This window comes from Phyllobates terribilis, unplaced genomic scaffold (genome assembly GCF_046119375.1).
Source record: "Phyllobates terribilis strain yellow unplaced genomic scaffold, ASM4611937v1 Scaffold_3__8_contigs__length_932513732, whole genome shotgun sequence".
Taxonomy (NCBI): Eukaryota; Metazoa; Chordata; class Amphibia; order Anura; family Dendrobatidae; genus Phyllobates; species Phyllobates terribilis.
This window is the reverse complement of record NW_027362763.1, coordinates 10,451,578-10,523,666: the sequence shown is the minus strand read 5'-3', so window position 1 is coordinate 10,523,666 and position 72,089 is coordinate 10,451,578. Positions and strand designations below refer to the sequence as shown.

The window sequence follows — 72,089 nt, the reverse complement described above, 5'->3', positions numbered from 1 at the left end:
AGACCGGACAGCACATGAAAGGAGATCCTCTCCAAGTGCAGCATTCCCACCTGAAGGGTTACAGGTTCTGTGACGAGCAGGATGGTCACCGGAAGGAGTCTCCCATCCACGGAAGTGACTGCCAATGGTTCAGCCAGACGTTTGGTAGGAATCTGATACTGTTCCACAAGGGCCTGAGAAATGAGATTCCCAGCGGCTCCGGAATCCAGGTGGGTGGTCTCAAAGAAGCGGCTCTCGCCACTGGAAATAGAAACAGATAGAGTCAAGGACGGAGAGGATTTACTCTTGCCTAGGACGACCTCTCCGAGCGGTCCTAGACACTGGAGTTTCCCGGCTTCACCAGGCAGGAACGGATCAGATGCTCCTTACTGCCACAGTAGAAGCAACTCTCTTCGACTCGGAGTGTCTCCTGGCGAGACCTGACCATCTTGGTTTGGTCAATTTGCATGCATTCAGGCGAGCGTGCCCGGGGAATTGCTGGTTGGTAGGCAGGTTTCTGGAATACCGGAGTGAGAAGAGGAAATCTTCTCTCCCAGGTAGTCTCCTTAACTCGTTCCAAGAAACGGATGTCAATCCGGGTAGCTAGTGACACCAGGTCGTCCAGAGTGGAAGGGATGTCACGACCGGCTAGCTCATCCTTGATTCGTCCGGAAAGACCCTCCCAGAAGGTGGACACCAGGGCCTCGTTGTTCCAAGCAAGCTCAGATGCGAGGGTACGGAACTGTATGGCATACTGGCCCACGGTGAGACTCACTTGGCGGAGACGGAGCAGTGAGGAGGCAGTAGAAGTCTTCCGTCTCGGCTCATCAAAGACCTTCCGGAAGGCAGTGAGGAAAGCCGGAAGATCGGACACCAGGGGATCCCCTCTCTCCCATAGGGGGTTTAGCCATGCCAATGCTTCCCCGGTGAGGTGAGACATGATGAACGCCACCTTGGCCCGGTCGGAGGGAAACTGATGTGCCAGGAGTTCAAAGTGCAGCGTGCACTGGCTTAGAAAACCCCGACATAAGACGGGGTCACCAAAAAAACATGGAGGCGCAGAGAGCCGGGGTCCAGAGCTGGATGCCATGGCACCAGTAGGCTGAGGCGCCGCCGGAGTGGGTGCCGCTCGGCTCGAGACGGACATGGGTGGGATGGACAGCGTATCCAGGCGGGAGCTGACAGACCGCAGGTAGGTCAGGATAGTTTCCTGTTGGGATCTCTGATGAGAAACCTCCTGGTACAGGTCAGAAAGCGAAGGAGCCTGGGAGGCACCGGGTTCCATGGCCCGTACAAACTGTTACGGATCTGGGTGGTGGAACCTCTATGCTGTGGTGCAAGGAGGGACCAGAGGGGCGTGACTAAGTATCTACTCGGCATGACCAGGGTCGCACGGCGGCTCAGTCGACTCCGTGAACCAAAGAGGGACTGAGCAGAGGGACCAGGTGCCACTCTGGGACCGACCTTGTAAGAGAGCAGGTGACTCCCACGGGTCAGAAGGCAGGAACTGACTGGTACAGCGGAAGAGCACGGCAGGCAGGCTGACGGGTGGTCCAGGTAGTCAGGCAGGCTGATTTGGCTGATAGCCAGACAGGTGCTCCAGGTAGGCAAGCTGGCGGGCACAACAGATAACAGGCAGGTGCTTCCAGGTAAGCAGGCAGGTGGGCACGGCAGGTAACAGGCAGGTGCTTCCAGGTAAGCAGGCTGGCGGGCACGGCAGGTAACAGGCAGGTGCTTCCAGGTAAGCAGGCGGACAGAGCCCATAGACAGTCCAGTCCGCCAGCCTGACTACCAGTTCTGTCCGCCAGCTTGTCTACTCTCCAGCCCAACAGTCTGTCTGTAGTCCAGTCCGCCAGTGTCTATGGGCCTTGCCCGCCTGCTTACCTGGAAGCACCTGCCTGTTACCTGCCGTGCCTGCCAGCCCGCTTACCTGGAAGCACCTGCCTGTTACCTGCCGTGCCTACCAGCCAGCCTACCTGGAGGCTCCAGCTTGTTACCTGCCGTGTCTGCCAGTCCGTCTCCCCGGATCACCCGTCAGCCTGCCTCCCGTGCTGATCTGCTGTACCGGTCAGTCCCTGCCTTCTGACCGGTGGGAGTCACCTGCTCTCATACAAGCTCAGTCCCAGAGTAGCACCTGGTCCCTCTGCTCGGTCCTTCCCTGGTCATGGAGTCGATTGAGCCGCCGTACGACCTTGGTCGGTCCGAGGTGATACCTAGTTACGCCCCTCTGGTCCCTCCTTGCACCGCAGCACAGAGGTTCCACCACCCGGATCCATAACAGTGTCTGCCATTAATTTTTGGAAATGTAGAGAATCCTGATTGGGTCTCCATCTATTGGGTTGACTGTAGTGGAAGAGGTTTCTGGCTCCATTATATTATTATTATTATTTATTATTATAGCGCCATTTATTCCATGGCGCTTTACATGTGATAGGGATAAACATAGCAAAAACATTTACATAATCTTAACAAAACAAGTCAGCGACTGGTACAGGAGGAGCGAGGACTCTGCCCGCGAGGGCTCACAGTCTACAAGGGATGGGTGAGGATACAGTAGGTGAGGGTAGAGGAGGTCATGCAGTAATGTGGTGGAGCGGTGGTTACTGCAGGTTGTAGGCTTGTCGGAAGAGGTAGGTCTTCAGGTTTCTTTTGAAGGCTGCCATGGTAGATATTAGTTCTACTCTAGTAAAATTAATTCTTTGGTGCAGATGTTTTTGTCACAGTAGTACACAAGATATAATCGCTATTGGTTTTGTTAGTACCGTGGTACATAAAGCAGGCTATATTTCATCTTTCAATTTTTCGGTGCTGATATTGTTTTCCATACAGGGGTACACAGTAGTAATGAGAGAGCAATAAATGTGTTCAACTTAGTGGTTCAGCGGTTTCTCAAAACAGATCTGTCAGAGCTGCTTGTGAAAGTACAATGCGTGTGTGCCCATTTCAGAAAGTTAGCTATAGCTTCCGCCACCTTGGCAGTACTTCAGCAGCGTCTGTGTAACGGGTCTGGGAGGTGGAACCTCTGAGTTATTATACAAAGGGGCAGTCTTTGTAAGGAGGCAGGTGGCTCCCAGGGAAGGCGGGAAGGTAGACACGGCAGGTGACAAGAACAGTCTCAGGGTAGAAGGACAGAACGGACACGGCAAGTGACGGGAACAGTCTCTTGACAGGCGGGTGGTCACGGCAAGTGACAGCAGAGCCTCCAGGTAGGCAAGCAGGCAGGTAACAGGTGAGCGCTCCCAGGTGAGCGGGCAAGAGTCTCTGGACAGGCAGGTGGTCACAGCAAGTGACGGCTGAGCCTCCAGGTAGGCTAGCAGGCAGGTAGCAGGTGGGCGCTCCCAGGTGAGCGGGCAAGAGTCTCTGGACAGGCAGGTGGTCACAGCAAGTGACGGCTAAGCCTCCAGGTAGGCTAGCAGGCGGGTAGCAGGTGAGCGCTCCCAGGTGAGCGGGCAAGAGTCTCTGGACGGGCAGGTGGTCACAGCAAGTGACGGCAGAGCCTCCAGGTAGGCTAGCAGGCAGGTAGCAGGTGGGCGCTCCCAGGTGAGCGGGCAAGAGTCTCTGGACAGGCAGGTGGTCACAGCAAGTGACGGCGGAGCCTCCAGGTAGGCTAGCAGGCAGGTAGCAGGTGGGCGCTCCCAGGTGAGCGGGCAAGTGTCTCTGGACAGGCAGGTGGTCACAGCAAGTGACGGCGGAGCCTCCAGGTAGGCTAGCAGGCGGGAAGCAGGTGAGCGCTCCCAGGTGAGCGGGTAGACTGATCCATAGACAGACTGGCAGGTGCTGGTAGGCAGACTGTCGGACCGCAGGAATGCAAGCAGATAGACAGGTATCAGGCAGGAATCAAGCAGGAATCTGGCAGGTAACTGGCAGGTATCTGGTAACGGGACCTGAGGGCTGAAGCAGAGTTGAGAGGCTTTGCAACAACATTGCTCGGGCACCTCCATTTTGGAGGAGGTGCCTTATATATGGTGAGATCCTCCGGCCATTGGCCGGGGACTCCTTAGGACGGCGCGCGCGGCCCCTTTAAGAGAGGGGGAGCGCGCGCGCGCGTGCCCTAAGCACAGTGGCCGGGAAGCAGAGCGCGCTGCCAGCAGAGCGGGAGGAAGACGCCGGGCACGGAGCGGAGAGGTGAGGGGAACGGCGTCCCTGCCTAGCAGGAGGCAGGGACGCCCACGCTACAGTCTGCAACTTCCAGCTCACCAACTGGTGTGCGATGTGACCACGCATTGGAACTCAACGTTGCAGATGTTGGGAAGGATTTGTGAGCAGAAGACGGCAGTTGTTGACTACAAGCATCAACAAAGCCGTAGGTATTCAGGTCAGCCTCCGCACATAAGAACTGATGAGTGGACATGGATGTCAGAAATCTGGTCAATCCTCCAAAACTTTGAGGACTCCACTAAGATGGTGAGCAGCGATGACGCCATAACTAGAGAGGAGGAGGATGAAGAGGAGAACATGAACAGTCGTCCTCTTGGTGAGGACAGGGAAGTCTTGGCTGCCTTGGAAGTCTTGATAACCCTCTTTCAGTCTGTGGGAAAGACGTATGCATTTCGCTTAATGATGACCTTCAGTGGCCTAAACCGTGGCTTTGCTTATGCACGTTATTTCTCAAAAGGCATTGCAGATCAGGTCATTGCCCAACTCTGTAGTGATTAAATTCAAGGAAAGAAAGATCTTTGTCTGTGACTAAACACCACAATGACAGGACACAGCTGACAGATCATGGCTGATGGGACACAGCTGACGGGACACTGCTGACGGGACACAGCTGAATGGACCGTGCTGACGCGACGCGGCTGACTGGACGCGGCTGACGGGACACTGCTGACGGGACAGAGCTGACGGGACACTGCTGACGGGACACAGCTGACAGGACGCGGCTGACGGGACACTGCTGACGGGACGCAGCTGACTGGACGCGACTGATGGGACACTGCTGACAGGACACAGCTCACAGGACGCAGCTGACGGGACACTGCTGATGGCACACAGCTCACAGGACGCGGCTGACAGGACGCAGCTGACAGGACACTGCTGACCGGACACGGCTGACGGGACGCGGCTGACGGGACGCGGCTGACAGAACACTGCTGACGGGACACAGTTCACAGAACGCGGCTGAAAGGACACTGCTGACGGGACACAGCTGACAGGACGCGGCTGACAGGACACTGCTGACGGGACACGGCTGAAGGGACACTGCTGACGGTACACTGTTGACGGGACACAGCTTGTGGGACACTGCTGATGGGACGTGGCTGACGGGACACAGCTGACGGGACACAGCTCACAGGACGGGCTGACAGGACGCACCTGACAGGACGCAGCTGACAGGACACTGCTGACGGGACACGGCTGAAGGGACATAGCTGATGGCACACGGCTGACGGGACACTGCTGACGGTACACTGTTGACGGGACACAGCTTGTGGGACACTGCTGACGGGACGGGGCTGACGGGACACTGCTGATGGGACACACCTGACGGGACACAGCTCACAGCTGACAGGACGGGCTGACAGGACGCACCTGACAGGACGCAGCTGACAGGACACTGCTGACGGGACACGGCTGACAGGACACGGCTGACGGGACACGGCTGACAGAACACTGCTGATGGGACACAGCTCACAGGACGCGGCTGACAGGACACTGCTGACGGGACACAGCTGACGGGACACTGCTGACTGGACGCGGCTGACTGGACGCGACTGACGGGACACAGCTCACAGAACGCGGCTGACAGGACCCACCTGACAGGACACTGCTGACGGCACACTGCTGACTGGACGCGGCTGACTGGACGCGACTGACGGGACACAGCTGATGGGACACAGCTCACAGGACGCGGCTGACAGGACGCAGCTGACAGGACACTGCTGACAACACTGCTGAAGGGACACAGCTCACAGGACGCGGCTGAAAGGACACTGCTGACGGGACACAGCTGACAGGACGCGGCTGACAGGAGCACAGCTGATGGGACACGGCTGACAGTACGCGGCTAACGGGACAGTGCTGATGGGACACGGCTGACGGGACACAGCTCACAGGACGCGGCTGACGGGACACTGCTGACGGGACACTGCTGACGGGACACAGCTTGCAGGACACTGCTGACTGGACGCGGCTGACGGGACACAGCTGACGGGACACAGCTCACAGGACGCGGCTGACAGGACGGGCTAACAAGACGCAGCTGACAGGACACGACTGACAGTACACGGCTAACGGGACACTGCTGACGGGACACTGCTGACGGGACGCAGGCTGACTGGACGCAGCTGACCGGACGAGGCTGATGGGACACTGCTGACGAAAGACAGTTCACAGGACGCGGCTGACAGGACGCAGCTGACAGGACACTGCTGACGGGACACGGCTGACAGGACGCGGCTGACAGAACACTGCTGACGGGACACAGCTCACAGAACGCGGCTGAAAGGACACTGCTGACGGGACACAGCTGACAGGACGCGGCTGACAGGACACTGCTGACGGGACACGGCTGAAGGGACACAGCTGATGGCACACGGCTGACGGGACGCGGCTGACAGGATGCGACTGACGGGACGTGGCTGACGGGACACTGCTGACGGTACACTGCTGACGGGACACAGCTTGTGGGACACTGCTGACAGGACGTGGCTGACGGGACACTGCGTGATGGGACACAGCTGACGAGACACAGCTCACAGGACACGGCTGACAGGACGGGCTGACAGCACGCACCTGACAGGACACGGCTGACAGTACGCGGCTAACGGGACACTGCTGACGGGACGCAGCTGACTGGACGCAGCTGACGGGACACGGCTGACAGGACACGGCTGACAGAACACTGCTGATGGGACACAGCTCACAGGACGCGGCTGACAGGACACTGCTGACAGGACACTGCTGACGGGACACGGCTGACGGGACACGGCTGACGGGACACAGCTGACGGGACGCGGCTGACTGGACGCGGCTGACTGGACGCGACTGATGGGACACAGCTGACGGGGCACAGCTCACAGAACTCGGCTGACAGGACCCACCTGACAGGACACTGCTGACGGGACACTGCTGACGGGACACAGCTCACAGGACGCGGCTGACAGGACGCAGCTGACAGGACACTGCTGACAACACTGCTGAAGGGACACACCTCACAGGACGCGGCTGAAAGTACACTGCTGACGGGACACAGCTGACAGGACGCGGCTGACAGGAGCACAGCTGACAGGACGCGGCTGATGGGACACAGCTGACGGGACACAGCTCACAGGACGCAGCTGACGGGACACTGCTGACGGGACACAGCTCACAGGACGCAGCTCACAGGACGCAGCTGACGGGACACTGCTGACGGGACACTGCTGACGGGACGCGGCTAACGGGACGCGGCTGACGGGACACTGCTGACGGGACGCGGCTGACGGGACACAGCTGACGGGACACAGCTCACAGGACGCAGCTAATGGGACACTGCTGACGGGACACAGCTCACAGGACGCAGCTCACAGGACGCAGCTGACGGGACACTGCTGACGGGACGCGGCTGACGGGACACTGCTGACGGGACGCGGCTGACGGGACACAGCTCACAGGACAGGGCTGACGGGACACAGCTCACAGGACACAGCTCACGGGACACAGCTGACGGGACACAGCTCACAGGACGCAGCTAACGGGACACTGCTGACGGGACACAGCTCACAGGACGCAGCTCACAGGACGCAGCTGACGGGACACTGCTGACGGGACGCGGCTGACGGGACGCGGCTGACGGGATGCTGCTGACGGGACACTGCTGACGGGACACAGCTGACGGGACACTGCTGACGGGACACTGCTGACGGGACGCAGCTGACGGGACGCAGCTGACGGGACGCGGCTGACGGGACACTGCTGACGGGACGCGGCTGACGGGACACTGCTGACGGGATGCGGCTGACGGGATGCGGCTGACAGGACACTGCTGACGGGACACAGCTGACGGGACGCGGCTGACGGGACACTGCTGACGGGACGCGGCTGACGGGACACAGCTCACAGGACAGGGCTGACGGGACACAGCTCACAGGACGCAGCTGACGGGACACTGCTGACGGGAAGTAGCTGACGGGACACTGCTGACGGGACACAGCTCACAGGATGCAGCTGACGGGACACTGCTGACGGGACACAGCTCACAGGACGCAGCTCACAGGACGCAGCTGACGGGACACTGCTGACGGGACGCGGCTGACGGGACGCTGCTGACGGGACACTGCTGACGGGACACAGCTCACAGGACGCAGCTGACGGGACACTGCTGACGGGACACTGCTGACGGGACGCGGCTAACGGGACGCGGCTGACGGGACACTGCTGACAGGACGCGGCTGACAGGAGCACAGCTGACAGGACGCGGCTGATGGGACACAGCTGACGGGACACAGCTCACAGGACGCAGCTGACGGGACACTGCTGACGGGACACAGCTCACAGGACGCAGCTCACAGGACGCAGCTGACGGGACACTGCTGACGGGACACTGCTGACGGGACGCGGCTAACGGGACGCGGCTGACGGGACACTGCTGACGGGACGCGGCTGACGGGACACAGCTGACGGGACACAGCTCACAGGACGCAGCTAACGGGACACTGCTGACGGGACACAGCTCACAGGACGCAGCTCACAGGACGCAGCTGACGGGACACTGCTGACGGGACGCGGCTGACGGGACACTGCTGACGGGACGCGGCTGACGGGACACAGCTCACAGGACAGGGCTGACGGGACACAGCTCACAGGACACAGCTGACGGGACACAGCTGACGGGACACAGCTCACAGGACGCAGCTAACGGGACACTGCTGACGGGACACAGCTCACAGGACGCAGCTCACAGGACGCAGCTGACGGGACACTGCTGACGGGACGCGGCTGACGGGACGCGGCTGACGGGATGCTGCTGACGGGACACTGCTGACGGGACACAGCTGACGGGACACTGCTGACGGGACACTGCTGACGGGACGCAGCTGACGGGACGCAGCTGACGGGACGCGGCTGACGGGACACTGCTGACGGGACGCGGCTGACGGGACACTGCTGACGGGATGCGGCTGACGGGATGCGGCTGACGGGACACTGCTGACGGGACACAGCTGACGGGACGCGGCTGACGGGACACTGCTGACGGGACACAGCTCACAGGACAGGGCTGACGGGACACAGCTCACAGGACGCAGCTGACGGGACACTGCTGACGGGAAGCAGCTGACGGGACACTGCTGACGGGACACAGCTCACAGGATGCAGCTGACGGGACACTGCTGACGGGACACAGCTCACAGGACGCAGCTCACAGGACGCAGCTGACGGGACACTGCTGACGGGACGCGGCTGACGGGACGCTGCTGACGGGACACTGCTGACGGGACACAGCTCACAGGACGCAGCTGACGGGACACTGCTGACGGGACACTGCTGACGGGACGCGGCTGACGGGACACAGCTCACAGGACGCAGCTGACGGGACACTGCTGACGGGACACTGCTGACGGGACGCGGCTGACGGGACACAGCTCACAGGACGCAGCTGACGGGACACTGCTGACGGGACACAGCTCACAGAACGCGGCTGAAAGGACACTGCTGACGGGACACAGCTGACAGGACGCGGCTGACAGGACACTGCTGACGGGACACGGCTGAAGGGACACAGCTGATGGCACACGGCTGACGGGACGCGGCTGACAGGATGCGACTGACGGGACGTGGCTGACGGGACACTGCTGACGGGACACTGCTGACGGTACACTGCTGACGGGACACAGCTTGTGGGACACTGCTGACAGGACGTGGCTGACGGGACACTGCGTGATGGGACACAGCTGACGAGACACAGCTCACAGGACACGGCTGACAGGACGGGCTGACAGCACGCACCTGACAGGACACGGCTGACAGTACGCGGCTAACGGGACACTGCTGACGGGACGCAGCTGACTGGACGCAGCTGACGGGACACGGCTGACAGGACACGGCTGACAGAACACTGCTGATGGGACACAGCTCACAGGACGCGGCTGACAGGACACTGCTGACAGGACACTGCTGACGGGACACGGCTGACGGGACACGGCTGACGGGACACAGCTGACGGGACGCGGCTGACTGGACGCGGCTGACTGGACGCGACTGATGGGACACAGCTGACGGGGCACAGCTCACAGAACTCAGCTGACAGGACCCACCTGACAGGACACTGCTGATGGGACACTGCTGACGGGACACAGCTCACAGGACGCGGCTGACAGGACGCAGCTGACAGGACACTGCTGACAACACTGCTGAAGGGACACAGCTCACAGGACGCGGCTGAAAGTACACTGCTGACGGGACACAGCTGACAGGATGCGGCTGACAGGAGCACAGCTGACAGGACGCGGCTGATGGGACACAGCTGACGGGACACAGCTCACAGGACGCAGCTGACGGGACACTGCTGACGGGACACAGCTCACAGGACGCAGCTCACAGGACGCAGCTGACGGGACACTGCTGACGGGACACTGCTGACGGGACGCGGCTAACGGGACGCGGCTGACGGGACACTGCTGACGGGACGCGGCTGACGGGACACAGCTGACGGGACACAGCTCACAGGACGCAGCTAATGGGACACTGCTGACGGGACACAGCTCACAGGACGCAGCTCACAGGACGCAGCTGACGGGACACTGCTGACGGGACGCGGCTGACGGGACACTGCTGACGGGACGCGGCTGACGGGACACAGCTCACAGGACAGGGCTGACGGGACACAGCTCACAGGACACAGCTCACGGGACACAGCTGACGGGACACAGCTCACAGGACGCAGCTAACGGGACACTGCTGACGGGACACAGCTCACAGGACGCAGCTCACAGGACGCAGCTGACGGGACACTGCTGACGGGACGCGGCTGACGGGACGCGGCTGACGGGATGCTGCTGACGGGACACTGCTGACGGGACACAGCTGACGGGACACTGCTGACGGGACACTGCTGACGGGACGCAGCTGACGGGACGCAGCTGACGGGACGCGGCTGACGGGACACTGCTGACGGGACGCGGCTGACGGGACACTGCTGACGGGATGCGGCTGACGGGATGCGGCTGACGGGACACTGCTGACGGGACACAGCTGACGGGACGCGGCTGACGGGACACTGCTGACGGGACGCGGCTGACGGGACACAGCTCACAGGACAGGGCTGACGGGACACAGCTCACAGGACGCAGCTGACGGGACACTGCTGACGGGAAGCAGCTGACGGGACACTGCTGACGGGACACAGCTCACAGGATGCAGCTGACGGGACACTGCTGACGGGACACAGCTCACAGGACGCAGCTCACAGGACGCAGCTGACGGGACACTGCTGACGGGACGCGGCTGACGGGACGCTGCTGACGGGACACTGCTGACGGGACACAGCTCACAGGACGCAGCTGACGGGACACTGCTGACGGGACACTGCTGACGGGACGCGGCTAACGGGACGCGGCTGACGGGACACTGCTGACGGGACGCGGCTGACGGGACACAGCTGACGGGACACAGCTCACAGGACGCAGCTAACGGGACACTGCTGACGGGACACAGCTCACAGGACGCAGCTCACAGGACGCAGCTGACGGGACACTGCTGACGGGACGCGGCTGACGGGACACTGCTGACGGGACGCGGCTGACGGGACACAGCTCACAGGACAGGGCTGACGGGACACAGCTCACAGGACACAGCTGACGGGACACAGCTGACGGGACACAGCTCACAGGACGCAGCTAACGGGACACTGCTGACGGGACACAGCTCACAGGACGCAGCTCACAGGACGCAGCTGACGGGACACTGCTGACGGGACGCGGCTGACGGGACGCGGCTGACGGGATGCTGCTGACGGGACACTGCTGACGGGACACAGCTGACGGGACACTGCTGACGGGACACTGCTGACGGGACACTGCTGACGGGACGCAGCTGACGGGACGCAGCTGACGGGACGCGGCTGACGGGACACTGCTGACGGGACGCGGCTGACGGGACACTGCTGACGGGATGCGGCTGACGGGATGCGGCTGACGGGACACTGCTGACGGGACACAGCTGACGGGACGCGGCTGACGGGACACTGCTGACGGGACGCGGCTGACGGGACACAGCTCACAGGACAGGGCTGACGGGACACAGCTCACAGGACGCAGCTGACGGGACACTGCTGACGGGAAGCAGCTGACGGGACACTGCTGACGGGACACAGCTCACAGGATGCAGCTGACGGGACACTGCTGACGGGACACAGCTCACAGGACGCAGCTCACAGGACGCAGCTGACGGGACACTGCTGACGGGACGCGGCTGACGGGACGCTGCTGACGGGACACTGCTGACGGGACACAGCTCACAGGACGCAGCTGACGGTACACTGCTGACGGGACACTGCTGACGGGACGCGGCTGACGGGACACAGCTCACAGGACGCAGCTGACGGGACACTGCTGACGGGACACTGCTGACGGGACGCGGCTGACGGGACACAGCTCACAGGACGCAGCTGACGGGACACTGCTGACGGGACACAGCTGACGGGACACAGCTGACGGGACACAGCTGACATGACGCGTCCCGCGGGCCTCACAGGCAGCAGGAACACTGGTTGCCAGGACACCCCAACAAGCGTGAGGCACTCTCAGCTCCATAGCAACCGCCTTGCACTTTCCGAGTCATGTGATGTGCCGCCCGTCCCGCCCTCCCCGCGTCATGTGACTTGTCCCCGCCCCTCTCCTCTGCGTCGGCTCCCGGCTGACGTGGCTTAGTCGCACTTCCAGCTCCGCAGCCGGCTTCTCTGTCAAGTAACTGCCAATCAGAGCGAGCTACGTCACCACTTGAAGGGAAAAGGCGGGGCTAGACGCCTGGAGCTTACCGGAAGTGACGCAGTGAGCGCAGGGATCAGACATGGCTTCCGGAGCTGCCGGTGACGGCAAATGGAAAGTGGTCGGGAAGAGCAAGAAGAATGGAGACCGGAGGAGAGCGCTGGGCGAGAACAACCTGCCTCCGACCGTGGCCGCCATCACCTCGGGGGGTGAGAGGCTGACAGACGGAGCACAAGTCCCAGCCTGCCCGAGCAGCTGCAGCACGTGACCAACTGTGACAGCGGAGCGCACCGAGGACTACAAGTCCCAGCCTGCCCGAGCATCTGCAGCACGTGACCAACTGTGACAGCGGAGCGCACCGAGGACTACAAGTCCCAGCCTGCCCGAGCAGCTGCAGCACGTGACCAACTGTGACAGCGGAGCGCACCGAGGACTACAAGTCCCAGCCTGCCTGAGCAGCTGCAGCACGTGACCAACTGTGACAGCCGAGCGCACCGAGGGCTACAAGTCCCAGCCTGCCCCAGCAGCTGCAGCACGTGACCAACTGTGACAGCGGAGCGCGCCGAGGACTACAAGTCCCAGCCTGCCCGAGCAGCTGCAGCACGTGACCAACTGTGACAGCGGAGCGCAACGAGGACTACAAGTCCCAGCCTGCCCGAGTAGCTGCAGCACGTGACCAACTGTGACAGCCGAGCGCACCGAGGACTACAAGTCCCAGCCTGCCCGAGCAGCTGCAGCAAGTGACCAACTGTGACAGCGGAGCGTGGCGAGGACTACAAGTCCCAGCCTGCCCGAGCAGCTGCAGCACGTGACCAACTGTGACAGCGGAGCGCAACGAGGACTACAAGTCCCAGCCTGCCCGAGCAGCTGCAGCACGTGACCAACTGTGACAGCCGAGCGCACCGAGGACTACAAGTCCCAGCCTGCCCGAGCAGCTGCAGCACGTGACCAACTGTGACAGCGGAGCGTGGCGAGGACTACGAGTCCCAGCCTGCCCGAGCAGCTGCAGCACGTGACCAACTGTGACAGCCGAGCGCGCCGAGGACTACGAGTCCCAGCCTGCCCGAGCAGCTGCAGCACGTGACCAACTGTGACAGCCGAGCGCGGCGAGGACTACGAGTCCCAGCCTGCCCGAGCAGCTGCAGCACGTGACCAACTGTGACAGCGGAGCGCACCGAGGACTACAAGTCCCAGCCTGCCCGAGCAGCTGCAGCACGTGACCAACTGTGACAGCGGAGCGCACCGAGGACTACAAGTCCCAGCCTGCCCGAGCAGCTGCAGCACGTGACCAACTGTGACAGCGGAGCGCACCGAGGACTACAAGTCCCAGCCTGCCCGAGCAGCTGCAGCACGTGACCAACTGTGACAGCGGAGATCACCGAGGACTACAAGTCCCAGCCTGCCCGGGCAGCTGCAGCACGTGACCAACTGTGACAGCCGAGCGCACCGAGGGCTACAAGTCCCAGCCTGCCCGAGCAGCTGCAGCACGTGACCAACTGTGACAGCGGAGCGCGGCGAGGACTACGAGTCCCAGCCTGCCCGAGCAGCTGCAGCACGTGACCAACTGTGACAGTGGAGCGCGGCGAGGGCTACAAGTCCCAGCCTGCCCGAGCAGCTGCAGCACGTGACCAACTGTGACAGCGGAGCGCACTGAGGACTACAAGTCCCAGCCTGCCCGAGCAGCTGCAGCACGTGACCAACTGTGACAGCGGAGCGCACCGAGGACTACAAGTCCCAGCCTGCCCGAGCAGCTGCAGCACGTGACCAACTGTGACAGCGGAGATCACCGAGGACTACGAGTCCCAGCCTGCCCGAGCAGCTGCAGCACGTGACCAACTGTGACAGCGGAGATCACCGAGGACTACAAGTCCCAGCCTGCCCGGGCAGCTGCAGCACGTGACCAACTGTGACAGCGGAGCGCGGCGAGGGCTACAAGTCCCAGCCTGCCCGAGCAGCTGCAGCACGTGACCAACTGTGACAGCGGAGCGCGACGAGGACTACAAGTCCCAGCCTGCCCGAGCAGCTGCAGCACGTGACCAACTGTGACTGCGGAGCGCACCGAGGACTACAAGTCCCAGCCTGCCCGAGCAGCTGCAGCACGTGACCAACTGTGACAGCAGAGCGCACCGAGGACTACAAGTCCCAGCCTGCCCGAGCAGCTGCAGCACGTGACCAACTGTTACAGCCGAGCGCACCGAGGACTACAAGTCCCAGCCTGCACGAGCAGCTGCAGCACGTGACCACCCAGGACCTGCTGGGAATTGTAGTTCCTCAGTCTGGGGTGCGGTGTCTGTGCTGCTGGTGCAGCGGGGTTTGTCGTCCTCCCACCTTGAGCACTGGAACATGCCGTCAGCGTGACTAGGACTCCAAGTCCCAGCACGTGACAGCGGAGCACGGCGAGGACTCCCAAGTCCCAGCACGTGACAGCGGAGCGCGGCGAGTGACAGCGGAGCACGGCAAGGACTGCGAGTCCCAGCGCGCTCCTGCTGACTCCTGGCTGGAGGGGTGCTGTCTCTTACTGCCGTCTCACGTGCAGTCTCGGCTGACCCCTCACACGCCCTCCTCTGCACAATGTGGGGGTCAGTCTCTGCGCTGACCGCGTCTCTCTTGCAGTCCCCGTGCAGCCATCGCTTTATGAACAAGGATTCGAGAAGATGATGAAGAAGCAGCAGAACAAGGAGCAGGTTCCTCCGCGCAGCAGCTCCGAACCCCAGAAGAAGCCGCCGAGCGCCGGCAAAAGCTCCAAGAAGACGTCTCCCGGGGGCAGCACCTCGGCAGCTCCAAAGAAGCGGGCCACGCTGGAGGAGGCGCTGCGGGCGGTGAGTGACCCTCACAGGGCTGCTCCAGTCACCTCCAGAGCTGCACTCACTATTCTGTTGGTAGTCAGTGCTCACATGCTCCTACTGGTCTGGTGTCAGTTCAGAGCTCTGATGATACGCAGCTGCGTGCAGTGCATTGTGGGATCTTCCCGGCTGACAGCAGACCTGTGAATGCTGCTCTGGGTGTGACGTGTCTCATACGGCCTCTGCTCTCAGGGGTCTGCCTCTGTGACCCCTTCTCTCTGCTTTCTCTCCAGCTGGACGTGGCGGAGCTGCAGTTGGAGATGGAGAGGAGTCAGACCATGTTCCCTGAGAACCCCCAGATCTGGGTGAAGGACCTGGTGGGCTACCTGAACGACAAGCTGCAGACCCCCAAGAACGAGCCGGTGCCGAGCCACCAATCCCACGGTTAGTGGTGTGACTGCTGGCGTCTGAGGTGCAGCGCCTCCCGGTGGTGCAGGTGTTTATGATGTCGTCCTCTCCTCTCAGATTACCCCTACTGCCTGATGAGCAGGGAGCTGAGGGGCGTCATCCGAGCGCTGCTCCTGAGGGCGCGCACCGAGATGGAGATGTTCCTGGACTACTGTATGTTCGCCATGCTGCAGGAGGTGGACAAACCCACAGGTGATGGACGCCCCGTGTGCGTGCAGATGCGGGAGGGTGGTCTGACGTGGGGATGGGGCGGCGTGCAGATGAGGGGGAGGGTGGTGGGCTGGGTAGGTTGGTCTGGCTGCAGATGGTGAGGGTGCGTCCAGTCTTTCGGGGAGGCGCGTCGTGGAGGTGTGTGCGGCTGCCAGTGCTTGCAGATTGTGTAGTGACTTGTGCCGTTTCTTCTGTTTACAGGGGCGTCCGTCCACGGCTACCGGATCTGTATTCAGGCCGTTCTACTGGACAAGCCCAAAATCGTCACTGTTAACCTAAAGAAGGTAAGGGGGCGGGGCTATCTGGCCTTTTCCGCTGTGGGCGGGGCTAACCTTGGCTGGGTGAGAACATTCCCGGTCGGACCATGTAATTCTCGCAGCTGCAGGTTCGTCACTGTTGTAACCCGATGTGGCCAATACTTTGTGTTCGGCTCCGTACTGATACATTGTAACAAACCCTCAGCTGACAGAACACCTAATGTCCCTTTTTCTTCGTCCCCGGGTTCAGTGTGTTGTTAAATATCCCACGACGCTCTGCTTCCCGCCCCCAGGTCCAGCACACAGGTCCAGCACACAGGGTATTTGCCGCTGCTCTCGGTGTCCGGTATTGGCAGCGGTTGTGATGTCATGCAGCCAATCAGTGAGCTCAGCAGGTCTGGAGGGGGCGTGTACTCTGCTGAGCTCACTGATTGGTTGCGGTAGCGGAGACCGTACACCACGAGCAGTGGTAGAGAGCCAGCGCTGGACCGGGGGAGGGGAGAGGAAAGAGCTGTTGTTATTTTATCACACACTGCACCCGGCGATGAAAGTGACCACCCTTGTAATCCTGCCTGGATGATTGTCTCTCCTGACGCTGCCGTGTGTCAGGGCCGGTGCGCACTAACAGTCCCAGCATGCAGCGGGTGCGTCTATGGTTGTCGCTGACGTCCTCCGTGCAGCGGCCGGAGCTTTCTGCCTGTAACGCTCTGCGTCTTCTCTATCGGCTCTGCAGCTCCGTCACTTTTATGTTGTGGATCTGTACTGCAGTACCAGACACAGCCTGTGCGCTGGGGTGGCGCTGTCTCTCTAAGGTGAGGATTTAATGTGTCGCCTCTTACCGTCTCTCCTCAGTACCTGGAGATGCTACGGGCTCAGCAGAACCGGCCGGCACGGTGTCTTGCCATGATGTGGGCTGTGGGTCAGGCAGGATACGCGGACCTAACGGAGGGACTGAAAGGTGGGTGCTGGAGAAGACAGCTGTGCATGGGGGCGCAGCACGGAGGATGGGCTCAGCAGGGGGTGGGGTGAAGCAAAGAGCAGTCTTGTGGAGCGCAGGATGGGGGCGGGGCGCAGCATGGAGCGATGTGGTGGGGCACGGAGTGGTTGGGGCTCAGCACGTAGCGGGATGGTGGAGCAGAGCATGAAGTGGAGAGGGCTGAAGCTCAGCATGGAGCGGGGAGGGTGGGGGCACAGCACGGAGCAGTGTTGTGGGGCGCAGCAGGGAGGGTTGGGGCTCAGCATGGAGCGGAGAGGGTTGGGGCGCAGCACAGAGCAGTGTTGTGGGGCGCAGCATGGTGCGGAGAGGGTTGGGGCGCAGCACGGAGCAGTGTTGTGGGGCGCAGCAGGGAGGGTTGGGGCTCCGCATGGAGCGGAGAGGGTGAGGGCGCAGCACCGATCTGTGTGGTGTGGCGCAGCGGGGAGGATTGGGGCTCAGCATGGAGAGGGTGAGGGAGCAGTGTGGTGTGGCGCAGCGGGGAGGATTGGGGCTCAGCATGGAGAGGGTGAGGGCGCAGCACGGAGCAGTGTGGTGTGGCGCAGCGGAGAGGGTGAGGGCGCAGCACGGAGCAGTGTGGTGTGGCGCAGCGGAGAGGGTGAGGGCGCAGCACGGAGCAGTGTGGTGTGGCGCAGCGGGGAGGGTTGGGGCTCAGCATGGAGTGGAGAGGGTGAGGGCGCAGCACCGAGCAGTGTGGTGGGGCGCAGCGGGGAGGGTTGGGGCTCAGCATGGAGTGGAGAGGGTGAAGGCGCAGCACCGAGCAGTGTGGTGGGGCGCAGCGGGGAGGGTTGGGGCTCAGCATGGAGTGGAGAGGGTTGGGGCTCAGCATGGAGTGGAGAGGGTTGGGGCGCAGCACGGAGCAGTGTGGTGTGGCGGGGAGGGTTGGGGCACAGCACGGAGCAGTGTGGCGGGGAGGGTTGGGGCTCCACATGGAGAGGGTGAGGGCGCAGCACCGAGCAGTGTGGTGGGGCGCTGCATGGAGCGGAGAGGGTTGGGACGCAGCACGGAGCAGTGTGGTGTGGCGGGGAGGGTTGGGGCTCCGCATGGAGAGGGTGAGGGCGCAGCACCGAGCAGTGTGGTGGGGCGCAGCATGGAGCAGAGAGGGTTGGGGCGCAGCACGGAGCAGTGTTGTGGGGCGCAGCAGGGAGGGTTGGGGCTCCACATGGAGCGGAGAGGGTGAGGGCGCAGCACCGATCAGTGTGGTGGGGCGCAGCGGGGAGGGTTGGGGCTCAGCATGGAGCGGAGTGGTTGGGGCTCAGCACGTAGCGGGATGGTGGAGCAGAGCATGAAGTGGAGAGGGCTGAAGCTCAGCATGGAGCGGGGAGGGTGGGGGCACAGCACGGAGCAGTGTTGTGGGGCGCAGCAGGGAGGGTTGGGGCTCAGCATGGAGCGGAGAGGGTTGGGGCGAAGCACGGAGCAGTGTTGTGGGGCGCAGCATGGTGCGGAGAGGGTTGGGGCGCAGCACGGAGCAGTGTTGTGGGGCGCAGCAGGGAGGGTTGGGGCTCCGCATGGAGCGGAGAGGGTGAGGGCGCAGCACCGATCTGTGTGGTGTGGCGCAGCGGGGAGGATTGGGGCTCAGCATGGAGAGGGTGAGGGCGCAGCACGGAGCAGTGTGGTGTGGCGCAGCGGAGAGGGTGAGGGCGCAGCACGGAGCAGTGTGGTGTGGCGCAGCGGGGAGGGTTGGGGCTCAGCATGGAGTGGAGAGGGTGAGGGCGCAGCACCGAGCAGTGTGGTGGGGCGCAGCGGGGAGGGTTGGGGCTCAGCATGGAGTGGAGAGGGTGAGGGCGCAGCACCGAGCAGTGTGGTGGGGCGCAGCGGGGAGGGTTGGGGCTCAGCATGGAGTGGAGAGGGTTGGGGCTCAGCATGGAGTGGAGAGGGTTGGGGCGCAGCACGGAGCAGTGTGGTGTGGCGGAGAGGGTTGGGGCACAGCGGGGAGGGTTCGGGCTCAGCATGGAGTGGAGAGGGTTGGGGTGCAGCACGGAGCAGTGTGGTGTGGCGGGGAGGGTTGGGGCACAGCACGGAGCAGTGTGGCGGGGAGGGCGCAGCACCGAGCAGTGTGGTGGGGCGCAGCATGGAGCGGAGAGGGTTGGGACGCAGCACGGAGCAGTGTGGTGTGGCGGGGAGGGTTGGGGCACAGCGGGGGGAGAGTTTGACGCAGCATGGAGCAGTGTGGCGTGGTGCAGCGGGGAGGGTTGGGGCTCCGCATGGAGAGGGTGAGGGCGCAGCACCGAGCAGTGTGGTGGGGCGCAGCATGGAGCAGAGAGGGTTGGGGCGCAGCACGGAGCAGTGTTGTGGGGCACAGCAGGGAGGGTTGGGGCTCCACATGGAGCGGAGAGGGTGAGGGCGCAGTACCGATCAGTGTGGTGGGGCGCAGCGGGGAGGGTTGGGGCTCAGCATGGAGCGGAGAGGGTGAGGGCGCAGCACCGAGCAGTGTGGTGGGGCGCAGCGGGGAGGGTTGGGGCTCAGCATGGAGTGGAGAGGGTTGGGGTGCAGCACGGAGCAGTGTGGTGTGGCGGGGAGGGTTGGGGCACAGCGGGGAGGGTTGGGACACAGCACGGAGCAGTGTGGCGGGGAGGGTTGGGGCTCCGCATGGAGAGGGTGAGGGCGCAGCACGGATCAGTGTGGTGGGGCGCAGCGGGGAGGGTTGGGGCTCAGCATGGAGCGGAGAGGGTGAGGGCGCAGCACCGAGCAGTGTGGTGGGGCGCAGCGGGGAGGGTTGGGGCTCAGCATGGAGTGGAGAGGGTTGGGGTGCAGCACGGAGCAGTGTGGTGTGGCGGGGAGGGTTGGGGCACAGCGGGGAGGGTTGGGACACAGCACGGAGCAGTGTGGCGGGGAGGGTTGGGGCTCCGCATGGAGAGGGTGAGGGCGCAGCACGGATCAGTGTGGTGGGGCGCAGCGGGGAGGGTTGGGGCTCAGCATGGAGCGGAGAGGGTGAGGGCGCAGCACCGAGCAGTGTGGTGGGGCGCAGCGGGGAGGGTTGGGGCTCAGCATGGAGTGGAGAGGGTTGGGGTGCAGCACGGAGCAGTGTGGTGTGGCGGGGAGGGTTGGGGCACAGCGGGGAGGGTTGGGACACAGCACGGAGTAGTGTGGCGGGGAGGGTTGGGGCTCCGCATGGAGAGGGTGAGGGCGCAGCACCGAGCAGTGTGGTGGGGCGCAGCATGGAGCGGAGAGGGTTGGGGCGCAGCACGGAGCAGTGTGGTGTGGTGGGGAGGGTTGGGGCGCAGCACGGAGCAGTGTGGTGTGGCGGGGAGGGTTGGGGCGCAGCACGGAGCAGTGTGGTGTGGCGGGGAGGGTTGGGGCGCAGCACGGAGCAGTGTGGCGGGGAGGGTTGGGGCACAGCGGGGGGAGAGTTTGGCGCAGCATGGAGCAGTGTGGCGTGGTTCAGCGGGGAGGGTTGTGGCTCAGCACGGAGCGGCGAGGGTTTGGGCGCAGCACGGAGCGGCGTGGTGTGGCGCAGCGGGGGAGGGTTGGGGCGTAGCACGGAGCGGGGAGGGTTTGGGCGCAGCACGGAGCAGTGTGGTGGGGCGCAGCGGGGATGTTGGGGCTCAGAACGGAGCAGAGAGGATGGGGCGCAGCACGGAGCAGCTTGATGTGGCGCAGCGGTGGAGGGTTGGGGCGCAGCACGGAGCAGTGTGGTGTGGCGCAGCTGGGGAGGGTTGTCGCACAGCACGGAGCGGGATGGTGGCGCACAGCTTGGAGTGGGGCGGGTGGGGTCGCAGCATGGAGCGCAGTGGGAGGGCAGGAGTGCATCTTGCAGCGAGGGTGGGGTGCGCCACCTGCTGCCTCACACTTGGTCTCACGCCGGTCTCCTCCTTCTTGCAGTCTGGCTCGGCTTCATGCTGCCTGTACTCGGGATCAAGACGCTCTCGCCCTACGCCATATCCTACCTGGAGCGACTCCTGCTGTGAGTGACGCCACCTACTGGGGGCTTGTTGGGCAATGCTGGGGGGTGTAGTCATGGTTACCAGGCTGGTATATTTCCACTGTGCGACCTGTGGCTGTGCCGCTGTCGTGCAGGGTTCGTCGCAATCTTTCGATGTGATATCTCGCTTTTTCACCGCAGATTACACTCTAATCTCACCAAAGGATTCGGGATGATCGGCCCCAAGGATTTCTTCCCACTCCTGGACTTCGCCTTCATGCCAAACAACTCGCTGTCCGCCAGGTATGAGACCATACACTGCTGTGGGGGAGAGGGGACCTGCTGGCTGATGCCCCCTGCTGGTCCTGTGGGGGGGGGGGGGACCTGCTGGCTGATGCCCCCTGCTGGTCCTGTGGGGGGGGGGGGGGGGACCTGCTGGCTGATGCCCCCTGTTGGTCCTGTGTGTGTGGGGGGGGGGGGGACCTGCTGGCTGATGCCCCCTGCTGGTCCTGTGGGGGGGTGGCGGACCTGCTGGCTGATGCCCCCTGTTGGTCCTGTGTGTGTGTGGGGGGGGGGGGACCTGCTGGCTGATGCCCCCTGCTGGTCCTGTGGGGGGAGGGGGGGACCTGCCGGCTGATGCCCCCTGCTGGTCCTGTGGCGGACCTGCTGGCTGATGCCCCCTGCTGGTCCTGTGGGGGACTTGCCGGCTGATGCCCCCTGCTGGTCCTGTGTGGGGGGGGGGGACCTGCCGGCTGATGCCCCCTGCTGGTCCTGTGGGGGGGGGGACCTGCTGGCTGATGCCCCCTGCTGGTCCTGTGGGGGGGGGGGGACCTGCTGGCTGATGCCCCCTGCTGGTCCTGTGGGGGACCTGCTGGCTGATGCCCCCTGCTGGTCCTGTTGGGGGGGGGGGGGGACCTGCTGGCTGATGCCCCCTGCTGGTCCTGTGGGGGACCTGCTGGCTGATGCCCCCTGCTGGTCCTGTGGGGGACCTGCTGGCTGATGCCCCCTGCTGGTCCTGGATGCTGTGCCTGCGGCCGACTGATCGGAGGGTAGAATGTGAGGAAACGTTAGAGATGTGCTCGCAGCTTTGGCTGTGAATGGAGCATTAGGAGCGCTCTTCCAGGAGCTGCAGTGTCGGGGGTCTTGTTCTCTCACGCTCCCTGTTATCTTGCAGCCAGCAGGAGCAGCTCCGAGACTTGTACCCCCGGCTGAAGGTGCTGGCGTTTGGCGCGACCCCCGAGAGCACGCTGCACACGTACTTCCCTTCCTTCCTGTCCAGAGCCACGCCGAGCTGCCCCGACGTCATGAAGACAGAGGTACGTGGCCAGTAGCAGCAGTGAGAGCGCATCAGTGTGAGAATCGTGCAGCAGCAGTGAGAGCGCATCACTGTGGGAATCGTGCAGCAGCAGGGTGGGAATCGTGCAGCAGCAGGGTGGGAATCGTGCAGCAGCAGGGTGGGAATCGTGCAGCAGCAGGGTGGGAATCGTGCAGCAGCAGGGTGGGAATCGTGCAGCAGCAGGGTGGGAATCGTGCAGCAGCAGGGTGGGAATCGTGCAGCAGCAGGGTGGGAATCGTGCAGCAGCAGTGAGAGCGCAGCAGGGAGGGAATCGTGCAGCAGCAGTGAGAGCGCAGCAGGGAGGGAATCGTGCAGCAGCAGTGAGAGCGCAGCAGGGTGGGAATCGTGCAGCAGCAGTGAGAGCACAGCAGGGTGGGAATCGTGCAGCAGCAGTGAGAGCGCAGCAGGGTGGGAATCGTGCAGCAGCAGTGAGAGCGCAGCGGGGTGGGAATCGTGCAGCAGCAGTGAGAGCGCAGCGGGGTGGGAATCGTGCAGCAGCAGTGAGCGCAGCAGGGTGGGAATCGTGCAGCAGCAGTGAGAGCGCAGCAGGGTGGGAATCGTGCAGCAGCAGTGAGAGCGCAGCAGGGTGGGAATCGTGCAGCAGCAGTGAGAGCGCAGCAGGGTGGGAATCGTGCAGCAGCAGTGAGAGCGCAGCGGGGTGGGAATCGTACAGCAGCAGTGAGCGCAGCAGGGTGGGAATCGTGCAGCAGCAGTGAGAGCGCAGCAGGGTGGGAATCGTGCAGCAGCAGTGAGAGCGCAGCGGGGTGGGAATCGTACAGCAGCAGTGAGCGCAGCAGGGTGGGAATCGTGCAGCAGCAGTGAGAGCGCAGCAGGGTGGGAATCGTGCAGCAGCAGTGAGAGCGCAGCAGGGTGGGAATCGTGCAGCAGCAGTGAGAGCGCAGCAGGGTGGGAATCGTGCAGCAGCAGTGAGAGCGCAGCAGGGTGGGAATCGTGCAGCAGCAGTGAGAGCGCAGCGGGGTGGGAATCGTACAGCAGCAGTGAGCGCAGCAGTAAGTGCGCAGCAGGGTGGGAATCGTGCAGCAGCAGTGAGAGCACAGCAGGGTGGGAATCGTGCAGCAGCAGTGAGAGCACAGCAGGGTGGGAATCGTGCAGCAGCAGTGAGAGCACAGCAGGGTGGGAATCGTGCAGCAGCAGTGAGAGCACAGCAGGGTGGGAATCGTGCAGCAGCAGTGAGAGCACAGCAGGGTGGGAATCGCGCAGCAGCAGTGAGATCACAGCAGGGTGGGAATCGCGCAGCAGCAGTGAGAGCGCAGCAGGGTGGGAATCGTGCAGCAGCAGTGAGAGCGCAGCAGGGTGGGAATCGTGCAGCAGGGTGGGAATCGCGCAGCAGCAGTGAGAGCGCAGCAGGGTGGGAATCGCGCAGCAGCAGTGAGAGCGCAGCAGGGTGGGAATCGCGCAGCAGCAGTGAGAGCGCAGCAGGGTGGGAATCGCGCAGCAGCAGTGAGAGCGCAGCAGGGTGGGAATCGCGCAGCAGCAGTGAGAGCGCAGCAGGGTGGGAATCGCGCAGCAGCAGCGAGAGCGCAGCAGGGTGGGAATCGCGCAGCAGCAGTGAGAGCGCAGCAGGGTGGGAATCGCGCAGCAGCAGTGAGAGCGCAGCAGGGTGGGAATCGCGCAGCAGCAGTGAGAGCGCAGCAGGGTGGGAATCGCGCAGCAGCAGTGAGAGCGCAGCAGGGTGGGAATCGCGCAGCAGCAGTGAGAGCGCAGCAGGGTGGGAATCGCGCAGCAGCAGTGAGAGCGCAGCAGGGTGGGAATCGCGCAGCAGCAGTGAGAGCGCAGCAGGGTGGGAATCGCGCAGCAGCAGTGAGCGCAGCAGGGTGGGAATCGCGCAGCAGCAGTGAGAGCACAGCAGGGTGGGAATCGCGCAGCAGCAGTGAGAGCACAGCAGGGTGGGAATCGCGCAGCAGCAGTGAGAGCACAGCAGGGTGGGAATCGCGCAGCAGCAGTGAGAGCACAGCAGGGTGGGAATCGCGCAGCAGCAGTGAGAGCACGTAGCAGGGTGGGAATCGTGCAGCAGCAGTGAGCACGTAGCAGGGTGGGAATCGTGCAGCAGCAGTGAGAGCGCAGCAGGGTTGGAATCGTGCAGCAGCAGTGAGCGCAGCAGGGTGGGAATCGTGCAGCAGCAGTGAAAGCACAGCAGGGTGGGAATCGTGCAGCAGCAGTGAGAGCACAGCAGGGTGGGAATCGTGCAGCAGCAGTGAGAGCACAGCAGGGTGGGAATCGTGCAGCAGCAGTGAGCATGCAGCAGGGTGGGAATCGTGCAGCAGCAGTGAGAGCACAGCAGGGTGGGAATCGTGCAGCAGCAGTGAGAGCACAGCAGGGTGGGAATCGTGCAGCGGCATCCGTAGAGTGGGAATCATGCAGCGGCATCCGTAGCGCAGCAGCAGTGAGCACTCAGCAGGGTGGGAATCGTGCAGCAGCAGTGAGCACGCGGCAGGGTGGGAATCGTACAGCAGCAGTGAGAGCGCAGCAGGGTGGGAATCGTGCAGCAGCAGTGAGAGCGCAGCAGGGTGGGAATCGTGCAGCAGCAGTGAGAGCGCAGCGGGGTGGGAATCGTACAGCAGCAGTGAGCGCAGCGGGGTGGGAATCGTGCAGCAGCAGTGAGAGCGCAGCAGGGTGGGAATCGTACAGCAGCAGTGAGAGCGCAGCAGGGTGGGAATCGTGCAGCAGCAGTGAGAGCACAGCAGGGTGGGAATCGTGCAGCAGCAGTGAGAGCGCAGCAGGGTGGGAATCGTGCAGCAGCAGTGAGAGCACAGCAGGGTGGGAATCGTGCAGCAGCAGTGAGCACAGCAGGGTGGGAATCGTGCAGCAGCAGTGAGATCACAGCAGGGTGGGAATCGTACAGCAGCAGTGAGAGCGCAGCAGGGTGGGAATCGTACAGCAGCAGTGAGAGCGCAGCAGGGTGGGAATCGTGCAGCAGCAGTGAGAGCGCAGCAGGGTGGGAATCGTACAGCAGCAGTGAGAGCGCAGCAGGGTGGGAATCGTGCAGCAGCAGTGAGAGCGCAGCAGGGTGGGAATCGTGCAGCAGCAGTGAGAGCACAGCAGGGTGGGAATCGTGCAGCAGCAGTGAGAGCACAGCAGGGTGGGAATCGTGCAGCAGCAGTGAGAGCACAGCAGGGTGGGAATCGTACAGCAGCAGTGAGATCACAGCACTGGGAATCGCGCAGCAGCAGTGAGAGCGCAGCAGGGTGGGAATCGTGCAGCAGCAGTGAGAGCGCAGCAGGGTGGGAATCGTGCAGCAGCAGTGAGAGCGCAGCAGGGTGGGAATCGTGCAGCAGCAGTGAGAGCACAGCAGGGTGGGAATCGTGCAGCAGCAGTGAGAGCACAGCAGGGTGGGAATCGTACAGCAGCAGTGAGATCACAGCACTGTGGGAATCGTGCAGCGGCAGTGAGAGCGCAGCAGGGTGGGAATCGTGCAGCAGCAGTGAGAGCACAGCAGGGTGGGAATCGTGCAGCAGCAGTGAGAGCACAGCAGGGTGGGAATCGTACAGCAGCAGTGAGAGCACAGCAGGGTGGGAATCGTGCAGCGGCAGTGAGAGCGCAGCAGGGTGGGAATCATGCAGCGGCATCCGTAGCGCAGCAGCAGTGAGCACGCAGCAGGGTGGGAATCGTGCAGCAGCAGTGAGAGCACAGCAGGGTGGGAATCGTGCAGCAGCAGTGAGAGCACAGCAGGGTGGCAATCATGCAGCGGCATCCGTAGCGCAGCAGCAGTGAGCACGCGGCAGGGTGGGAATCGTGCAGCAGCAGTGAGCACGCGGCAGGGTGGGAATCGTGCAGCAGCAGTGAGCACGCGGCAGGGTGGGAATCGTGCAGCAGCAGTGAGCACGCGGCAGGGTGGGAATCGTGCAGCAGCAGTGAGCACGCGGCAGGGTGGGAATCGTGCAGCAGCAGTGAGCACGCGGCAGGGTGGGAATCGTGCAGCAGCAGTGAGCACGCGGCAGGGTGGGAATCGTGCAGCAGCAGTGAGCACGCGGCAGGGTGGGAATCGTGCAGCAGCAGTGAGCACGCGGCAGGGTGGGAATCGTGCAGCAGCAGTGAGCACGCGGCAGGGTGGGAATCGTGCAGCAGCAGTGAGCACGCGGCAGGGTGGGAATCGTGCAGCGGCATCAATGCGGCTAACATGCAGCGGCAGCAGTAACGTGGGAATCGTGAAGCAGTGTGAGCGCAGCAGTGACAGCAGCTTTTCTCTGTGTTGCAGCTTCTGCACAGTCTCTCCGAGTGTCTGCAGTTGGACCCACTCAGCTTCAGTGTGTGGAGGCAGCTGTACACCAAGCACCTGTCACAGTCCAGGTGAGTGTCCGCTCCGCCCCGCAGGGGCCTGTGCTCTGCCCTGCAGGAGCCCGTCCATTCTACATAAGATCCTCAGCCTGGGGTCACCACTCCGATATACAGTGCCGTGAAAAAGTCTTCATACCCCTTGAACGTTTCCACATTTTTCACGTTACCGCAACAAACTTATTTGTATTTTATTGGGATTTTCTCCGATACCAATAAACTAAGTAACAAATATTAGTGACATGTTAAGGAAATGGTACAGGGTGTACGAATTATTTCATAAATATAAATCTGAGAATTGTTTGGTGCATTAGTCTTCAGTCCCCGAGTCAGTACTTTGTAGGACCTTTCTCTGCTGCAGTCTTTTGGGGTCTGTCTCTCCAGCTTTCCCTTCTGCAGTCTTTTGGGATCTGTCTCTCCACATTTCTCTGCTGCAGTCTTTTGGGATCTGTCTCTCCACCTTTCTCTGCTGCAGTCTTTTGGGGTCTGTCTCCAGCTTTCGCTGCAGGATTGCCCTGTATTTAGCTCCATCCTTCTTCCCATCACCTCTGACCAGCTCCCCTGCCCCTGCTCAAGAAAAGCCTCCCCACAGCAGGATGCTGCCACCACCATGTGTGATGGTGGGGATGGTGTTTTCAGTGTGATGTGCATTGTTAGTTTTCCGCCACGCATAGCGTTACCCTTTGGTCTCATCTGACCAGAGCCCCTTCTTCCACATACTCGCTGTGTCCCCTACATGGACTTTTGCAAACTACAAAAGGGACTTGTTATGGCTTTCAAAAATGTCTTTCTTCTTGCCGCTGTTCCATAAAGGCCAGATTTGTGGAGTAGACGACTAATAGTTTTCCTGTGGACCGATTCTCCGCCCTGAGCTGTGGATCTGCAGCTTCTCCAGTGACCATGGGCCTTTTGGCTGCTTCTCTCATTAGTTCTCTCACTGCTTAAGATGTCCGGTTAGGTGGCGGCCATGTCTTGGTAGGTTTGCAGTTGTGCCATACTCCTCCTGTTTTTACATAATTTTTATTTATATAGCGCCAACATATTCCGCAGCACCTTACTATTAAACAGTGACATATACAGACAATAAATTCAATACAAGGTAATACAGTGTAAACAGTTACATTAGGAGCGAGGGTCCGGCTGCTCGCTGCTTACATTCTACAAGGAAATGGGGGGACACAATAGGTGAAAAGTGCTTGTTATTTCAGGTCTGGCAATTATAATAAATAGGGATTTTCATATAAAGCTGCAGGATCCGGTCATCAGCCCGTATGTTTAAGTGCAATAATCAAGTATTTAGTGTAGTTATCGTGCGCATGGAGGGTGTGGAGACAGAGGAATAGTAGGGAACAGATTCTGAATAATATTTACAAGGAGGGAACAGGGGAAAGTTAGTTTACTGAGTAGTTCAGGTGGTAGACTTGTTTAAAGAGATGGGTTTTTAAAGCGCGCTTGAAGATATGGGGGCTAGGCATCAGTCGGATCGTCTGGGGTAGAGCATTCCAGAGAACTGGCGCAGCACGAGAGAAGTCTTGGAGACGGAGGTGTGAGGTTCGGATTATGGGGGATGTTAGTCTTGGGTCATTTGTAGAACGGAGGGCACGTGTAGGACGATAGACAGAGATGAGAGGAGATATAAGGCGGTGCAGAACTGTGGAGAGCTTTGTGGGTGAGAGCGATGAGTTTATATTGAACCCAGTAGCGAGTGTGCAACCAGTGTAAAGACTGGCACAAGGTGGAGGCATCGGTCAAGTGGCTGGACAGATATACGACCCTGGCTGCCGCATTCAGGACGGATTGGAGAGGAGAAAGTTTAGTAAGAGAGACATAAGAAAGTTGAAGTAGTCCAGACGAGAGTGAATAAGAGCAACAGTCAGAGATTTAGTAGTTTCAAAGGTGAGAAAAGGTTGAATTCCAGAGATTTTTTTGACGTGCAGGTGACGAGCGAGTGACTGATCCGGATATAGGGAATAAAGGAAAGTTCTGTGTCAGATATGACCCCAAGGCAGCGAGCGTGCTGCTGGGAGTTATGGTTAAACCCTCCAAGGTAACTTCGATGTCAGGGTTAAGTTAGTAGAGGGAGAAACATAAGAAGTTCAGTTTTGTAGAGATTCAGTTTAAGATAGAGGAAGGGACATGATGTTAGAGACAGCGGAAAGACAATCACTAGTGTTTTGTATTAGGACGATAGATGTTCAGAGCTTTTGGCTATTTTCTATAACCTAACCCGGCTTTCCTCTTCACCACTTTATCCCTGAAATGTCTGGTGGGCTCTTTGGTTTTCTGCATTATCCCTGACCTGTCTGGTGGGCTCCTTGGTTTTTATGATGCTGTTTGATCCCTAATATTCTCACACTAACCTCCGAGGCCTTCACAGAACATCTGTAGTTATACTGAGAATAAATCACACCCAGGTGGACGCATTGTACTAATTGTAACTTCTGGAGGCGATTGGACACTCAGGAATTTAAGGACATCAGACTACAGGGTGCTGAATACAAATGCACCTCACAATTAGCAAATTTATATTAATATAATAATTAGTAAGCCCTGTATAATTTCCTTTACACCTCACAAATACTTGTTACTTTATGTTGCTCTCAGATTAAACCCCAGTAAAATAAATTTAAGTTTGTGGCTGTAACGTGGAAAATTTCACAGGGTATGAAGATTTTTTTCAAGGCACTGTATAAAGACCTGTCCATTGTAGATATGATCCTCATTCTGTTCCTTCATGTGGAGGCTCAGGATTAGTGTAGATCTTTACTGCCTGTCTGCAGAACATGGAGTATAGTGAGGACATGGACATTCATAAACACAATATAAAGCAGTGCGCTCCACCCGGCTGCTCCTCCTCCCTCCTGCTCTTCCCTCTAACTGTATTTTCCCTTGTGCTCCTCCGCCCCCTCCCTCCAGCTCTTATCCCTCCAGCTTTTATCCCTCTTTCCGGCTCCTGATCCTTCTGCCTCCCATACCCCCCGCTTGATCCTTCTGCCTCCCCCATCCCCCCCGCCTGATCCTTCTGCCTCCCCCGCCTGATCCTTCTGCCTCCCCCTGCCTGATCCTTCTGCCTCCCCCACCCCCTGCCTGATCCTTCTGCCTCCCCCACCCCCTGCCTGATCCTTCTGCCTCCCCCACCCCCTGCCTGATCCTTCTGCCTCCCCCACCCCCTGCCTGATCCTTCTGCCTCCCCCACCGCCTGCCTGATCCTTCTGCCTCCCCCACCGCCTGCCTGATCCTTCTGCCTGCCTCCCACCCCTCCTGATCCTTCTGCCTGCCTCCCACCCCTCCTGATCCTTCTGCCTGCCTCCCACCCCTCCTGATCCTTCTGCCTGCCTCCCACCCCTCCTGATCCTTCGGCCTGCCTCCCACCCCTCCTGATCCTTCGGCCTGCCTCCCACCCCTCCTGATCCTTCGGCCTGCCTCCCACCCCTCCTGATCCTTCGGCCTGCCTCCCACCCCTCCTGATCCTTCGGCCTGCCTCCCACCCCTCCTGATCCTTCGGCCTGCCTCCCACCCCTCCTGATCCTTCGGCCTGCCTCCCACCCCTCCTGATCCTTCGGCCTGCCTCCCACCCCTCCTGATCCTTCGGCCTGCCTCCCACCCCTCCTGATCCTTCGGCCTGCCTCCCACCCCTCCTGATCCTTCGGCCTGCCTCCCACCCCTCCTGATCCTTCGGCCTGCCTCCCACCCCTCCTGATCCTTCGGCCTGCCTCCCACCCCTCCTGATCCTTCGGCCTGCCTCCCACCCCTCCTGATCCTTCGGCCTGCCTCCCACCCCTCCTGATCCTTCGGCCTGCCTCCCACCCCTCCTGATCCTTCGGCCTGCCTCCCACCCCTCCTGATCCTTCGGCCTGCCTCCCACGCCTCCTGATCCTTCGGCCTGCCTCCCACCCCTCCTGATCCTTCGGCCTGCCTCCCACCCCTCCTGATCCTTCTGCATTCTTCCCACCCCTCCTGATCCTTCTGCCTTCTTCCCACCCCTCCTGATCCTTCTGCCTTCTTCCCACCCCTCCTGATCCTTCTGCCTTCTTCCCACCCCTCCTGATCCTTCTGCCTTCTTCCCACCCCTCCTGATCCTTCTGCCTTCTTCCCACCCCTCCTGATCCTTCTGCCTTCTTCCCACCCCTCCTGATCCTTCTGCCTTCTTCCCACCCCTCCTGATCCTTCTTCCCACCCCTCCTGATCCTTCTTCCCACCCCTCCTGATCCTTCTTCCCACCCCTCCTGATCCTTCTTCCCACCCCTCCTGATCCTTCTTCCCACCCCTCCTGATCCTTCTTCCCACCCCTCCTGATCCTTCTTCCCACCCCTCCTGATCCTTCTTCCCACCCCTCCTGATCCTTCTTCCCACCCCTCCTGATCCTTCTTCCCACCCCGCCTGATCCTTCTTCCCACCCCGCCTGATCCTTCTTCCCACCCCGCCTGATCCTTCTTCCCACCCCGCCTGATCCTTCTTCCCACCCCGCCTGATCCTTCTTCCCACCCCGCCTGATCCTTCTGCCTCCCCCGCCTGATCCTTCTGCCTCCCCCGCCTGATCCTTCTGCCTCCCCCGCCTGATCCTTCTGCCTCCCCCGCCTGATCCTTCTGCCTCCCCCGCCTGATCCTTCTGCCTCCCCCGCCTGATCCTTCTGCCTCCCCCGCCTGATCCTTCTGCCTCCCCTGCCTGATCCTTCTGCCTCCCCCCCCCCCTGCCTGATCCTTCTGCTTTCTTCCCCCCCCCCTTCCTGATCCTTCTGCCTCCCCCCCCCCTTCCTGATCCTTCTGCCTTCTCCCCCCCCCCCTTCCTGATCCTTCTGCCTTCTCTCCCCCCCCCTTCCTGATCCTTCTGCCCTCTTCCCCCCCCCCCCCCCCCTTCCTGATCCTTCTGCCTTCTCCTCCCCCCCCCCTTCCTGATCCTTCTGCCTTCTCCCCTCCTGATCCTTCTGGCGTCTCTCCCCTTCCTCCTCCAGATCCTTTGCCTCCCCTCCAGATCCTTTGCCTCCCCTCCAGATCCTTTGCCTCCCCTCCAGATCCTTTGCCTCCCCTCCAGATCTTTTGCCTCCCCTCCAGATCTTTTGCCTCCCCTCCTGATCTTTTGCCTCCCCTCCTGATCTTTTGCCTCCCCTCCTGATCTTTTGCCTCCCCTCCTGATCTTTTGCCTCCCCTCCTGATCTTTTGCCTCCCCTCCTGATCTTTTGCCTCCCCTCCTGATCTTTTGCCTCCCCTCCTGATCTTTTGCCTCCCCTCCTGATCTTTTGCCTCCCCTCCTGATCCTGCGGCCTCCCCTCCTGATCCTGCGGCCTCCCCTCCTGATCCTGCGGCCTCCCCTCCTGATCCTGCGGCCTCCCCTCCTGATCCTGCGGCCTCCCCTCCTGATCCTGCGGCCTCCCCTCCTCCTCTCCTGATCCTTTGCCTCCCCTCCTGATCCTGCGGCCTCTCCCTCCAGCTCCTCATTATCAGATTGTCTGACCACAGTTCCCGCCATCTTCTTTTTCAGTTTACTTTTGCAGCATCTGGTCAAATCCTGGGACGCGACCTCTAAACCGGTGAGTTAACCCCTCGTGTGCTGGAGCCATATATTCATAGACTCTGCATAGTATTGGTGTGAGTCTTCATGGGCATTTTACGCCTATTAAAGGGGTGCTCCTGTCTGAGCCCTGTACAGCGTGTCCACTGCACTGGCGGCTCTGTGTGAGCCGGAGAGTGTAGACAGGAACACCTGAGTGCAGCATGGCATGATGGCGGCACTCGTGGGGGCACTGTGGTTTGTGGTGTTGAGGCGGTATGTAGTGCTGCGTTGTGGTAATTCGGTGCTTTTCCTGGTGTATTTTATGTTTTATATTGGTGTTAATTTGCTACCGCAGGGGAGGTGTGCTGTGCTGCCCGGAGGTGTACTGTGCTACCCAGTGGTGGTTGGTGCTAATATGGGTTTTGTGACCTGCTGAAATGTCCTCTGACGCAGCAAATAGGCGGGCGCCCTTGTCACAGGGGGGTCACACTCACAGTGTAGGAAATCCACGCTGTCCAAGCAGGACGTGGGCAGGAGGAACTTTCAGCCCCAAAATGTATATGTTACTAATAGCGATGAACTAGGGGGGCGCGCTCAGTGTATGGCGGGTGCTTGGGGGGGCGCGCACAGTGTATGACGCGTGCTCGGGGGGGGGGGGGCGCACAGTGTATGGCGCGTGCTCGGGGGGGCGCACAGTGTATGGCGCGTGCTCGGGGGGGGGCGCACAGTGTATGGCGCGTGCTCGGGGGGGGGGCGCACAGTGTATGGCGCGTGCTCGGGGGGGGCGCACAGTGTATGGCGCGTGCTCGGGGGGGGGGCGCACAGTGTATGGCGGGTGCATGTTTCACAGCTAACGGCTTTCCCCATCTAACGACTCTGAACACATCACTCGAGCACCCGCCATACTCTGTGCTTACAGGAGCACCCTCAGCAAACTCGACGCTCATTGCTAGTCACTAATTTACTGTCGGTATGCCCTGCCCCCGCTCACCTCCTGTCTCTCATCTTCCTCTGTGACAATCTGATAGATGAGGAAGTCTGTGATGGAGACGGTGCAGTCGTTTTGTGTGACCAATGAAGATTTTTCCAAAAAATCACCAAATTCAAAGGAGCTGGAACTGTGTGACACTGCGTGTCAGGTGAGGAGCACTATTCTGTATTGTACTCCAGAGCTGCGCTCACTATTCTGCTGGTGCAGTCACTGTGTACATACATTACATTACTGATCCTGAGTTACCTTCTGTATTATACTCCAGAGCTGCACTCACTATTCTGCTGGTGCAGTCACTGTGTACATACATTACATTACTGATCCTGAGTTACATCCTGTATTATACTCCAGAGCTGCACTCACTATTCTGCTGGTGCAGTCACTGTGTACATACATTACATTACTGATCCTGAGTTACCTTCTGTATTATACTCCAGAGCTGCACTCACTATTCTGCTGGGGCAGTCACTGTGTACATACATTACATTACTGATCCTGGGTTACATCCTGTATTATACTCCAGAGCTGCAGTCACTGTGTACATACATTACATTACTGATCCTGAGTTACATCCTGTATTATACTCCAGAGCTGCACTCACTATTCTGCTGGTGCAGTCATTGTGTACATACATTACATTACTGATCCTGAGTTACATCCTGTATTATACTCCAGAGCTGCACTCACTATTCTGCTGGTGCAGTCACTGTGTACATACATTACATTACTGATCCTGAGTTACATCCTGTATTATACCCCAGAGCAGCACTCACTATTCTGCTGGTGGAGTCCCTGTGCACATACATTACATTACTGATCCTGAGTTACATCCTGTATTATACTCCAGAGCTGCACTCACTATTCTGCTGGTGCAGTCACTGTGTACATACATTACATTACTGATCCTGAGTTACATCCTGTATTATACCCCAGAGCTGCACTCACTATTCTGCTGGTGCAGTCACTGTGTACATACATTACATTACTGATCCTGAGTTACATCCTGTATTATACTCCAGAGCAGCACTCACTATTCTGCTGGTGGAGTCACTGTGCACATACATTACGTTACTGATCCTGAGTTACCTCCTGTATTATACTCCAGAGCTGCGCTCACTGTTCTGCTGTGTCTTGCTTGTGTATTGATGCCTGTGGTGGTTTTGCAGTCTCTCCTGAAGATGATGAAGGGTCGTGGCATGCCCTGGTTGCGGATTTTCTTGGTCGCTCTCGTATTCACATCCGGGTTTGTGGTCCATGACATGCGGACGCACGGCTCGTTCCAAGGTCAGTGATGCTCTGTGATAGTCTGAGCTTGTGCTAGGACCAGTCCATTCTGTAAACTCTCGTGGTGAAGATGATACTGTAACGACACTGCAGCTGTGTAGTCACAAATTTCCTGGTCTGGCTGTGGTGGGTGACTTTTGTGCCACACTCATTCTTTTCTCTCTGGTTTCAGCTTCCACCACAGCGGGCGTGCTACAGCAGACCGGGCTCCTGACTCTGACACAGCAGGCGTGGAGCCACGTCTCGTACTGTGCAGTGCAGTGTCACAGGTACGTCCTCCTCTGTCCGGCGGGGTGAGCGGCGGCGGCGTCCTCCTCTGTCTGGCGGGGTGAGCGGCGTCCTCCTCCCCTGTCCGGGCGGGGTGAGCGGCAACGGCGTCCCCTGTCCGGCGGGGTGAGCGCCGGCGGCGGCGTCCCCTGTCCGGCGGGGTGAGCGCCGGCGGCGGCGTCCCCTGTCCGGCGGGGTGAGCGCCGGCGGCGGCGTCCCCTGTCCGGCGGGGTGAGCGCCGGCGGCGGCGTCCCCTGTCCGGCGGGGTGAGCGCCGGCGGCGGCGTCCCCTGTCCGGCGGGGTGAGCGCCGGCGGCGGCGTCCCCTGTCCGGCGGGGTGAGCGCCGGCGGCGGCGTCCCCTGTCCGGCGGGGTGAGCGCCGGCGGCGGCGTCCCCTGTCCGGCGGGGTGAGCGCCGGCGGCGGCGTCCCCTGTCCGGCGGGGTGAGGGCCGGCGGCGGCGTCCCCTGTCCGGCGGGGTGAGGGCCGGCGGCGGCGTCCCCTGTCCGGCGGGGTGAGGGCCGGCGGCGGCGTCCCCTGTCCGGCGGGGTGAGGGCCGGCGGCGGCGTCCCCTGTCCGGCGGGGTGAACGCCGGCGTCCTCTGTCCGGCGGGGTGAGCGCCGGCGTCTCTACCTGTACAGTAACCACCTTCCTCTCTCCTTACAGCTGGCTGCTGCGCAATGTGCCGGTGTACTACTCTCAGGCCGTGGAGGTTCTGGGACCAGTCCTGGAGCTGGGGTGGGAGAAGAGCCAGGACGCAGTCATACTGGTGGCACAGAAATGCTCCTCACAGCTGGGGCACATGAGGGACAACCTGCCCTGGTTTATTGAATGGGTAAGGAGCCGCCATGTGCAGCCCTCCACCACCAGATCAGCTAGAAAATCTCATCCCCGGTAACAGAGAAATTGAAGTAACAAGGCAAATGTTTTTTGTGAGGGAATTATTATCCCAGATATCACAGAGACCACCCACTGTAATCTTTGTAGTGAACAGCTCTCTGCTGCCCTCTATCGTCCGGACAATTACATGATTGCCCGACGATCAACCGAGGGGACCGCAGGCTGTTCTCACTAATTGCCTATCGGAAAGGTCACAGTGAGCGTATGGAATATGTGTGTATACCGCCGTACGATCACTGCTAACACCACGATAACCAAAGTAAGATATTAGCTGCCACTACCAATACGTTTTTCCGGCTGATTCGACACCGTTTCAGGTAGCGTGTGGCTTCGGGGACGGCACGATTACGGAACAAAAGAAACAGAACTATTACATTTTATATTTAGTCCAAAGGGAGGCAGTGTTTATGAAAAATATACATAAGATTTTACAAAGGAGACAAAACAATACAGCATATACAGTCACAGAAAATAAAAGGGATCAACAGAATAACTTACTAAACCAATTGCGGAGACGATTCAGTTTAGCCGAAGGAGAGCATTTCGACTGGCTGTTACGTGAATGTTGTCCCTGCTTACACAAACAATGTATCTCTCTATATGAACACAGATCATAATTCGGCTTGATCTTTTATCAGCACCGAATGCCACCCACAAACACCCCTGTGATGACCTCACATGGGCCGGGTTTTTAGGCTGGTCTCATCCCTTCATGATTTTATGAAATCCCCAACTTATGAGAACTCCTCTCCGGATGGTCTTAGAAGTTGGAGATTGACGCCATATTTTTTATTGGGACTTTATTTCCTTAGAGATCAAACATGACCAAGCTGCCGTCAGTTATCTTTGCACTGTTGATTTACGGCTCATCGGCAGGCCTCACAGCTATGAAAAAATATGCATATTGTTCCCCAATTAGTCCTGCCGCTAAAAATATATGTCCCATCCCAATCAGATTTATAGAAATTCCCCTATTCTATATTTTCTTTCGGAGACTTAGTCGGTATGGGAAGTATTCAGACCACTTTACATTTTTCACTCTTTGTTTCATTGCAGCCATTTGGTAAATTCTAAAAAGTTCATTTTTTCTCTCATTAATGTACACTCTGCACCCCATCTTGACTGGAAAAAAACAGAAATGTATAAATTTTTGCAAATTTATTAAAAAAGAAAAACTGAAATATCACATGGTCATAACTGCTCAGACCCTTTGCTCAGACACTCATATTTAAGTCACATGCTGTCCATTTCCTTGTGATCCTCCTTGAGATGGTTCTTCTCCTTCATTGGAGTCCAGCTGTGTTTAATTAAACTGATAGGACTTGATTTGGAAAGGCACACACCTGTCTATATAAGACCTCACAGCTCACAGTGCATGTCAGACCAAATGGGAATCATGAGCTCAAAGGAACTGCCCAAGGAGCTCAGAGACAGAATTGTGGAAGGCACAGATCTGGCCAAGGTTACAAAAGAATTTCTGCATTACTCAAGGTTCCTAAGAGCACAGTGGCCTCCATAATACTTAAATGGAAGAAGTTTGGGACCACCAGAAGTCTTCCTAGACCTGGCCGTCCAGCCAAACTGATCAATCGTGGGAGAAGAGCCTTGAGAGAGGTAAAGAACCCCAAGATCACTGTGGCTGAGCTCCAGACATGCAGTAGGGAGATAGGAGAAAGTTCCACAAAGTCAACTATCACTGTAGCCCTCCACCAGTTGGGCCTTTATGGCAGAGTGACCCGACGGAAGCCTCTTCTCAGTGCAAGACATATGAAAGCCCACGTACAGTTTGCTCAAAAACACATGAAGGACTCCCAGACTATGAGAAATAAGATTCTCTGGTCTGATGAGACGAAGATAGAACTTTTTGGTGATAATTCTAAGCGGTATGTGTGGAGAAAACCAGGCACTGCTCATCACCTGCCCAATACAATCCCAACAGTGAAACATGGTGGTGGCAGCATCATGCTATGGGGGTGTTTTTCAGCTGCAGGGACAGGACGACTGGTTGCAATTGAAGGAAACATGAATGCAGCCAAGTACAGAGATATCCTGGATGAAAACCTCTTCCAGAGTGCTCTGGACCTCAGACTTGTCCGAAGGTTCACCTTCCAACAAGACAGTGACCCTAAGCACACAGCTAAAATAACAAAGGAGTGGCTTCAGAACAACTCTGTGACCATTCTTGACTGGCCCAGCCAGAGCCCTTACCTAAACACAATTGAGCCTGTCTGGAGAGACCTGAAAATGGCTGTCCACCAACGTTCACCATCCAACCTGACGGAACGGGAGATGATCTGCCAGGAAGAATGGCAGAGGATCCCCAAATCCAGGAGCGAAAAACTTGTTGCATCATTCCCAAGAAGACTCATGGCTGTACTAGCTCAAAAGGGGGCTTCTACTCAATACTGAGCAAAGGGTCTGAATACTTATGACCATGTGATATTTCAGATTTTCTTTTTTAACAAATTTGCAAAAATTTCTACATTTCTGTTTTTTTCAGTCAAGATGGGGTGCAGAGTGGACATTAATGAGAAAAAAATGAACTTTTTAGAATTTACCAAATGGCTGCAATGAAACAGCCATTTGGTTCCTGGTCGTCTGTTACTGAGACGGTCAGCCGTCTTTCCCCCTTCAGTTTCATGTGGCATAGAGATGTTAATATCTTCTACAACACATATTTCTATGACCTTTTTCATTACTGATCTGTTTCGGATCTTCTGCACCTTTACAGACCTACAGTGCCTACAAGTAGTATTCAACCCCCTGCAGATTTAGCTGGTTTGATAAGATGCAAATAAGTTAGAGCCTTCAAACTGCAAACGAGAGTAGGATTTATGAACAGAAGCATAAATCTTACAAACCAAAAAGTTATGTTGCTCAGTTGAATTTTATTAAATTTTAAACATAAGTGTGGGTCAATTATTATACAACCCCTATGTTTAATATTTTGTGGAATAACCCTTGTTTGCAATTACAGCTAATAATCGTCTTTTATAAGACCTGATCAGGCCGGCACAGGTCTGTGGAGTTATCTTGGCCTACTCCTCCATGCAGATCTTCTCCAAGTTATCTAGGTTCTTTGGGTGTCTCATGTGGACTTTATTCTTGAGCTCCTTCCACAAGTTTTCAATTGGGTTAAGGTCAGGAGACTGACTAGGCCACTCCAACACCTTGACTTTTTCCCTCTTGAACCAGGCCTTGGTTTTCTTGGCTGTGTGCTTTGGGTCGTTGTCTTGTTGGAAGATGAAGTTACGACCCATCTTAAGATCCTTGATGGAGGAGCGGAGGTTCTTGGCCAAAATCTCCAGGTAGGCCGTGCTATCCATCTTCCCATGGATGCGGACCAGATGGCCAGGCCCCTTGGCAGAGAAACAGCCCCACAGCATGATGCTGCCACCACCATGCTTGACTGTAGGGATGGTATTCTTGAGGTCGTATGCAGTGCCATCCAGTCTCCAAACGTCACGTGTGTGGTTGGCACCAAAGATCTCGATCTTGGTCTCATCAGACCATAGAACCTTGAACCAGTCTGTCTCAGAGTCCTCCAAGTGATCATGAGCAAACTGTAGACGAGCCTTGACATGACGCTTTGAAAGTAAAAGGTACCTTACGGGCTCGTCTGGAACGGAGACCATTGCGGTGGAGTACGTTACTTATGGTATTGACTGAAACCAATGTCCCCACTGCCATGAGATCTTCCCGGAGCTCCTTCCTTGTTGTCCTTGGGTTAGCCTTGACTCTTCGGACAAGCCTGGCCTCGGCACGGGAGGACACTTTCAAAGGCTGTCCTGGCCGTGGAAGGCTAACAGTAGTTCCATAAGCCTTCCACTTACGGATGATGCTCCCAACAGTGGAGACAGGTAGGCCCAACTCCTTGCAAAGGGTTTTGTACCCCTTGCCAGCCTTGTGACCCTCCACGATCTTTGTATCTGATGGCCTTGGAATGCTCCTTTGTCTTTCCCATGTCGACCATGTCTGAGTGCTGTTCACAAGTTTGGGGAGGGTCTTAAATAGTCAGAAAAGGCTGGCAAAAGAGATCTTTAATCCACACATGTGAAGCTCATTATTCTTGGTGCCTGAACTACTTCTTAATACTTTAGGGGGACCAAACAGAATTCTTGTGGTTTGAGGGGTTGAATAATAAATGACACTCTGAATTAACTTTTAACGTTTTTTAAAAAAAAAATATATATTTGCTGCAGTGCATTTCCCACTTCCAGGCTGATCTACAGTACAAATGTCACAATGCCAAGATAATTCCGCATGTGTCAACCAGCTAAATCTGCAGGGGGTTGAATACTACATGTAGGCACTGTATATGTCTCCATGGTAACAGACTACGAAGGATCCCTGTGTAGTCTGATCCAGCATTCAGTCACGTGCTCTCTGTGCTCTGCTGATGGTCAGGAGAGTTGTCGGTCAAGCATGTCCATTTTTCTACTGCAGATCGCAGTGTTCTTCCGGAGATAACCCAGCGGCCGACGTGTCAGCTGACTGCTTTCTCCTAGAGAACACGAGTCTGCTGAGATGGTTGTCGGCCAAATAATTGTCAGAAGAATGTCAGCCAATGGCCATCTGCGGTGTATGACCAGCTTTACTCTTCAGCCCTCCGTCACTCAGCAGAGGGGGGATGCAGGAGCTTATCATCATGTTATCACTCTCTTTACTAATCACAGCATGATAATCTCATTACCCTAAGTCTAGGGTAGGGGTTACAACATAGGAGCTTTTCATCATGTTATCACTCCTCTCTTCACTGGCAGCCTGGTAATCTCATAACTCTACAGAGAGGATGAAGGAACTTCTCCTGTTTATTTCTCTTACTAGTCACAGCTTGGTAATCTCATCACTCTATGTCTAGGGCAAGGGGAGCTTTTCTTCATGTTATCACTCCTTTTACCAATCACAGTCGGCTAATCTACAGCCCTCCGTGACACAAGCTGGAAATGCAGGAGAATTTCCTCATGTTATCTCTATCTCATTACCCTACGTCTAGGTAGGGGAGTACATAGGATCTTTTCCTTATGTTATCACTCTTCTCTTCATACTAGTCACAGCTTGGTAATCGCAGCTCTACAACCCTCTTAGTCCCAGAGGAAGGGATGTAGGAGCTTTTCCTCATGTTATCACTCTTCTTACTAGTCACAGCTTGGTAATCTCATTACCTTACGTCTAGGCTAGGGGAGTACATAGAATCTTTTCCTTACGTTATCACTCTTCTCTTCTTACTAGTCACAGCTTGGTAATCTCATTTGGTGCTTTTCCTCGTGTTATCACTCCAATTCCCAACTATGTCCTAGTGATGTCACGACTCTCCAGACCTCTGTGACCTACAGAACATACGCCCTCTGTCATTTTAAATGTGTTTTATTCTTGAGGAAACATCTGTTGTAGGTTGGACTCTCTTGACTTAATAATTAATCAGAGGAGATGCATGTTGTCTCTGTAACCTCTCGTCCTCTGTCCTGACAGCTCCATTCCCACATCCCTGAATCCGTCTTCCAGCTGCTGGAGTATCTGAGAGACCTGCTCCTCCTCCTCTACCACAATTACCTCCTGCCGGCGGTGCAGTATGGTGAAGCCGCCCTTCAGAGGACATGGCAGCAATATGTGGACTCCTGCAAGTACGTAACTGCACCCGCCTGGTTTATGGGGTGGTGCAGTGATTCTTGGCGAGCGTCTGTACTGTCCATCTATACATCAGATTTTTCATTTTTCCTTGCAGCGGTGAGGTGACGTGGGACTGCGCGAAGGGTCATCTGAGCAACATCACCCAATCCTCGTGGACGTTCCTGCAGAACACTACACTGGCCATTAAGGACTGGGCCGTGGCCATGGTCTCCAGTCACTAGATCAGGAACCAATACCTGCAATGACTTTATCATCGGCTTCTTTATCCTCCCTCCCCTACCCCGCCATGAGTTAGCTGGTGACATCACACCTGCAATGGGACCAGGGGTCGTGACTGGTGCGGATATTTTGGGATCAAACACACAAACCTTACCCTTTCTTTCCTCCTGACTCTTGTGGTTCAGAGTTGGTCCGGGACCTGGCTGCTCGAGAACTGATGGGAATCTATGCAGGGAGTCTTCTGGGTCTCCTCTGACATTTGCTCCAGAAGTCTTGATGAGACTGCTGGGGGGTTTTTTTGGGTTACTTTGTGGTGACATTCGGAGGCGTTTTGTCCTTTTCCTGTGGACATTCTATTTGTTTTTGATCAGATGGCGCTCTTTGTCCAGCGATGATCGCCTCTGATCAAGTTCTCACACTTGTCATTTTGGGTCTTAATTCATCATCCATGTTGCTCTCATCCCAGGGCAGATGACATGGAGTCTCAGTCTTTTTATCCAGCTTTTTTTTTTTTTTTTCCGAGGGGGGGGGGTGGGGATGTAATTCTTCTCACTAAGTATCTGTATTTCAGGTCTTGTCTTGTCAGACGCTAGCAAGGCGTTGTGACCGATCCTTCTGTATCATTCTATACATTTCAATAAACTCTACAGTATTCCAGAAGACAATAAAGGAGGTGATGTGATGATCGACAAAAGTTTTTGCTTCTTACAGGGTGGTACATACTCATTACTTATAAACAAAGTGCCCCTGGTGGGGGCTGGCCAGTGATAGGGTGTGGGGGGGGGTCAACCTGGCTCAAAGTGTAAGGCGAAACATAAAAAAGAACAGATGACAGGAGACTTTTCTCAAGTAGATGTCATTATTAGATATTTTTTTTAATCAGCTGTGTACGATGTCCTTGTGTAATATACAGCTCAGATAAAATCTTTAGAAATTGTCCTGCTTTATCTGGAAGAGGAGGACATGGCTGCTTCTAAATGGTCAATATTATATGGGTGGGACATTGCGGCTGCTTCTAAATGGTCAATCTTCTAGTGGTGGGTCATGGCTGCTCATAAACGGTCATGGGTGGGATGTAGTTGCTTCTAAATGGTCAATATTATATGGGTGGGATATTGCGGCTGCTTCTAAATGGTAAATCTTCTAGTGGTGGGTCATGGCTGCTCATAAACGGGAATGGGTGGGATGTAGCTGCTTCTAAATGGTCAATATTATATTGGTGGGACATTGCCGCTTATAAACGGTCCATCTTCTAGGGGTGGAACGTGTCTGCTTCTAAAGGGTTTGGATTTCTCATTACATACACACAGGGTACACTGACAAGAAGCTGTGGCAGGTTTTACCTATGTAGCTGTTTCGTTTATCCTGCTCCATCACAATACACAGGAATCCATCGTACATTGCATCAGTAGGTAAGACAGCTGCACAGATCAGTCTCCTTTCGCAGAGGCAGGAAGTTAACAATGCTGTCAAGAGAGTGAGACGGTGGAGAGCCACACTTGAGCCTCTCTCTTAAAGAGCCGGAGCTTCTATTACTATATTAATGAAGCAATTTACTTTTCCTAATGTTAAATATTGCTGCGTTAAGTATACCTGAATCACAGCTGCGGACAGTGATTGGCAGCGGCGTTCAAATGCTGTACAGAAATCTTGGGCATCATTTATAACGAAAGCTTTTACGGAGGAATATTCATATTTAGAGACATCATTTGCTGCTGTTTTTTTTTTTTTTTAAGTAACTTCTCTTTTTTTGCCTTGCGTTCGATGACCTTCGTTCTGCCAAATTCTACTAAGGGTTCTTTCACACATTCGTGTCTCCAGTACGTGTGGTGACAGAGTAGTAGTGTCGGCTCCCGCAGTGTCCAACTGTAAAAATGAGAATAAAATAAAAAAAACCTTATACTCGCCTGTCCTAAGTGTCCCCTGCTGTGATCCATGCGACCACTCAGGGCTCGGAGCCAGGTAGAATGACTCCTGCAGCGAGCGGGCCCCGGAGCTGCGCTCAGTGAGTGACAGGACACCGCTCGCTGGAGCGGCTCATTCTCCCCGGCTCCGCTGCTGAGCAGTCACGTGGATTACAGCGGGAGACACTTAAGAAAAATGAGTATATGGATTTTTTTTTTTTTATTTTATTCTTATTTTTACAGTTAGACACTACAGGAGCAGACTACTACTCTCATTATTGTCCCTGCTGGTGCTGATCGCAACGCCGGCAGAGGACTTTGAGGACAGATTTCAGCACCCAGTGTTTGGGAACAGCGCAAAGTGTACGCTGATTCCCAGGCGCCGGTACGTCTGCTCCTGATGCGGCACACCGACACGGATATCTCTGGTACTGGTTTTTCCGGTACCAGAAATATCAGGACGTGTGAAAGAGGCCCAACTGACGGGATGAATTTTGTACAAAATCAAAGATGCTTTTTTTTTTTTATTATTTTTTTTAAACGCCTTTAAAGAGAATTAAGCTAAAACTCCTGGATAAGAAAACACGCCTGTAATATCGAACAAAAAATGGGTGAAACCAAGTAAAGTTAATGGCAAATAAAATAATGAACGAGGCGCAACCGTAAAAGTCACGATTGGGAACGATCTTTAGGCCTGAAAAAAAAGGCACAAAGACAATGACCAGTCTGCGTCTTAATGTCCCTTGTGGTCAGAAAGTTCATCCCGGTACTGGTCCGAAGGGCAGTCGGTTAGATAAGTCCCCGTGGTCTTGTTCTTAAAGGGGTTTTTTGGTTACACGAGATTGACGATCAATGCTTAGATCCCGCTGCCCCCAGAGCTGATGATCGCTGGTGAAGGTGGCGGATTCCCACAGATCCAACATTGATGGCCAATCCTAAGGAGAAGACTATCGAGTGACTAAAGCTTTTTTTTTTTTTACCTAAATATTCCAGTATTTTAGATAGAAAAAGGGTGGGAGATTTTTTTTTTTTTCTTTTTCCTTAAGGGGTCATTTTTGGTTTTCGCTAGAGATGAGTGAATCGCAGGGAAATTCAATTCACAGAAAAGTTATTTGATGCAAATCAAATGTTCCTTATTATGCCAAGATCTCTGCAGACAACAGAGCACTTGCCACTTACCGGTCCTGACTGCTGTAGCCCGCCATCTGGTGCACCGCGCCTTTTCTTCTATAAGCTTCATTCCGTGTCAAGAAGACATTGCAATGTCAGGACGTCCATCGCCCGAGGCTTAGCCAGTATTATGGTAGGGTCAAATCATCAGGGTCATTGGGATATTTTTGGTTGTCATTAAGATTTAAAAAGAGAAAACGCAGTAGACTGACAATAATTGGCTTCACCCAACCAATAACCATGAGGGGAGGAAAAGCTTTTTTGTTATCATTCATATTCTCTGAAACAAAGCCAAGAAAGGAAAAATTCTGCCGGGGTGTGTAAACTTTGGAGCACAATTTTATGTTCTTGTACATAGGAGCAGTATTATAGTAGTTATATTCTTGTACATAGGGGGCAGTATTATAGTAGTTATATTCTTGTACATAGGGGGCAGTATTATAGTAGTTATATTCTTGTACATAGGGGCAGTATTATAGTAGTTATATTCTTGTACATAGGAGCAGTATTATAGTAGTTATATTCTTGTACATAGGGGGCAGTATTATAGTAGTTATATTCTTGTACATAGGGGCAGTATTATAGTAGTTATATTCTTGTACATAGGAACAGTATTATAGTAGTTATATTCTTGTACATAGGGGCAGTATTATAGTAGTTATATTCTTGTACATAGGGGCAGTATTATAGTAGTTATATTCTTGTATATAGGAGCAGTATTATAGTAGTTATATTCTTGTACATAGGAGCAGTATTATAGTAGTTATATTCTTGTACATAGGGGGCAGTATTATAGTAGTTATATTCTTGTACATAGGGGGCAGTATTATAGTAGTTATATTCTTGTACATAGGGAGCAGTATTATAGTAGTTATATTCTTGTACATAGGGGTAGTATTATAGTAGTTATATTCTTGTACATAGGGGCAGTATTATAGTAGTTATATTCTTGTATATAGGGGCAGTATTATAGTAGTTATATTCTTGTACATAGGAGCAGTATTATAGTAGTTATATTCTTGTACATAGGGGCAGTATTATAGTAGTTATATTCTTGTACATAGGAGCAGTATTATAGTAGTTATATTCTTGTACATAGGAGCAGTATTATAGTAGTTATATTCTTGTACATAGGGGCAGTATTATAGTAGTTATATTCTTGTACATAGGAGCAGTATTATAGTAGTTATATTCTTGTACATAGGGGCAGTATTATAGTAGTTATATTCTTGTACATAGGAGCAGTATTATAGTAGTTATATTCTTGTACATAGGAGCAGTATTATAGTAGTTATATTCTTGTACATAGGGGCAGTATTATAGTAGTTATATTCTTGTACATAAGGGGCAATTTTTATTATAAAAACAAACATAAATACAAATATAACAAACAAAAGTCATCCAGTATTACAAAAAGACAAATCACATGGGTTATATATACAAAAAAAAACCATTAAAATAATCAGATCATATACATAAATAAATTAAAAAGTCCACGCCTGCGGGAAAGAGAAAAAAAAAAAAATAAAATAATAATAATCATCATATTCCCTAACTGAATTTTACGTTGCTCCATAACTTTATGTTTTTCTGACTCCTTCCAACTTCTAGTGATTTTATCCACCGGAGTTCTGATATCACCTGATTGGCTGCAGCGGTGTGATCGAACGGCTCATTGTGCAGTGACACCCGGGTTCTCATGTGCCAGTGATAGTATTTTATGACACTGATTATAATGTACATGGTCTCTCTGTCGATGTTACTGACAGTGGATGGGACACCATAGATTATGTCAGGATACTTTAGGGTCAGAAGTCTGGGGATTTTTAGATTAGCTGACACCTCCTCCCAGATCTTCCTCCCTCCCCAGCAATCACATATAAAGTGCTCCATAGTCTCCTCCTGCTGACAACCAAGGGGATAATTCCGATCAGAGACACTCAGATTTTTCAGGTTCCCCCTGACAAAGAGCCGACTATGTAGTGAAAGCCAAGAGATGTCAAACAGTTTGGGAGGAAGTCGTTTCCCGTTTAGGAACCTGAGACTTTCCTGCAGGGTGGTGGTGACACAATCTCTCAGGGCCAGTGGAGAAAAGAAGAACGTCCCACATACATGAGCATATAGGTCTCTTCTCGTATTGCTCTCAATGTAAGACCTCTCCAGTCCCCACTTCCTGACACACTTCAGACCGTAGTCCAGATACTGGGGGAGGTGGCCACCTGTCCATCTCCTCCTCTTGAGACTGCCGCCTCGCACCCAAGACTCTGCAAAAGGCAATATCCAGTCCTTGATACTATTCACCCACAGGGAGCTACTGTTTGAGTCCATGTTCCCAAAATTCACTTTTAGAAACAGGGAGTCAAAGAAAACCCTTGGATTTAACATATCCAGCCCACCATCTCTCCGCCGTAGGTACGTTACTCCCCTCTTTATTAGGTTCAACCTATTCCCCCACAAGAGCTGGAAGAACAAGCTGAAAAGCCTCGCTGAGAAAGACTCTGGCAAAGGGAAAATAACAGAGACATACAAGAAGATGGGGACCAGGTAGGTCTTCAACATAGCGACCCTTTCTCTGTAGGTCAGCCTCCAGTTCTTCCATCGCTGAACCTTTGCATTTCCGGTTTCCAATTTCTCTTCCCAATTTAGCTTGGCATTATCATCCCTCCCAAATTTAACCCCTAGGATCTTAATATGGGTGGAGGCTTTAGCAAACTGTGGCAGATCAAAGCCAGGATCAGTGTCTAACGTCCACAGAGCTTGACTCTTCTCAAGGTTGACCAGAGACCCGGAGGCCTCAGAGTAGCTTCTGATGGCCGCCGATAACATCCGCACCTCTTGAGGATTGGAGATCACCAACGTCACATCATCAGCATAGGCAACAACAGTCAGAGGCAAGCAGTGGGGGACCGGCACCCCCTGAAAATCACACTCCTGCAGTGACCTCAGAAACGGGTCTATGGCGAAAACATACAGGAGCGGACTCAGTGGGCAGCCCTGTCTCACCCCCGCCCCAACTCCAAAAGTATCACCCTGCCAACCATTAATCAGAGGAAAGCTCACCGCCTCTCTATACAAAGTCTTCAGCCAATCCACGAATTGTCCCGGAACACCGTACTTTGACAAAGTGGCCCACAGATAATCGTGATCAACTCTGTCAAAGGCTTTAGCCTGGTCCAGACTGACAACATATCTCCCACACCGCAGAGCTTTACATCTCTCAAACATCTCCCGTATCGAGATGACTGCTCCAGAGATGTTCCGCCCTTTTACTGTGCCAAACTGAGAGCCTGCCAACAGTGCCGGGGACAAACAGACTAACCTAGAAAACAGGATCTTTGCCAGAATCTTCCTGTCTACATTCAAGAGGGCAATCGGCCTCCAGTTCTTGATGTCACTCGGCTCTTTACCTTTAGACAGCAGAATTAACGAGGACACTCTCATGGATGGAGGCATCAGGTGATTTTCTAGACAATTCCTATACACATCCACAAGGATTGGAGCCAGGAGGTCTCTGAATTCCTTATAAAATTCTGCTGTTATACCATCTGGACCTGGTGCCTTCTTCAGATATAATTTATCAATAGCCGCCTTAACTTCCTCCACCGTTAATTCTGCTGTCAAAGAAGAAAAGTCCAGATCGTTAGTATCAGGCACTGGAGTTGCCTCCAAGAATTGAGCCATCTTATTTTTATCCAAAACTTTCCTCTGAAACAAGTCAGCATAGTAAGATCTCACGACCCCCAGAATACCCTCCCGTGAATCCTGCAATACACCCTGGGAGTCAGTGAGACCTGGGACCATTTTTTTGGCCACCCTCTCCCTGCAATTCTCAAAGGGATCAGGTGCCCCTAAGGACCCATAATCCCGTTCAAGAACCAGGGAGGTGTACCTGCTGTACTGATACTGCCTTATCTCAGATTTCAGCCGGTCGATCTTCACTTTGTCATCCCCGCCTGCCGAATACAATGACTCCAATTCTTTACGCAGCTTTAGGTACTGGCTGTACTTGTTCCTCCCTTTATTAACTGACAGTCTCTTTAAGAGGGATCTGATATCCTCCTTGACGTCCTCCCACCAGTCGGTCATGTTGTCATAAAAATCAACCCTGTCTAGATGGACCTGAATAAGGGAGTGGACACGACTCTGGACATAGGCATCACCTAGGAGACTGGAATTAAGCTTCCACAACCCTCTACCAATGTCCGGGCGGTTAGAGGTCCCCAGACAGAAGCACAAGGCGAGGTGGTCAGAGTAAGGGACGACCTTCTCACTCAGGGAGCTGACAGCCTCAGTAGGACTCGCAAAAACAAAATCTATCCTACTGCTCCTGTTGGAACAAGAATACGTAAATTTTGGCTGACGACCTCCCTGTGTGAAAATGTCAGTCAGTCCTGCCTGCATTATGATGTTATGTAGGACCTTGCCGTCCCTGGTCACTGTCCTACCTGAGGAGCTGTCACCTGATGTCAGTATGGCATTAAAGTCTCCCGCCATCACCACCGGGAGAGAGGTGAAGAGGAAAGGCCTGACGTCATTAAACAGCTGGATCCTGTCAGTCACCGTCTGTGGCCCATAGATGTTAATAAGCCGGAGTCGCCTACCATGGATAGTGACTTCCAGGACCAGACACCTTCCCATGACCACTTCTGTCATCCTATGTACAGTCACATCATGGGTGTTAAACAGGATAGCAACCCCGGCGTAAGGCTCCACAGCCAGTGACCAGAAAGATGGACCGGACCGCCATTCCCTCTCAGCCTCTCTCAAAAGCCCCAGAGATGTCAGTCGTGTCTCCTGCAGGAAGATGACATCTGTGTCCAGGTATCTGAGATGTTCATACACCGTGTGTCTCGTCCTCCTCACCTTAATACTATTCACGTTACTTGATGTCAGTGTTAATGAGAACCCCGCCATCACAACACAATATAGAAGGAGCAGAGTAACAGCCATCATCGTGAATCAGAGATATTCTGTCCACCACCGGTGTCCATGTCAGCCTCCACCTGAGGGTCCACAGATAAGGGCTTCCGCTTTGGCGGGGGATGGTCCTCTGTGTCCCTGTCACATTCAGCATCAATTTTCCTCAACTCTTCCTCATAGTCATCATCATTATCCTCAGATAAGACTCCATATTTGTTGGACACAACCATCACATCTGCAGAACTCTGGACCTTCTTACTACCACTCTGACCAGAGTCATATTCTGCCTCAGGTTTACGGGAGGACGTGTTCTTTTTCTTTCTTTTATTATGATTTACGCTCCAGTCATCAGATACAGACATTGATGCTGAAGGGGGGGCTACCTGAGGCACGACCTCCATGTTCCCCTCTGCACCCTCTGTACCCCGCTGCTCTGGTGTTACATGGGTGGACTCCTGGCGGGCACCTGAGCTATTCAGTATCCCTGCTGAAGTTAAATCCTCTTCCTCCTGCACCCCTGCCACCACCTCCTGAGCCTCTGCCCCTGCCACCACCTCCTGAGCCTCTGCCCCTGCCACCACATCCTCATCAGGGAAGGCTTTGCAGATATTGTGCCAGGCGTCTGGACAGTCCCTGTGAGGGTGGCCCATCTTACCACAGAGGTTGCACCTAACGTCCCGGCAGTCTGCAGCGACATGGCCGATTACCCCACACAGGCTGCACTTTAGTACAGTACAGGCATTAGCCAGATGACCTGTTTTACCACATTTAAAGCATTTTCTTGGCTGCCCGGGATAGTAACATGCCCCCTTCTCCCTCCCAATGAAGAAGGAGTTGGGTAGGTGGGCAGTGATGTTGTTATACTGCCGCAGCTTCACCTGGACCTTCCACCCCGTTGTCCAGATACCATCCTCATCTCTGATCTTGGTGAGTCCAGAGACGAGGTCACAATGTCTCTGGAGCCACACCTGGATGTCCTGTGGGGGAACGGCCTCATTCCAGAAGGTGATATTCACAGTGACGGTATCTGGCCTGGAAATGGGAACCAGTATAAACTTATTCCAGCCTTCAGTTTCTCTGAACTTGGGGTAATTGGCCCAGAATCTATCCAGGTCAGGCATGAGCTTAAAGCTGACATCATAGCCCTGCCTGTCCTGCAGATTAGTTACCGCCAGGATTTCAGTCGGCACAAACCCCATCTGGCGGCACAGTAGCTCTCTCACCACATACCTGCGTTGTGGTAGATCCTCCTTGGCACCTAAGAATTTAAAACGCACTACATTTATGCGCCTAAATGTCTGGCCCGTATACCCTGCTCCGGAGGTGAAAGACGGAGCGCCGCGGCTCCAGGCATTCCTGGGGGGCACCTGCCGGGTCACACTAGGCTGGCTGACAGGGATAGGGTCTGCAGCAGGAGGGGCTGTCACACCTTGTGTACTAGATGGTAAAGGGGGACAATCACCCATATCATGCACATTATCATGAACAGCATTATTATCATCAGACAGTACAACGTCCATCACAGCCTGTGAATCCCCTCCAACCCCTGACCCCATAGGCACAGCATCATTAGCGCCAGTCTGTGCTTCAGCCTCGGCCTCATCAGCACAAACAGTCTCACATGCAATGTCCTGCTCCTGTGTGGGGCACTCTGGGACTTGTGGTGCCTCTGCTGGAATCTGAGGTATACACTCCCGTTCACACGCCGCTGCCTGCTGTTGCAGTGTTTTTCCAACCTGGAAACAGAAGCGGGGAGCCTGTAACACCGGTCGTGCCTGCAGCTGGGGGGTCTCTGACTTCACATCAGGGGTTCTGGACTCCGCAGCACAGTCCTGCTTATAGGAGGCGAACCGTGCCCGGTTTCCGTAGGTCTCCTTCAGGGGCCCAATGCTTTCCAGCACACTGTCCATGTCCTGCACCACACTCGCCAGCTCGACACCAAGTGAGTTCAGTTTCATGTCACATACAGCGTTACTCTCAGGGTTAGTTGCTTTTAGATTATAGATAAAGTCTATCTGCATCTGCAGCAGTTGTTTGTGCTGCTGCAACTCACCCATCTTCCTGACCAGTCCGGGTATCTCCTCCGCCAGCTGCAGCTCGGGGGCACGCTGCGTCTCCACAGATTTAGGCTTGGCCACAGGGTCAGGGACTCTGAATACTGACTTGTCCCTTGCGTCCACCACAGGTGTTTTTGTGGCTACCTTGTTGGATTCAGGCACTGCGGCAAGTTTACCGCTGACACCAGACTGCGACCTCGTGCGACCTGAATTCACCATGCCGGACACCACATGCTGCTGCTGGAGATTTTCCTGGAGGGTTTGTTTCTCCAGAGACGTCCGTCTCTGTCTGCAGACTGGAGAGCTGAGCTGCACACCTGATGGTGATGGAGGCTGAGCTGCCGGCTGGGGCTGTGCACGGACTGGACTTCCACTGGGTGGATTACAAAGCTTCACACTTTGCTGCATTTCTTTACTCACATCTGGCTTCTTTGCTGCACTTGGAGCTGGTTTTCCTCCCAAAACTTTACACACAGATTCTTTATCTCCTTCTTTCTTGCTGGAGCTTTGTGCTGCAGTCACAGGTCTCACAGTGACTCTGGGTGTATTATTCCCATTGGAAGTAGCCTGGGAGCCTTGTCCCAGTATAGGCCGAGAAGCCTGGGCCTTGCCTGGGGAGCTTCCCCGCCCAGGGGGGCCCCGCCCTGGGCTTGCTCCAGACATGAGGAGAGCTACAAAACACAACCTCACAGCTTGGGGGCAGTATTATAGTAGTTATATTCTTGTACATAAGGGGCAATATTATAGTAGTTATATTCTTGTATATAGGGGGCAGTATTATAGTAGTTATATTCTTGTACATAGGGAGCAGTATTATAGTAGTTATATTCTTGTACATAGGAGCAGTATTATAGTAGTTATATTCTTGTACATAGGGGCAGTATTATAGTAGTTATATTCTTGTACATAGGGGCAGTATTATAGGAGTTATATTCTTGTACATAGGAGCAGTATTATAGTAGTTATATTCTTGTACATAGGGGGCAGTATTATAGTAGTTATATTCTTGTACATAGGGGACAGTATTATAGTAGTTATATTCTTGTATATAGGAGCAGTATTATAGTAGTTATATTCTTGTACATAGGGGCAGTATTATAGTAGTTATATTCTTGTACATAGGAGCAGTATTATAGTAGTTATATTCTTGTACATAGGAGCAGTATTATAGTAGTTATATTCTTGTACATAGGGGGCAGTATTATAGTAGTTATATTCTTGTACATAGGGGCAGTATTATAGTAGTTATATTCTTGTACATAGGGGGCAGTATTATAGTAGTTATATTCTTGTACATAGGGGGCAGTATTATAGGAGTTATATTCTTGTACATAGGAGCAGTATTATAGGAGTTATATTCTTGTACATAGGAGCAGTATTATAGTAGTTATATTCTTGTACATAGGGGCAGTATTATAGTAGTTATATTCTTGTACATAGGAGGCAGTATTATAGTAGTTATATTCTTGTACATAGGAGCAGTATTATAGTAGTTATATTCTTGTACATAGGGGCAGTATTATAGTAGTTATATTCTTGTACATAGGGGCAGTATTATAGTAGTTATATTCTTGCACATAGGGGGCAGTATTATAGTAGTTATATTCTTGCACATAGGGGGCAGTATTATAGTAGTTATATTCTTGTACATAGGGGGCAGTATTATAGGAGTTATATTCTTGTACATAGGGGCAGTATTATAGTAGTTATATTCTTGTACATAGGGGCAGTATTATAGTAGTTATATTCTTGTACATAGGGGCAGTATTATAGTAGTTATATTCTTGTACATAGGGGCAGTATTATAGTAGGTATATTCTTGTACATTGGAGCAGTATTATAGTAGTTATATTCTTGTACATAGGAGCAGTATTATAGTAGTTATATTCTTGTACATAGGAGGCAGTATTATAGTAGATATATTCTTGTACATAGGAGCAGTATTATAGTAGTTATATTCTTGTACATAGGGGCAGTATTATAGTAGTTATATTCTTGTACATAGGGGCAGTATTATAGTAGTTATATTCTTGCACATAGGGGGCAGTATTATAGTAGTTATATTCTTGTACATAGGGGGCAGTATTATAGGAGTTATATTCTTGTACATAGGAGCAGTATTATAGTAGTTATATTCTTGTACATAGGGGCAGTATTATAGTAGTTATATTCTTGTACATAGGGGCAGTATTATAGTAGTTATATTCTTGTACATAGGAGCAGTATTCTAGTAGTTATATTCCTGTACATAGGAGCAGTATTATATTAGATATATTCTTGTACATTGGAGCAGTATTATAGTAGTTATATTCCTGTACATAGGAGCAGTATTATATTAGATATATTCTTGTACATTGGAGCAGTATTATAGTAGTTATATTCCTGTACATAGGAGCAGTATTATAGTAGTTATATTCTTGTACATTGGAGCAGTATTATAGTAGTTATATTCTTGTACATTGGAGCAGTATTATAGTAGCTATATTCTTGTACATAGGAGCAGTATTATAGTATTTATATTCTTGTACATAGGGGAAGTATTATAGTAGTTATATTCTTGTACATAGGAGCAGTATTATAGTAGTTATATTCCTGTACATAGGGGGCAGTATTATAGTAGTTATATTCTTGTACATTGGAGCAGTATTATAGTAGTTATATTCTTGTACATAGGAGCAGTATTATAGTAGTTATATTCCTGTACATAGGGGGCAGTATTATAGTAGTTATATTCTTGTACATTGGAGCAGTATTGTAGTTATATTCTTGTACATAGGAGCAGTATTATAGTAGCTATATTCTTGTACATAGGAGCAGTATTATAGTAGTTATATTCTTGTACATAGGAGCAGTATTATAGTAGTTATATTCCTGTACATAGGGGGCAGTATTATACTAGTTATATTCCTGTACATAGGGGGCAGTATTATAGTAGTTATATTCCTGTACATTGGAGCAGTGTTATAGTAGCTATATTCTTGTACATAGGAGCAGTATTATAGTAGTTATATTCTTGTACATAGGAGCAGTATTATAGTAGTTATATTCCTGTACATAGGGGGCAGTATTATAGTAGTTATATTCCTGTACATAGGGGGCAGTATTATAGTAGTTATATTCTTGTACATTGGAGCAGTATTATAGTAGTTATATTCTTGTACATTGGAGCAGTATTATAGTAGTTATATTCTTGCACATAGGGGGCAGTATTATAGTAGTTATATTCTTGTACATAGGGGGCAGTATTATAGGAGTTATATTCTTGTACATAGGAGCAGTATTATAGTAGTTATATTCTTGTACATAGGGGCAGTATTATAGTAGTTATATTCTTGTACATAGGGGCAGTATTATAGTAGTTATATTCTTGTACATACGAGCAGTATTCTAGTAGTTATATTCCTGTACATAGGAGCAGTATTATATTAGATATATTCTTGTACATTGGAGCAGTATTATAGTAGTTATATTCTTGTACATAGGAGCAGTATTATAGTAGTTATATTCTTGTACATAGGAGCAGTATTATAGTAGTTATATTCCTGTACATAGGAGCAGTATTATAGTAGTTATATTCTTGTACATTGGAGCAGTATTATAGTAGTTATATTCTTGTACATTGGAGCAGTATTATAGTAGTTATATTCTTGTACATAGGGGCAGTATTATAGTAGTTATATTCTTGTACATAGGGGGCAGTATTATAGTAGTTATATTCTTGTACATAGGGGGCAGTATTATAGTAGTTATATTCTTGTACATAGGAGCAGTATTATAGTAGTTATATTCTTGTACATAGGGGCAGTATTATAGTAGTTATATTCTTGTACATAGGGGGCAGTATTATAGTAGTTATAATCTTGTACATTGGGAGCAGTATTATAGTAGTTATATTCCTGTACATTGGGAGCAGTATTATAGTAGTTATATTCTTGTACATAGGGGCATTATTATAGTAGTTATATTCTTGTACATAGGAGCAGTATTATAGTAGTTATATTCTTGTACATAGGGGCAGTATTATAGTAGTTATATTCTTGCACATAGGGGGCAGTATTATAGTAGTTATATTCTTGTACATAGGGGGCAGTATTATAGGAGTTATATTCTTGTACATAGGAGCAGTATTATAGGAGTTATATTCTTGTACATAGGGGCAGTATTATAGTAGTTATATTCTTGTACATAGGGGCAGTATTATAGTAGTTATATTCTTGTACATAGGAGCAGTATTCTAGTAGTTATATTCCTGTACATAGGAGCAGTATTATATTAGATATATTCTTGTACATTGGAGCAGTATTATAGTAGTTATATTCTTGTACATAGGAGCAGTATTATAGTAGTTATATTCTTGTACATAGGAGCAGTATTATAGTAGTTATATTCCTGTACATAGGAGCAGTATTATAGTAGTTATATTCTTGTACATTGGAGCAGTATTATAGTAGTTATATTCTTGTACATTGGAGCAGTATTATAGTAGCTATATTCTTGTACATAGGAGCAGTATTATAGTAGTTATATTCTTGTACATAGGGGCAGTATTATAGTAGTTATATTCTTGTACATAGGAGCAGTATTATAGTAGTTATATTCTTGTACATAGGAGCAGTATTATAGTAGTTATATTCTTGTACATAGGGGGCAGTATTATAGTAGTTATACTCTTGTACATAGGGGCAGTATTATACTAGTTATATTCTTGTACATAGGGGGCAGTATTATAGTAGTTATATTCTTGTACATAGGGGCAGTATTATAGGAGTTATATTCTTGTACATAGGAGCAGTATTATAGGAGTTATATTCTTGTACATAGGAGCAGTATTATAGTAGTTATATTCTTGTACATAGGGGCAGTATTATAGTAGTTATATTCTTGTACATAGGAGGCAGTATTATAGTAGTTATATTCTTGTACATAGGAGCAGTATTATAGTAGTTATATTCTTGTACATAGGGGCAGTATTATAGTAGTTATATTCTTGTACATAGGGGCAGTATTATAGTAGTTATATTCTTGCACATAGGGGGCAGTATTATAGTAGTTATATTCTTGTACATAGGGGGCAGTATTATAGGAGTTATATTCTTGTACATAGGAGCAGTATTATAGTAGTTATATTCTTGTACATAGGGGCAGTATTATAGTAGTTATATTCTTGTACATAGGGGCAGTATTATAGTAGTTATATTCTTGTACATAGGGGCAGTATTATAGTAGTTATATTCTTGTACATAGGGGCAGTATTATAGTAGTTATATTCTTGTACATAGGGGCAGTATTATAGTAGTTATATTCTTGTACATTGGAGCAGTATTATAGTAGTTATATTCTTGTACATAGGAGCAGTATTATAGTAGTTATATTCTTGTACATAGAAGGCAGTATTATAGTAGTTATATTCTTGTACATAGGAGCAGTATTATAGTAGTTATATTCTTGTACATAGGGGCAGTATTATAGTAGTTATATTCTTGTACATAGGGGCAGTATTATAGTAGTTATATTCTTGCACATAGGGGGCAGTATTATAGTAGTTATATTCTTGTACATAGGGGGCAGTATTATAGGAGTTATATTCTTGTACATAGGAGCAGTATTATAGTAGTTATATTCTTGTACATAGGGGCAGTATTATAGTAGTTATATTCTTGTACATAGGGGCAGTATTATAGTAGTTATATTCTTGTACATAGGAGCAGTATTCTAGTAGTTATATTCCTGTACATAGGAGCAGTATTATATTAGATATATTCTTGTACATTGGAGCAGTATTATAGTAGTTATATTCTTGTACATAGGAGCAGTATTATAGTAGTTATATTCTTGTACATAGGAGCAGTATTATAGTAGTTATATTCCTGTACATAGGAGCAGTATTATAGTAGTTATATTCTTGTACATTGGAGCAGTATTATAGTAGTTATATTCTTGTACATTGGAGCAGTATTATAGTAGCTATATTCTTGTACATAGGAGCAGTATTATAGTATTTATATTCTTGAACATAGGGGAAGTATTATAGTAGTTATATTCTTGTACATAGGAGCAGTATTATAGTAGTTATATTCCTGTACATAGGGGGCAGTATTATAGTAGTTATATTCTTGTACATTGGAGCAGTATTATAGTAGTTATATTCTTGTACATAGGAGCAGTATTATAGTAGTTATATTCTTGTACATTGGAGCAGTATTGTAGTTATATTCTTGTACATAGGAGCAGTATTATAGTAGCTATATTCTTGTACATAGGAGCAGTATTATAGTAGTTATATTCTTGTACATAGGAGCAGTATTATAGTAGTTATATTCCTGTACATAGGGGGCAGTATTATAGTAGTTATATTCCTGTACATAGGGGGCAGTATTATAGTAGTTATATTCCTGTACATTGGAGCAGTATTATAGTAGCTATATTCTTGTACATAGGAGCAGTATTATAGTAGTTATATTCTTGTACATAGGAGCAGTATTATAGTAGTTATATTCCTGTACATAGGGGGCAGTATTATAGTAGTTATATTCCTGTACATAGGGGGCAGTATTATAGTAGTTATATTCTTGTACATTGGAGCAGTATTATAGTAGTTATATTCTTGTACATTGGAGCAGTATTATAGTAGTTATATTCTTGCACATAGGGGGCAGTATTATAGTAGTTATATTCTTGTACATAGGGGGCAGTATTATAGGAGTTATATTCTTGTACATAGGAGCAGTATTATAGTAGTTATATTCTTGTACATAGGGGCAGTATTATAGTAGTTATATTCTTGTACATAGGGGCAGTATTATAGTAGTTATATTCTTGTACATACGAGCAGTATTCTAGTAGTTATATTCTTGTACATAGGGGGCAGTATTATAGTAGTTATATTCTTGTACATACGAGCAGTATTATAGTAGTTATATTCTTGCACATAGGGGGCAGTATTATAGTAGTTATATTCTTGTACATAGGGGGCAGTATTATAGGAGTTATATTCTTGTACATAGGAGCAGTATTATAGTAGTTATATTCTTGTACATAGGGGCAGTATTATAGTAGTTATATTCTTGTACATAGGAGCAGTATTATAGTAGTTATATTCTTGTACATAGGGGCAGTATTATAGTAGTTATATTCCTGTACATAGGAGCAGTATTATATTAGATATATTCTTGTACATTGGAGCAGTATTATAGTAGTTATATTCTTGTACATAGGAGCAGTATTATAGTAGTTATATTCTTGTACATAGGAGCAGTATTATAGTAGTTATATTCCTGTACATAGGAGCAGTATTATAGTAGTTATATTCCTGTACATAGGAGCAGTATTATAGTAGTTATATTCTTGTACATTGGAGCAGTATTATAGTAGTTATATTCTTGTACATTGGAGCAGTATTATAGTAGCTATATTCTTGTACATAGGAGCAGTATTATAGTATTTATATTCTTGTGCATAGGGGGCAGTATTATAGTAGTTATATTCTTGTACATAGGAGCAGTATTATAGTAGTTATATTCCTGTACATAGGGGGCAGTATTATAGTAGTTATATTCTTGTACATTGGAGCAGTATTATAGTAGTTATATTCTTGTACATTGGAGCAGTATTATAGTAGTTATATTTTTGTACATAGGAGCAGTATTATAGTAGCTATATTCTTGTACATAGGAGCAGTATTATAGTAGTTATATTCTTGTACATAGGAGCAGTATTATAGTAGTTATATTCCTGTACATAGGGGGCAGTATTATAGTAGTTATATTCCTGTACATTGGAGCAGTATTATAGTAGCTATATTCTTGTACATAGGAGCAGTATTATAGTAGTTATATTCTTGTACATAGGAGCAGTATTATAGTAGTTATATTCCTGTACATAGGGGGCAGTATTATAGTAGTTATATTCCTGTACATAGGGGGCAGTATTATAGTAGTTATATTCTTGTACATTGGAGCAGTATTATAGTAGTTATATTCTTGTACATTGGAGCAGTATTATAGTAGTTATATTCTTGTATATAGCAGCAGTATTATAGTAGTTATATTCTTGTACATAGGAGCAGTATTATAGTAGTTATATTCTTGTACATAGGGAGCAGTATTATAGTGGTTATATTCTTGTACATTGGGAGCAGTATTATAGTGGTTATATTCTTGTACATAGGAGCAGTATTATAGTAGTTATATTCTTGTACATAGGGGCAGTATTATAGTAGTTATATTCTTGTACATAGGAGCACTATTATAGTAGTTATATTCTTGTACATAGGGGCAGTATTATATTAGTTATATTCTTGTACATAGGGGGCAGTATTATAGTAGTTATATTCTTGTACATAGGGGGCAGTATTATAGTAGTTATATTCTTGTACATAGGAGCAGTATTATAGTAGTTATATTCCTGTACATAGGGGGCAGTATTATAGTAGTTATATTCTTGTACATTGGAGCAGTATTATAGTAGTTATATTCTTGTACATTGGAGCAGTATTATAGTAGTTATATTCTTGCACATAGGGGGCAGTATTATAGTAGTTATATTCTTGTACATAGGGGGCAGTATTATAGGAGTTATATTCTTGTACATAGGAGCAGTATTATAGTAGTTATATTCTTGTACATAGGGGCAGTATTATAGTAGTTATATTCTTGTACATAGGGGCAGTATTATAGTAGTTATATTCTTGTACATACGAGCAGTATTCTAGTAGTTATATTCCTGTACATAGGAGCAGTATTATATTAGATATATTCTTGTACATTGGAGCAGTATTATAGTAGTTATATTCTTGTACATAGGAGCAGTATTATAGTAGTTATATTCTTGTACATAGGAGCAGTATTATAGTAGTTATATTCCTGTACATAGGAGCAGTATTATAGTAGTTATATTCTTGTACATTGGAGCAGTATTATAGTAGTTATATTCTTGTACATTGGAGCAGTATTATAGTAGTTATATTCTTGTACATAGGGGCAGTATTATAGTAGTTATATTCTTGTACATAGGGGGCAGTATTATAGTAGTTATATTCTTGTACATAGGGGGCAGTATTATAGTAGTTATATTCTTGTACATAGGAGCAGTATTATAGTAGTTATATTCTTGTACATAGGGGCAGTATTATAGTAGTTATATTCTTGTACATAGGGGGCAGTATTATAGTAGTTATAATCTTGTACATTGGGAGCAGTATTATAGTAGTTATATTCCTGTACATTGGGAGCAGTATTATAGTAGTTATATTCTTGTACATAGGGGCATTATTATAGTAGTTATATTCTTGTACATAGGAGCAGTATTATAGTAGTTATATTCTTGTACATAGGGGCAGTATTATAGTAGTTATATTCTTGCACATAGGGGGCAGTATTATAGTAGTTATATTCTTGTACATAGGGGGCAGTATTATAGGAGTTATATTCTTGTACATAGGAGCAGTATTATAGGAGTTATATTCTTGTACATAGGGGCAGTATTATAGTAGTTATATTCTTGTACATAGGGGCAGTATTATAGTAGTTATATTCTTGTACATAGGAGCAGTATTCTAGTAGTTATATTCCTGTACATAGGAGCAGTATTATATTAGATATATTCTTGTACATTGGAGCAGTATTATAGTAGTTATATTCTTGTACATAGGAGCAGTATTATAGTAGTTATATTCTTGTACATAGGAGCAGTATTATAGTAGTTATATTCCTGTACATAGGAGCAGTATTATAGTAGTTATATTCTTGTACATTGGAGCAGTATTATAGTAGTTATATTCTTGTACATTGGAGCAGTATTATAGTAGCTATATTCTTGTACATAGGAGCAGTATTATAGTAGTTATATTCTTGTACATAGGGGCAGTATTATAGTAGTTATATTCTTGTACATAGGAGCAGTATTATAGTAGTTATATTCTTGTACATAGGAGCAGTATTATAGTAGTTATATTCTTGTACATAGGGGGCAGTATTATAGTAGTTATACTCTTGTACATAGGGGCAGTATTATAGTAGTTATATTCTTGTACATAGGGGGCGGTATTATAGTAGTTATATTCTTGTACATAGGGGCAGTATTATAGGAGTTATATTCTTGTACATAGGAGCAGTATTATAGGAGTTATATTCTTGTACATAGGAGCAGTATTATAGTAGTTATATTCTTGTACATAGGGGCAGTATTATAGTAGTTATATTCTTGTACATAGGAGGCAGTATTATAGTAGTTATATTCTTGTACATAGGAGCAGTATTATAGTAGTTATATTCTTGTACATAGGGGCAGTATTATAGTAGTTATATTCTTGTACATAGGGGCAGTATTATAGTAGTTATATTCTTGCACATAGGGGGCAGTATTATAGTAGTTATATTCTTGTACATAGGGGGCAGTATTATAGGAGTTATATTCTTGTACATAGGAGCAGTATTATAGTAGTTATATTCTTGTACATAGGGGCAGTATTATAGTAGTTATATTCTTGTACATAGGGGCAGTATTATAGTAGTTATATTCTTGTACATAGGGGCAGTATTATAGTAGTTATATTCTTGTACATAGGGGCAGTATTATAGTAGTTATATTCTTGTACATAGGGGCAGTATTATAGTAGTTATATTCTTGTACATTGGAGCAGTATTATAGTAGTTATATTCTTGTACATAGGAGCAGTATTATAGTAGTTATATTCTTGTACATAGAAGGCAGTATTATAGTAGTTATATTCTTGTACATAGGAGCAGTATTATAGTAGTTATATTCTTGTACATAGGGGCAGTATTATAGTAGTTATATTCTTGTACATAGGGGCAGTATTATAGTAGTTATTTTCTTGCACATAGGGGGCAGTATTATAGTAGTTATATTCTTGTACATAGGGGGCAGTATTATAGGAGTTATATTCTTGTACATAGGAGCAGTATTATAGTAGTTATATTCTTGTACATAGGGGCAGTATTATAGTAGTTATATTCTTGTACATAGGGGCAGTATTATAGTAGTTATATTCTTGTACATAGGAGCAGTATTCTAGTAGTTATATTCCTGTACATAGGAGCAGTATTATATTAGATATATTCTTGTACATTGGAGCAGTATTATAGTAGTTATATTCTTGTACATAGGAGCAGTATTATAGTAGTTATATTCTTGTACATAGGAGCAGTATTATAGTAGTTATATTCCTGTACATAGGAGCAGTATTATAGTAGTTATATTCTTGTACATTGGAGCAGTATTATAGTAGTTATATTCTTGTACATTGGAGCAGTATTATAGTAGCTATATTCTTGTACATAGGAGCAGTATTATAGTATTTATATTCTTGAACATAGGGGAAGTATTATAGTAGTTATATTCTTGTACATAGGAGCAGTATTATAGTAGTTATATTCCTGTACATAGGGGGCAGTATTATAGTAGTTATATTCTTGTACATTGGAGCAGTATTATAGTAGTTATATTCTTGTACATAGGAGCAGTATTATAGTAGTTATATTCTTGTACATTGGAGCAGTATTGTAGTTATATTCTTGTACATAGGAGCAGTATTATAGTAGCTATATTCTTGTACATAGGAGCAGTATTATAGTAGTTATATTCTTGTACATAGGAGCAGTATTATAGTAGTTATATTCCTGTACATAGGGGGCAGTATTATAGTAGTTATATTCCTGTACATAGGGGGCAGTATTATAGTAGTTATATTCCTGTACATTGGAGCAGTATTATAGTAGCTATATTCTTGTACATAGGAGCAGTATTATAGTAGTTATATTCTTGTACATAGGAGCAGTATTATAGTAGTTATATTCCTGTACATAGGGGGCAGTATTATAGTAGTTATATTCCTGTACATAGGGGGCAGTATTATAGTAGTTATATTCTTGTACATTGGAGCAGTATTATAGTAGTTATATTCTTGTACATTGGAGCAGTATTATAGTAGTTATATTCTTGCACATAGGGGGCAGTATTATAGTAGTTATATTCTTGTACATAGGGGGCAGTATTATAGGAGTTATATTCTTGTACATAGGAGCAGTATTATAGTAGTTATATTCTTGTACATAGGGGCAGTATTATAGTAGTTATATTCTTGTACATAGGGGCAGTATTATAGTAGTTATATTCTTGTACATACGAGCAGTATTCTAGTAGTTATATTCTTGTACATAGGGGGCAGTATTATAGTAGTTATATTCTTGTACATACGAGCAGTATTATAGTAGTTATATTCTTGCACATAGGGGGCAGTATTATAGTAGTTATATTCTTGTACATAGGGGGCAGTATTATAGGAGTTATATTCTTGTACATAGGAGCAGTATTATAGTAGTTATATTCTTGTACATAGGGGCAGTATTATAGTAGTTATATTCTTGTACATAGGAGCAGTATTATAGTAGTTATATTCTTGTACATAGGGGCAGTATTATAGTAGTTATATTCCTGTACATAGGAGCAGTATTATATTAGATATATTCTTGTACATTGGAGCAGTATTATAGTAGTTATATTCTTGTACATAGGAGCAGTATTATAGTAGTTATATTCTTGTACATAGGAGCAGTATTATAGTAGTTATATTCCTGTACATAGGAGCAGTATTATAGTAGTTATATTCCTGTACATAGGAGCAGTATTATAGTAGTTATATTCTTGTACATTGGAGCAGTATTATAGTAGTTATATTCTTGTACATTGGAGCAGTATTATAGTAGCTATATTCTTGTACATAGGAGCAGTATTATAGTATTTATATTCTTGTACATAGGGGGCAGTATTATAGTAGTTATATTCTTGTACATAGGAGCAGTATTATAGTAGTTATATTCCTGTACATAGGGGGCAGTATTATAGTAGTTATATTCTTGTACATTGGAGCAGTATTATAGTAGTTATATTCTTGTACATTGGAGCAGTATTATAGTAGTTATATTTTTGTACATAGGAGCAGTATTATAGTAGCTATATTCTTGTACATAGGAGCAGTATTATAGTAGTTATATTCTTGTACATAGGAGCAGTATTATAGTAGTTATATTCCTGTACATAGGGGGCAGTATTATAGTAGTTATATTCCTGTACATTGGAGCAGTATTATAGTAGCTATATTCTTGTACATAGGAGCAGTATTATAGTAGTTATATTCTTGTACATAGGAGCAGTATTATAGTAGTTATATTCCTGTACATAGGGGGCAGTATTATAGTAGTTATATTCCTGTACATAGGGGGCAGTATTATAGTAGTTATATTCTTGTACATTGGAGCAGTATTATAGTAGTTATATTCTTGTACATTGGAGCAGTATTATAGTAGTTATATTCTTGTATATAGCAGCAGTATTATAGTAGTTATATTCTTGTACATAGGAGCAGTATTATAGTAGTTATATTCTTGTACATAGGGAGCAGTATTATAGTGGTTATATTCTTGTACATTGGGAGCAGTATTATAGTGGTTATATTCTTGTACATAGGAGCAGTATTATAGTAGTTATATTCTTGTACATAGGGGCAGTATTATAGTAGTTATATTCTTGTACATAGGAGCACTATTATAGTAGTTATATTCTTGTACATAGGGGCAGTATTATATTAGTTATATTCTTGTACATAGGGGGCAGTATTATAGTAGTTATATTCTTGTACATAGGGGGCAGTATTATAGTAGTTATATTCTTGTACATAGGAGCAGTATTATAGTAGTTATATTCTTGTACATTGGAGCAGTATTATAGTAGTTATATTCTTGTACATTGGAGCAGTATTATAGTAGCTATATTCTTGTACATAGGAGCAGTATTATAGTATTTATATTCTTGTACATAGGGGGCAGTATTATAGTAGTTATATTCTTGTACATAGGAGCAGTATTATAGTAGTTATATTCCTGTACATAGGGGGCAGTATTATAGTAGTTATATTCTTGTACATTGGAGCAGTATTGTAGTTATATTCTTTTACATAGGAGCAGTATTATAGTAGCTATATTCTTGTACATAGGAGCAGTATTATAGTAGTTATATTCTTGTACATAGGAGCAGTATTATAGTAGTTATATTCCTGTACATAGGGGGCAGTATTATAGTAGTTATATTCCTGTACATAGGGGGCAGTATTATAGTAGTTATATTCCTGTACATTGGAGCAGTATTATAGTAGCTATATTCTTGTACATAGGAGCAGTATTATAGTAGTTATATTCTTGTACATAGGAGCAGTATTATAGTAGTTATATTCCTGTACATAGGGGACAGTATTATAGTAGTTATATTCCTGTACATAGGGGGCAGTATTATAGTAGTTATATTCTTGTACATTGGAGCAGTATTATAGTAGTTATATTCTTGCACATAGGGGGCAGTATTATAGTAGTTATATTCTTGCACATAGGGGGCAGTATTATAGTAGTTATATTCTTGTACATAGGGGGCAGTATTATAGGAGTTATATTCTTGTACATAGGAGCAGTATTATAGTAGTTATATTCTTGTACATAGGGGCAGTATTATAGTAGTTATATTCTTGTACATAGGGGCAGTATTATAGTAGTTATATTCTTGTACATACGAGCAGTATTCTAGTAGTTATATTCCTGTACATAGGAGCAGTATTATATTAGATATATTCTTGTACATTGAAGCAGTATTATAGTAGTTATATTCTTGTACATAGGAGCAGTATTATAGTAGTTATATTCTTGTACATAGGAGCAGTATTATAGTAGTTATATTCCTGTACATAGGAGCAGTATTATAGTAGTTATATTCTTGTACATTGGAGCAGTATTATAGTAGTTATATTCTTGTACATTGGAGCAGTATTATAGTAGCTATATTCTTGTACATAGGAGCAGTATTATAGTATTTATATTCTTGTACATAGGGGGCAGTATTATAGTAGTTATATTCTTGTACATAGGAGCAGTATTATATTAGTTATATTCCTGTACATAGGGGGCAGTATTATAGTAGTTATATTCTTGTACATTGGAGCAGTATGATAGTAGTTATATTCTTGTACATTGGAGCAGTATTATAGTAGTTATATTCTTGTACATAGGAGCAGTATTATAGTAGCTATATTCTTGTACATAGGAGCAGTATTATAGTAGTTATATTCTTGTACATAGGAGCAGTATTATAGTAGTTATATTCCTGTACATAGGGGGCAGTATTATAGTAGTTATATTCCTGTACATTGGAGCAGTATTATAGTAGCTATATTCTTGTACATAGGAGCAGTATTATAGTAGTTATATTCTTGTACATAGGAGCAGTATTATAGTAGTTATATTCCTGTACATAGGGGGCAGTATTATAGTAGTTATATTCCTGTAAATAGGGGGCAGTATTATAGTAGTTATATTCTTGTACATTGGAGCAGTATTATAGTAGTTATATTCTTGTACATTGGAGCAGTATTATAGTAGTTATATTCTTGTATATAGCAGCAGTATTATAGTAGTTATATTCTTGTACATAGGAGCAGTATTATAGTAGTTATATTCTTGTACATAGGGAGCAGTATTATAGTGGTTATATTCTTGTACATTGGGAGCAGTATTATAGTGGTTATATTCTTGTACATAGGAGCAGTATTATAGTAGTTATATTCTTGTACATAGGGGCAGTATTATAGTAGTTATATTCTTGTACATAGGAGCACTATTATAGTAGTTATATTCTTGTACATAGGGGCAGTATTATATTAGTTATATTCTTGTACATAGGGGGCAGTATTATAGTAGTTATATTCTTGTACATAGGGGGCAGTATTATAGTAGTTATATTCTTGTACATTGGGAGCAGTATTATAGTAGTTATATTCCTGTACATTGGGAGCAGTATTATAGTAGTTATATTCTTGTACATAGGGGCATTATTATAGTAGTTATATTCTTGTACATAGGAGCAGTATTATAGTAGTTATATTCTTGTACATAGGGGCAGTATTATAGTAGTTATATTCTTGTACATAGGGGGCAGTATTATAGTAGTTATATTCCTGTACATAGGGGGCAGTATTATAGTAGTTATATTCCTGTACATTGGAGCAGTATTATAGTAGCTATATTCTTGTACATAGGAGCAGTATTATAGTAGTTATATTCTTGTACATAGGAGCAGTATTATAGTAGTTATATTCCTGTACATAGGGGGCAGTATTATAGTAGTTATATTCCTGTACATAGGGGGCAGTATTATAGTAGTTATATTCCTGTACATTGGAGCAGTATTATAGTAGCTATATTCTTGTACATAGGAGCAGTATTATAGTAGTTATATTCTTGTACATAGGAGCAGTATTATAGTAGTTATATTCCTGTACATAGGGGGCAGTATTATAGTAGTTATATTCCTGTACATAGGGGGCAGTATTATAGTAGTTATATTCTTGTACATTGGAGCAGTATTATAGTAGTTATATTCTTGTACATTGGAGCAGTATTATAGTAGTTATATTCTTGCACATAGGGGGCAGTATTATAGTAGTTATATTCTTGTACATAGGGGGCAGTATTATAGGAGTTATATTCTTGTACATAGGAGCAGTATTATAGTAGTTATATTCTTGTACATAGGGGCAGTATTATAGTAGTTATATTCTTGTACATAGGGGCAGTATTATAGTAGTTATATTCTTGTACATACGAGCAGTATTCTAGTAGTTATATTCCTGAACATAGGAGCAGTATTATATTAGATATATTCTTGTACATTGGAGCAGTATTATAGTAGTTATATTCTTGTACATAGGAGCAGTATTATAGTAGTTATATTCTTGTACATAGAAGCAGTATTATAGTAGTTATATTCCTGTACATAGGAGCAGTATTATAGTAGTTATATTCTTGTACATTGGAGCAGTATTATAGTAGTTATATTCTTGTACATTGGAGCAGTATTATAGTAGCTATATTCTTGTACATAGGAGCAGTATTATAGTATTTATATTCTTGTACATAGGGGGCAGTATTATAGTACTTATATTCTTGTACATAGGAGCAGTATTATAGTAGTTATATTCCTGTACATAGGGGGCAGTATTATAGTAGTTATATTCTTGTACATTGGAGCAGTATTATAGTAGTTATATTCTTGTACATTGGAGCAGTATTATAGTAGTTATATTCTTGTACATAGGAGCAGTATTATAGTAGCTTTATTCTTGTACATAGGAGCAGTATTATAGTAGTTATATTCTTGTACATAGGAGCAGTATTATAGTAGTTATATTCCTGTACATAGGGGGCAGTATTATAGTAGTTATATTCCTGTACATTGGAGCAGTATTATAGTAGCTATATTCTTGTACATAGGAGCAGTATTATAGTAGTTATATTCTTGTACATAGGAGCAGTATTATAGTAGTTATATTCCTGTACATAGGGGGCAGTATTATAGTAGTTATATTCCTGTACATAGGGGGCAGTATTATAGTAGTTATATTCTTGTACATTGGAGCAGTATTATAGTAGTTATATTCTTGTACATTGGAGCAGTATTATAGTAGTTATATTCTTGTATATAGCAGCAGTATTATAGTAGTTATATTCTTGTACATAGGAGCAGTATTATAGTAGTTATATTCTTGGACATAGGGAGCAGTATTATAGTGGTTATATTCTTGTACATTGGGAGCAGTATTATAGTAGTTATATTCTTGCACATAGGGGGCAGTATTATAGTAGTTATATTCTTGTACATAGGGGGCAGTATTATAGGAGTTATATTCTTGTACATAGGAGCAGTATTATAGTAGTTATATTCTTGTACATAGGGGCAGTATTATAGTAGTTATATTCTTGTACATAGGGGCAGTATTATAGTAGTTATATTCTTGTACATACGAGCAGTATTCTAGTAGTTATATTCCTGTACATAGGAGCAGTATTATATTAGATATATTCTTGTACATTGGAGCAGTATTATAGTAGTTATATTCTTGTACATAGGAGCAGTATTATAGTAGTTATATTCTTGTACATAGGAGCAGTATTATAGTAGTTATATTCCTGTACATAGGAGCAGTATTATAGTAGTTATATTCTTGTACATTGGAGCAGTATTATAGTAGTTATATTCTTGTACATTGGAGCAGTATTATAGTAGCTATATTCTTGTACATAGGAGCAATATTATAGTATTTATATTCTTGTACATAGGGGGCAGTATTATAGTAGTTATATTCTTGTACATAGGAGCAGTATTATAGTAGTTATATTCCTGTACATAGGGGGCAGTATTATAGTAGTTATATTCTTGTACATTGGAGCAGTATTATAGTAGTTATATTCTTGTACATTGGAGCAGTATTATAGTAGTTATATTCTTGTACATAGGAGCAGTATTATAGTAGCTATATTCTTGTACATAGGAGCAGTATTATAGTAGTTATATTCTTGTACATAGGAGCAGTATTATAGTAGTTATATTCCTGTACATAGGGGGCAGTATTATAGTAGTTATATTCCTGTACATTGGAGCAGTATTATAGTAGCTATATTCTTGTACATAGGAGCAGTATTATAGTAGTTATATTCTTGTACATAGGAGCAGTATTATAGTAGTTATATTCCTGTACATAGGGGGCAGTATTATAGTAGTTATATTCCTGTACATAGGGGGCAGTATTATAGTAGTTATATTCTTGTACATTGGAGCAGTATTATAGTAGTTATATTCTTGTACATTGGAGCAGTATTATAGTAGTTATATTCTTGTATATAGCAGCAGTATTATAGTAGTTATATTCTTGTACATAGGAGCAGTATTATAGTAGTTATATTCTTGTACATAGGGAGCAGTATTATAGTGGTTATATTCTTGTACATTGGGAGCAGTATTATAGTGGTTATATTCTTGTACATAGGAGCAGTATTATAGTAGTTATATTCTTGTACATAGGGGCAGTATTATAGTAGTTATATTCTTGTACATAGGAGCACTATTATAGTAGTTATATTCTTGTACATAGGGGCAGTATTATATTAGTTATATTCTTGTACATAGGGGGCAGTATTATAGTAGTTATATTCTTGTACATAGGGGGCAGTATTATAGTAGTTATATTCTTGTACATAGGAGCAGTATTATAGTAGTTATATTCTTGTACATAGGGGCAGTATTATAGTAGTTATATTCTTGTACATAGGGGGCAGTATTATAGTAGTTATATTCTTGTACATTGGGAGCAGTATTATAGTAGTTATATTCCTGTACATTGGGAGCAGTATTATAGTAGTTATATTCTTGTACATAGGGGCATTATTATAGTAGTTATATTCTTGTACATAGGAGCAGTATTATAGTAGTTATATTCTTGTACATAGGGGCAGTATTATAGTAGTTATATTCTTGCACATAGGGGGCAGTATTATAGTAGTTATATTCTTGTACATAGGGGGCAGTATTATAGGAGTTATATTCTTGTACATAGGAGCAGTATTATAGTAGTTATATTCTTGTACATAGGGGCAGTATTATAGTAGTTATATTCTTGTACATAGGGGCAGTAGTATAGTAGTTATATTCTTGTACATAGGAGCAGTATTCTAGTAGTTATATTCCTGTACATAGGAGCAGTATCATATTAGATATATTCTTGTACATTGGAGCAGTATTATAGTAGTTATATTCTTGTACATAGGAGCAGTATTATAGTAGTTATATTCTTGTACATAGGAGCAGTATTATAGTAGTTATATTCCTGTACATAGGAGCAGTATTATAGTAGTTATATTCTTGTACATTGGAGCAGTATTATAGTAGTTATATTCTTGTACATTGGAGCAGTATTATAGTAGCTATATTCTTGTACATAGGAGCAGTATTATAGTATTTATATTCTTGTACATAGGGGAAGTATTATAGTAGCTATATTCTTGTACATAGGAGCAGTATTATAGTAGTTATATTCCTGTACATACGGGGCAGTATTATAGTAGTTATATTCTTGTACATTGGAGCAGTATTATAGTAGTTATATTCTTGTACATAGGAGCAGTATTATAGTAGTTATATTCCTGTACATAGGGGGCAGTATTATAGTAGTTATATTCTTGTACATTGGAGCAGTATTGTAGTTATATTCTTGTACATAGGAGCAGTATTATAGTAGCTATATTCTTGTACATAGGAGCAGTATTATAGCAGTTATATTC

At 49.4% G+C, this 72,089-nt stretch overlaps 1 protein-coding gene across 1 annotated transcript; it reads left to right on the top strand.

Annotated features, from left to right (window-relative positions):
* The first annotated feature begins 12,888 nt into the window (after positions 1 to 12,888).
* On the top strand, positions 12,889 to 42,558 carry TMEM214 (transmembrane protein 214). The gene is made up of 17 exons (XM_073673648.1): positions 12,889 to 13,090; positions 15,495 to 15,700; positions 15,958 to 16,108; positions 16,190 to 16,324; positions 16,544 to 16,626; positions 17,452 to 17,557; positions 21,416 to 21,497; positions 21,657 to 21,758; positions 22,630 to 22,771; positions 27,008 to 27,099; positions 32,564 to 32,612; positions 33,604 to 33,714; positions 34,733 to 34,850; positions 35,023 to 35,119; positions 35,781 to 35,949; positions 41,487 to 41,638; positions 41,740 to 42,558. Exons 1-17 carry the CDS (start codon positions 12,964 to 12,966, stop codon positions 41,864 to 41,866), a joined length of 2,049 nt encoding a protein of 682 aa, XP_073529749.1. The 5' UTR covers positions 12,889 to 12,963; the 3' UTR covers positions 41,867 to 42,558.
* The last annotated feature ends 29,531 nt before the right edge of the window (positions 42,559 to 72,089 follow it).

Excerpts from the sequence above, each read along its gene's own strand:
- TMEM214 (XM_073673648.1), top strand. The coding sequence starts at position 12,964 with ATGGCTTCCGGAGCTGCCGGTGACGGCAAATGGAAAGTGGTCGGGAAG. Across the intron at positions 16,109-16,189 it reads GCCGAGCCACCAATCCCACG|ATTACCCCTACTGCCTGATG; the intron begins GTTAGTGGTGTG and ends CTCTCCTCTCAG. Across the intron at positions 17,558-21,415 it reads CCTAACGGAGGGACTGAAAG|TCTGGCTCGGCTTCATGCTG; the intron begins GTGGGTGCTGGA and ends TCCTTCTTGCAG.